We start from the raw sequence: 72,089 nt of genomic DNA on the forward strand, positions 1-72,089 counted from the left end.
GATCAGTGGGATCACATCATTAGGAGAATGATGTGATTGACTTGACCCATTCCATTAGCTTAGCACTTGATAGTTTGTTTACTCCTATTGCTTTCTTCATGACTTATACATGTTCTTATGACTATGAGATTATGCAACTCCCGAATACCTGAGGAACACTTTGTGTGCTACCAAACGACACAATGTAACTGGGTGATTATAAAGGTGCTCTACAGGTGTCTCTGATGGTACTTGTTGAGTTGGCATAGATCAAGATTAGGATTTGTCACTCCGATTGTCGGAGAGGTATCTCTGGGCCCTCTCAGTAATACACATCACTATAAGCCTTGCAAGCATGATAACTAATGATTTAGTTACGGGGTGATGTATTAAGGAACGAGTAAAGAGACTTGCCGGTAACGAGATTGAACTAGGTATTGGATACCGACGATCGAATATTGGGCAAGTAACATACCGATGACAAAGAGAACAACGTATAGTGCTGTGCGGTTTGACCGATAAAGATCTTCGTAGAATATGTAGGAACCAATATGAGCATCCAGGTTCCGCTATTGGTTATTGATCGGAGACATGTCTCAGTCATGTCTACATAGTTCTCGAACCCGTAGGGTCCGCACGCTTAAAGTTCGATGACAGTTATATTATGAGTTTATGTGTTTTGATGTACCGAAGGAAGTCCGGAGTCCCGGATGTGATCACGGACATGAAGAGGAGTCTCGAAATGGTCGATACGTAAAGATTGATATATTGGAAGCCTATATTTGGACATCGCAAGTGTTCCGGGTGAAATTGGAATTTTACCGGAGTACCGGGGGTTACCGGAACCCCCCGGGGGTTTAATGGGCCAAGATGGGCCTTAGTGGAGAAAAGGAGGAGCGGCCAGGGCAGGCCGCGCGCCCCCTCTCCCTCTAGTCCGAATTGGACCATCAGGGGGGGGACGACGCCCCCCTTTCCTTCCTCTCTCCCTCCTCCCCCCTTCTCCTACTCCAACTAGGAAAGGAGGGAGTCCTACTCCCGGTGGGAGTAGGACTCCTCCCTGGCGCGCCTCCTCCTGGCCGGCCGCCTCTCCCCCTTGCTCCTTTATATACGGGGACAGGGGGGCACCTCTAGACACACAAGTTGATCGCAAAGATCTCTCCCAGCCGTGTGCGGTGCCCCCATCCACCACAATCCACCTCGGTAATACTGTAGCGGTGTTTAGGTGAAGCCCTACTGCGGTAACTTCATCAACATCGTCATCACACCGTCGTGCTGACGAAACTCTTCCCCGAGCTCTACTGGATCGTGAGTTCGCGGGACATCACCGAGCTGAACGTGTGCTGAACGTAGAGGTGCCATACGTTCGGTACTGAGGATCGGTCGATCGTGAAGACGTACGACTACATCAACCGCGTTGTCATAACGCTTCCGCTTAATGGTCTACAAGGGTACGTGGACGACACTCCCCCCTCTCGTTGCTATGCATCACCATGATCCTGCGTGTGCGTAGGATTTTTTTTTGAAATTACTACTTCCCCAACAATATATTCACATATATTCCCAAATCACCAGAAGTATCCACGAAAACACTTCTCCACCACCGCAACCTTTTGTTCCCGTGAGATCCCATCTTGAGGCCTTTTCCGGCATCCTGCCGGAGGGGGATTCGATCACGGAGGGGATCTACATCAACTCTATTGCCCTTCTGATGAAGCAGAAGTAGTTTACCACAGACCTACGAGTCCATAGCTAGTAGCTAGATGGCTTCTTCTCTCTCTTTGATTCTCAATATGGCAAAGCCACCTTTCATAATTCTTTCATACATGTCACTCTTGAGTCATTGCACATCCCGGTACACCGCCAGAGGCATTCATATAGAGTCATATTTTGTTCTAAGTATCGAGTTGTAATTCTTGAGTTGTAAGTAAATAAAAGTGTGATGATCTTCATGATTAGAGCATTGTCCCATGTGAGAGAAAAAAGGAGGCCAAAGAAGCCAAACAAAAAATGAGAGAAAAAGAGAGAAGGGGCAATGTTACTATCCTTTTTCCACACTTGTGCTTCAAAGTAGCACCATGATATTCATGATAGAGAGTCTCCTATGTTGACACTTTCCTATGTTAGTGGGGATTCTTCATTATAGAACTTGGCTTGTATATTCCAACGATGGGCTTCCTCAAATTGCCCTAGGTTTTCATGAGCAAGCAAGTTGGATGCACACCCACTTAGTTTTCTTTTGAGCTTTCATAAACTTATAGCTCTAGTGCATCAAATGCATGGCAATCCCTACTCAACCACATTGATATCTATTGATGGGCATCTCCATAGCTCGTTGATACACCTAGTTGATGTGAGATTATCTCCTTCTTCTTGTCTTCTCCACAACCTCCATATTCTATTCCACCTATAGTGCTATGTCCATGGCTCACACTCATGTATTGCGTGAAAGTTGAAAAAGTTTGAGAACATCAAAAATATGAAATAATTGCTTGGCTTGTCATCGGGGTTGTGCATGATTTGAATATTTTGTGTGATGAAGATAGAGCATAGCCAGACTATATGATTTTGTAGGGATAGCTTTCTTTGGCCATGTTATTTTGAGAAGACATAATTGCCTTGTTAGTAAGTATTATTGTTTTTATGTCAATATTAAACTTTTGTTTTGAATCTTATGGATCTGAACATTCATGCCACAATAAATAAAATTACATGGATAAATATGTTAGGTAGCATTCCACATCAAAAATTCTGTTTTTATCATTAACCTACTCGAGGACGAGCAGGAATTAAGCTTGGGGATGCTTGATATGTCTCCAACGTATCTATAATTTTTGATTGTCCCATGCTATTATATTATCTGTTTTGGATGCTTTATATGCATTAATATACTATTTTATATTATTTTTGGGACTAACCAATTAACCTCGAGCCGAGTGCTAGTTTCTGTTTTTTCCTTGTTTTTGAGTTTCGTAGAAAAGGAATACCAAACCGAGTCCAAAAGGAATAAAACCTTCATGGTGATTTTTCTTGGACCAGAAGACACCCAGGAGACTTGGAGATCAAGTCGGAAGAGCCACGAGGCAGCCATAAGGGGGGAGAGCACGTCCCCTGCCTTGTGGGCCCCTCATGACTCCACTGACCTAATTCTTCGTCCTATATATTCACATATATTCCCAAACCACCAGAAGTATCCAGGAAAACACTTTTCCACCGCCGCAACCTTCTGTTCCCGTGAGATCCCACCTTGGGGCCTTTTCCGGCATCCTTCCGGAGGGGGATTCGATCATGGAGTGCATCTACATCAACTATCACTACAGGAATCAGGCACTTTGCTGTCAGCCATGGCTGACGGCAAAGGCATGCCTGGCGGACAGCAAAGGTAACAGGTCCGGCTGAATAAGCTATGATAAAGGGTTCTTTGCCGTCCGCCAGCAGATGGCAAAGAGCCTGGACGACACATGTGGCAGGTTAGGTCCGTTAGGGGGTTAACGACATGCTTTGCCGTCTGTTGGCGGATGGCAAAGACCTTTGCATCTTTGCCGTCTACCAGCGAACGGCAAACCAACCATATAGGCCAGCCCAGTGCCCCTAGGTTGCATAGGTAGCTGCCACGTGGCAGCTTTGCCGTTTGCTGGCTGATGGCAAACCTCTTTGCCGTCTGCCAGCTGACGGAAAAGGGCCTGTACAACCCCTGTTTTTTCTTTTTTTCTTAAATTCATTCAAATTGACAAAATTTCAGAGATACACACACACACACATTTGAAGATACTTTCAACAAGCATAACAACACATATACATACCAAATCATATCCCTGCCATATGGATATAATCATCCAACACATATACATACCAATGAAAAGTCCATATGCAACATATATAGCTAGCCAACATATCCAACAACAAGTATACAATGGTTTCATCCATACATACATATACAGGTAGCAAGTTTCACATTGTTCATCCTACAAAATAAAAATAAAAAGGAAGCACAAGGAGAAGAGTAGACTCCATAAATGCAAGCTTCCTCATCGAAAGCAAATCTGCAAATTGGGAAAGAAGAAATTTAGAAGAAGAAGAAGACTAGCTAGAAGAAGAAGAAGAATTTTCTTCTCTTTCTTTTTCTCCTCTCCTTTTCTTTATCTTATTCTTCTTCTTCTAACTAACGTAGGTAAAAATGCCATTTTTATCTAACTTAGGTAATTATGCCATTAGGATGAAAATAAGCTAAGTATGCATTTGTTAAGCAAAACACTAGAGAAAACTTACCCTCATCACAACGAATGTGATGAAGATCGCAACAAAGGTAATAGTTGATCCAATGGTATAATGATACCAAGCCTCATTATCAATGGCATATTTTCTAATCTTCTTAAGCTTCAGGTGCATTGCATCCATCTTCAAGCGCATTGCATTCATCTTCATCTTGTGATCATCGACGACATCGGCAACATACAACTCCAATGTCATCTTCTCTTCTTCAATTCTTTTAATTTTTTCTTTCAAATACTCATTTTCTTTTTCAAATCCATCTTCAAGCACATTGCATTATGAATTTCCGTTTGCTAAAGGCGTCGTATGTCTTGAACCCATTATCATAGGCTTCTTGCAATTCGTCCTTCAACGGCTGCATGTACACATTCATATTCTTCCCCGGATAGTTGGGCCCTGGAATTATCAACATCAGGAAAATGTCTTTCTTTGCATAATCTATCCGGGGGGGGGGGGATTGAGTGGAAAGAGAAATACGGGCCAACAATTGTATTGGGCTGCCGTCAGACCAAACACACTGAACCCATCCGTGCTGATGCCGCTCGAGGATGCCTCGGATCTGCCACTTTGTCATCATGTAATGCATCGAAGCGCTTCCATGCTTCACCGTCCGATGTGTGCACCATCATCAGCTTCCCATCTGCATCTAGTTGGGTTCTTTTACCCGTTTTGTGCCATGTAATCTGTCTGGCCGTCTCTTCGACCATGAAAAGATGTTGAAGTCTTGGTACGATTGGCATATACCGAAGAACATTAACGAGGATTTTGGTCTGCGTCTTCTCACCCATACCGTTGTCTACCACAACATACCTGGATGACTTGGAAATGGGACAATAGTTCAAGTCCGCATACTGAAGCCTAAATAAGGCACATCCTTTCTCACAGGCATGTATCTTCTCATAGGGCATCTTAAGAGCACGGATGATTTTGTCTGACTGGTACATGTTTGCAGGTAGTACATGGCCTTTGGGTAGAAAACATCCAAATACTGTCATCATTGCGTCGTAGCATTCTCTGCCCAAGTTGAATTGAGCCTTCAGAGCCATTATTTGTGAGATGGCATCCAGCTGCCAAAGCTCAGTGTGCTCGTGGAGAGGACATTTAGACTCCAACATTTCTTTGAAAGCCTTTGCAGATTCCTCCATCTCATCGTTCGAGTCCCGAGCATCATCAAAGTCTTGCAACATGTCTTGCATCCCGGTACCATGCTCGTCGGTGCTACGACGAAGCACCTCAGTGATACGTCCATTTTGCATCATGTTTTCTTACTGTTATTTATGATGTTTTTATCCATAATAATGCTTTTTGGAGCAATTCTAATGCCTTTTCTCCCATAATATGCAAGGTATACACAAAGAGGGAGTATTCCGGCAGCTGGAAATCCGGACCTGGAAAAGTTATGTCAGGCCACCTATTCTGCACAACTCCAAACAAGCTGAAACTTTACAAAGATTTTTTATCAAATATATGAAGAATATTGGAGAAAATAATTATCAGAGGGGCCCCATCAGGTGGGCACAACCCACTTGGGCGCGCCAGGGAGCCCAGGCGCGTCCTGGTGGGTTGTGCTCACCCAGGCCCACCTCCGGTGCCCATCTTCTGGTATACTACTTGACCCGTTGCGCCAAATGGCGCAGAGACCTGCTGATTCCATGTTAGCGATGAAAAGAAATCCATGATTTAATTGATTTTGTTATGGACAAGCACATATGAAAACAAATTTAATCTCTCTTAGTTGGGAAAAATGGGGGCTTGTTGTCTACAATAGATGTATATACACATTTAAATTTGATAGAGTTCTATTTTAAACAAAAATCTATGTAACAAAACTAACCCCCTTTAGTATGAAGCAATGGTATTTTATTGTCTATAATAAGATGTATATACAAATTCTAATTTGGTAGCACAAAGTCCCATCCTAAATCATGCCGCTGATTTGGTAGCACAAAGTCCCATCCAAAATCATGCCGCTGAAGATACATGAATATTTTTTAATCTGTGTGTGCATTGTAAAAAACATGTTTTAGCTATGAGCATGCACATACCGTAAAAAATTTAATCCCCTTTAGTAAAAACATATAGATTTATTGTCTACAATAAGATGTACATGCACATTTTACTTTGGTAGTGTGGTGTCTCATTCAAAACAACGTCGCGTTGAAAATATATGCATTTTTCGAGAATCTTTTGTTTGAGCAAGTACGCGGGGTAAGAATTTAGACCCGTATACACACACACACACACACATCTTCTTGCCTAGGAACATATGTATAATTATGCTATTTTAGAAAGAGTAGTGTTTCTATCAGCTTTGTTTTTGTGTGTTTGAAAAAAAGGTACTTATGTGTCACTTAGACACATGTATATTTCAAAGCAGTCGTACGACAGCCAGTTTGGCCCATGAATCGAGCGACTTGTTTAGCCCTTTTTCCTCGGCACTTATTTATCCCTTCTTCCTAGAGAGCTTCGTTTGGTCAGAGACAAAACTGTTTTTTTACTTTGGTGACTTTAGTTAATTCATAATCATATCCTTTACAATAAGCGGAATCAAGAAATCAAGAGGTTTATCAAGCCATACCCTTGACTCCCGACCCAAGAAACTAAAATGAGCAATAGTATGAGCACACTCGTTTACATCAAGCACACAATGATGTATTGTCGCCTTGCCGAAAGAACTCATCAACCTTCGACAACCGTCAGTAATTACAGCACCTGACGCCCGGTAGTCATCCGGATTCTGAATAGCTTGAACAATCTCCATAGAATCACTCTCAATGGACAAGGAAAAAATTCCCATCTCATCAGCAAGTCGTAGTCCCAATAATTGAAGAACAATAACATTTCTCTATATCCTGTACAATAATAACATCATTTATAGTACATTTGGTCAAGGAACCAATTAGCATAAGAACAATAACATTTCTCTATATCTTGAATTCCACATATGGGATAATTAATAGTATATCGACTTGTATGGTGGCTTCACTCCAAACAATACATATGCCTTCTGTTTTCCTGACAAATGTCCATCAGATGAATCAATCAAATAGGAGGAATTGGGGATCATTTCAAACCAAAACAAAGAATTTATCCTAACTACTAAAGTGCAGTTGCTTTAAAGCCTCTGAATTATTTCGCTCCTACTCCACCAGGAAAGTACAAGCCTTCAAGAACCAAAATATTTAAGAGCGGAACTAAAAGAACAGCAGTCCAAATCCTCGTAAGCCATGTTGTTTATATCCTTAAACCCAAAAGGTTGCCTCTTAGCATCTTTGTTGTTCTCTTGGTCCTTATCAGGTGTCAGATTATCCTGAAGAAAAGGCAGTTGATATCATATTATCATTAAATAAATCCATACTTAACATGTGGATCATGGGGAATGGCGAGATGCCATATTGGGGTTCACAACACGAATAGAAGACCACTGATTTATAGAAGGAAAAAAAGGCCTGAACACCCTTAAGAAAGACCATGATAGCGCACTAAATATTTCGAAACGCGAAGTTATTTTGTCGTCGAAAGAGAAAAAAAAGATGAACAATTAGATGGCATGTAATGAAGAAAACAGATGGTAGAAGATGAACTGCATTATTATATAAACAGAAAGAAACAAGTCTGTGGTATATAAATATTATGATAAACACAACTCTTCATTTAAATAGAGAATCCATGCAATCACATAGTTAGGCGAGCAAATAGGCTAGTTACACTCATGCTAAGTGATCACGTGGTATCAATATAGCAGCGATATGTAGAAAGTGTCTTAATTATACAAAGCAGGTTTAGATACTAATGGTGTACTCACAGCATGGCCATCTGAAGTCCACTCAATGATATCCCATTTTGTTTTGATGTTCCTAGTTGGATCAAGAGGGCCGTGCTTCTGGAAAGAGATAGGCAAGTATATGTAGTACCTCACATTAATACATGATTTGGTTACATGCATGTCAACACACACTCTTTTTCACATCAACTACCAATTTAAACGAAAATAGCAAAAAAAAACTCAGTAGGAAAACTAACACATTGCAGACCAAGATTTACTTGGTATTAGAACAAATCATATAGATTCAATCTTTGCTCAATGAAAACTGAGGAAGAACTCTATAACTATCCTAATCTACACTGATCATTGCATGATATCGATATTCCTCTTTTACAGAACTAAATTTCAACAACCATGTAATCTCTAAACATTGTTCTTGATTAAAAGGCCAAAAGGATAAACAAATGGAATAAGTCTCACTGGGTAATTTGGAACAACTGATTCAACTTCTATAATTTCACCCTCCTAACAAATGATTTATTGGATAATTTGGACTACTGTACAAAATTTAAGAGTGGAACTAATTGCTCAGTTTCTAATTCTTTTACTTGACACATCCACTGAATAAGGTGAGCTCATTCTCTGAAGCAAATAAAACAATGCTTGGGAAAATGCTTAGAAATAGTAGTAGCAAGTTAAAGATCAAGTTGGAAGAGTAAGGTCTAAATGGCATCTCCCTTTTTCCAAAAGGCAAAAGATCTTACTGGCCTCGTGGCTGAATAAGATGTGTAGATGAAGAAACCATGCACATGAAGCTGCTCAATACAACTTAAATGAATTCACTAACTTGAAGTAACAACGAAGAAAGATGAAAGCATTCATAAAATGCAGATTCTCTCTTCTCTGAACATATTACATGACTCGGCATCTTCTTGTAGGAAAGGAAAAAAAGCAAAGAAAGAAGGATAAAATAAGAAAAAAAGCCATGAACAGAGCATCGAGGAATCAATATAAAAATTTCAAAATACAATAATTTCAATATCTTGCAAAATCACAACAAAAAATTAAGTAGCTATGAACAATTAGAAATACATTATACTGAAGGTTGAGTAAAATTTGTCTTTTGGATTGAGCAAATATATAGCTGCAGAAATTTTGCAAAATCAACACATAACAAGAATCTAAGGCTCTCTAGACTCCTTTTCCTTGCTAAATATGCAGGCTTTCCATGGAAAATTTTACAATATATTTGTTCTATGAACAAATGCTTCCTTTCATTCCTTTTTTCGAAGCAGGTAGCATGCCATCAGCAGCCCAGCACCGAACAGCTAGCGCCCAGTCACAACAATCATGCATGCAGCAATAAGCCAGCAAAAAACATAACAGGTGCCCGGACACACACACACACAACTAAGCCAGTAAGCAAACACACAAGAAGAACTCGTAGCTACCAAGCAAGCGCTACAGCCACCAATTAACATGACGGCCATAGAAATATAACCAAGCGCGCTGATTCCCCAACAACATAGCATTCACAATGCAATACAGCACAACCAAGCGAGCTTTGACACAATTACCAAATTGCATAGTTCTAGACCTCTAGTAAAGAATGGTCCTAAGAATTGAACAGATGGATTTAAAAAATACACTTCCTCCTATAAGCAAAATCATGTTAGCAATGCCTGCGTATATTTCATCTAGTATAACAATACATAACTTACACTCAGAGAATTAAAATCCTAGCTTTAGAGCGTGAAGCTAACCAACCATAACAGTATGTATGATGCTACCACCAAGCTAGCCACAACAATCATGCACGCAACAACAAGCCAGCAAAAAAATACAATGGGTGCCTGGACACACACATCTGTTGGGGAACGTAGTAATTTCCAAAATTTTCCTACGCACACGCAAGATCATGGTGATGCACATCAACGAGAGGGGAGAGTATTGTCTACGTACCCTCGTAGACCGGAAGCGGAAGCGTTATAACAACACGGTTGATGTAGTCGTACGTCTTCACGGCCCGACCGATCAAGCACCGAAACTACGGCACCTCTGAGTTTTTGCACACGTTCAGCTCGATGACGATCCCCGGACTCCGATCCAGCAAAGTGTCGGGAATGAGTTCCGTCAGCACGACGGCGTGGTGACGATCTTGATGTTCTACCGTCGCTGGGCTTCGCCTAAGCACCGCTACAATATTATCGAGGATTATGGTGGAGGGGGGCACCGCACACGGCTAAGAGATCAATGATCAATTGTTGTGTCTCTGGGGTGCCCCCTGCCCCCGTATATAAAGGAGTGGAGGAGGGAGCCGGCCAAGGAGGGTGGCGCGCCCAAGGGGGGGAGTCCAACTCCCACCGGGAGTAGGACTCCCCCTTTTTCCTATTAGGAGTAGGAGAGGGAAGGAAGAGGAAGGAGGGAGGAAGGAAAGGGGGGGGGGGCGGCCCCCTTCCCAATTCGGATGGGGGGGGTTCCCCTCCCTTGCTCCTTTCCCCTCCTTTCCACTAAGGCCCAATAAGGCCCATATACCTCCCGGGGGTTCCGATAACCTCTCGGTGATCCGGTATTGTCCCAATCTCACCCAGAACCTTTCCGGTGTCCAAATATAGTCGTCCAATATATCGATCTTTATGTCTCGACCATTTCGAGACTCCTCGTCAAGTCCGTGATCACATACGGGACTCCAAACAACCTTCGGTACATCAAAATATATAAACTCATAATGAAACTGTCATCGTAACGTTAAGCGTGCGGACCCTACGGGTTCGAGAACAATGTAGACATGACCGAGACACGTCTCCGGTCAATAACCAATAGCGGAACCTGGATGCTCATATTGGCTCCTACATATTCTACGAAGATCTTTATCGGTCAGACCGCATAACAACATACGTTGTTCCCTTTGTCATCGGTATGTTACTTGCCCGAGATTCGATCGTCAGTATCTCAATACCTAGTTCAATCTCGTTACCGGCAAGTCTCTTTACTCGTTCCGTAATACATCATCTTGCAACTAACTTATTAGTTGCATTGCTTGCAAGGCTTAAGTGATGTGCATTACCGAGAGGGCCCAGAGATACCTCTCCGACAATCAGAGCGACAAATCCTAATCTCGAAATACGCCAACCCAACATGTACCTTTGGAGACACCTGCAGAGCACCTTTATAATCACCCACTTACGTTGTGACGTTTGGTAGCACACAAAGTGTTCCTTCGGTAAATGGGAGTTGCATAATCTCATAGTCATAGGAACATGTATAAGTCATGAAGAAAGCAATAACAACATACTAAACGATCGGGTGCTAAGCTAACGGAATGGGTCATGTCAATCACATCATTCTCAATGATGTGATCCCGTTAATCAAATGACAACTCATGTCTATGGTTAGGAAACATAACCATCTTTGATTAACGAGCTAGTCAAGTAGAGGCATACTAGTGACACTTTGTTTGTCTATGTATTCACACAAGTATTACATTTCCGGTTAATACAATTCTAGCATGAATAATAAACATTTATCATGATATATGGAAATAAATAATAACTTTATTATTGCCTCTAGGGCATATTTCCTTCAGTCTCCCACTTGCACTAGAGTCAATAATCTAGATTACACAGTAATGATTCTAACACCCATGGAGCCTTGGTGCTGATCATGTTTTTCTCGTGGAAGAGGCTTAGTCAATGGGTCTGCTACATTCAGATCCATATGTATCTTGCAAATCTCTATGTCTCCCACCTGGACTAGATCCCGGATGGAATTGAAGCGTCTCTTGATGTGCTTGGTTCTCTTGTGAAATCTGGATTCCTTTGCCAAGGCAATTGCACCAGTATTGTCACAAAAGATTTTCATTGGACCCGATGCACTAGGTATGACACCTAGATCGGTTATGAACTCCTTCATCCAGACTCCTTCGTTTGCTGCTTCCGAAGCAGCTATGTACTCCGCTTCACATGTAGATCCCACCATGACGCTTTGTTTAGAACTGCACCAACTGACAGCTCCACCGTTTAATGTAAATACCTATCTGGTTTGCGATTTAGAATCGTCCGGATTAGTGTCAAAGCTTGCATCAATGTAACCATTTACGATGAGCTCTTTGTCACCTCCATATACGAGAAACATATCCTTAGTCCTTTTCAGGTATTTCAGGATGTTCTTGACCGCTGTCCAGTGATCCACTCCTGGATTACTTTGGTACCTCCCTGCTAGACTTATAGCAAGGCACACATCAGGTCTGGTACACAGCATTGCATACATGATAGAGCCTATGGCTAAAGCATAGGGAACATCTTTGATTTTCTCTCTATCTTCTGCAGTGGTCGGGCATTGAGTCTTACTCAACTTCACACCTTGTAACACAGGTAAGAATCCTTTCTTTGCTTGATCCATTTTGAACTTCTTCAAAACTTTGTCAAGGTATGTGCTTTGTGAAAGTCCAATTAAGCGTCTTGATCTATCTCTATAGATCTTAATGCCCAATATGTAAGCAGCTTCACCGATGTCTTTCATTGAAAAACTCTTATTCAAGTATCCCTTTATGCTATCCAGAAATTCTATGTCATTTCCGATTAGCAATATGTCATCCACATATAATATCAGAAATGCTATAGAGCTCCCACTCACTTTCTTGTAAATACAGGCTTCTCCAAAAGTCTGTACAAAACCAAATGCTTTGATCACACTATCAAAGCGTTTATTCCAACTCCGAGATGCTTGCACCAGTCCATAAATGGATCGCCGGAGCTTGCACACTTTGTTAGCTCCCTTTGGATCGACAAAACCTTCCGGGTGCATCATATACAACTCTTCTTCCAGAAATCCATTCAGGAATGCAGTTTTGACATCCATTTGCCAAATTTCATAATCATAAAATGCGGCAATTGCTAACATGATTCGGACAGACTTAAGCATCGCTACGGGTGAGAAGGTCTCATCGTAGTCAATCCCTTGAACTTGTCGCAAACCTTTTGCGACAAGTCGAGCTTTGTAGACAATAACATTACCGTCAGTGTCAGTCTTCTTCTTGAAGATCCATTTATTTTCAATTGCTTGCCGATCATTGGGCAAGTCAACCAAAGTCCACACTTTGTTCTCATACATGGATCCCATCTCAGATTTCATGGCTTCAAGCCATTTTGCAGAATCTGGGCTCACCATTGCTTCTTCATAGTTCGTAGGTTCATCATGATCTAGTAGCATGACTTACAGAACAGGATTACCGTACCACTCTGGTGCGGATCTTACTCTGGTTGATCTACGAGGTTCAGTAGTAACTTGTTCTGAAGTTTCATGATCATCATCATTAGCTTCCTCACTAATTGGTGTAGGTGTCACAGAAACCGGTTTCTGTGATGTACTACTTTCCAATAAGGGAGCAGGTACAGTTACCTCATCAAGTTCTACTTTCCTCCCACTCACTTCTTTCGAGAGAAACTCCTTCTCTAGAAAGGATCCATTCTTAGCAACAAATGTCTTGCCTTCGGATCTGTGATAGAAGGTGTACCCAACAGTCTCCTTCGGGTATCCTATGAAGACACATTTCTCCGATTTGGGTTCGAACTTATCAGGTTGAAGCTTTTTCACATAAGCATCGCAAGCCCAAACTTTCAGAAACGACAACTTTGGTTTCTTGCCAAACCATAGTTCATAATGATGGTGCCCTATTTAACGTGAATGCGGCCGTCTCTAAAGCATAACCCCAAAACGATAGCGGTAAATCTGTAAGAGACATCATAGATCGCACCATATCAAGTAAAGTACGATTACGACGTTCGGACACACCATTACGCTGTGGTTTTCTGGGTGGCGTGAGTTGCGAAACTATTCCGCATTGTTTCAAATGTAAACCAAAATCGTAACTCAAATATTCTTCTCCACGATCAAATCATAGAAACTTTATTTTCTTGTTACGATGATTTTCAACTTCACTCTGAAATTCTTTGAACTTTTGAAATGTTTCAGTGTTTCATTAAGTAGATATACCCATATCTGCTTAAATCATCTGTGAAGGTGAGAAAATAACGATATCCGCCACGAGCTTCAACATTCATTGGACCACATACATCTGTATGTATGATTTCCAACAAATCTGTTGCTCTCTCCATAGTACCGGAGAACGGCGTTTTAGTCATCTTGCCCATGAGGCACGGTTCGCAAGTACCAAGTGATTCATAATCAAGTGGTTCCAAAAGTCCATCAGTATGGAGTTTCTTCATGCGCTTTACACCGATATGACCTAAACAGCAGTGCCACAAATAAGTTGCACTATCATTATCAACTCTGCATCTTTTGGCTTCAACATTATGAATATGTGTATCACTACTATCGAGATTCATCAAAAATAGACCACTCTTCAAGGGTGCATGACCATAAAAGATATTACTCATATAAATAGAACAACCATTATTCTCTGATTTAAATAAATAACCGTCTCGCATCAAACAAGATCCAGATATAATGTTCATGCTTAACGCTGGCACCAAATAACAATTATTTAGGTTTAATACTAATCCCGATGGTAGATGTAGAGGTAGCATGCCGACCGCGATCACATCGACTTTGGAACCATTTCCCACGCGCGTCGTCACCTCGTCCTTCGCCAGTGTTCGCTTAATCCGTAGTCCCTGTTACGAGTTGCAAATATTAGCAACAGAACCAGTATCAAATACCTAGGTGCTACTACGAGCTCTAGTAAGGTACACATCAATAACATGTATATCACATATACCTTTGTTCACCTTGCCATCCTTCTTATCCGCCAAATACTTGGGGCAGTTCCGCTTCCAGTGACCAGTCTGCTTGTAGTAGAAGCACTCAGTTTCAGGCTTAGGTCCAGACTTGGGTTTCTTCTCCTGAGCAGCAACTTGCTTGCTGTTCTTCTTGAAGTTCCCCTTCTTCTTCCCCTTGCCCTTTTTCTTGAAACTAGTGGTCTTGTTGACCATCAACACTTGATGCTCCTTCTTGATTTCTACCTCCGCAGCTTTTAGCATTGCGAAGAGCTCGGGAATTGTCTTATCCATCCCTTGCATATTATAGTTCATCACGAAGCTCTTGTAGCTAGGTGGAAGTGATTGAAGAATTCTGTCAATGACGCAATCATCCGAAAGATTAACTCCCAGTTGAATCAAGTGATTATTATACCCAGACATTTTGAGTACATGCTCACTGACAGAACTGTTCTCCTCCATCTTGCAGCTATAGAACTTATTGGAAACTTCATATCTCTCAATCTGGGCATTTGCTTGAAATATTAGCTTCAACTCCTGGAACATCTCATATGCTCCATGACGTTCAAAACGTCGTTGAAGACCCGGTTCTAAGCCGTAAAGCATGGCACATTGAACTATCGAGTAGTCATCAACTTTGCTCTGCCAGAGGTTCTTAACATCGTCAGTTGCATCAGCAGCATGCCTGGCACCCAGCGGTGCTTCTAGGACGTAATTCTTGTGTGCAGCAATGAGGATAATCCTCAAGTTACGGACCCAGTCCGTATAATTGCTACCATCATCTTTCAACTTTGCTTTCTCAAGGAACGCATTAAAATTCAACGGAACAACAGCACGGGCCATCTATCTACAATCACATAAACAAGCAAGATACTATCAGGTACTAAGTTCATGATAAATTTAAGTTCAATTAATCATATTACCTAAGAACTCCCACTTAGAAAGACATCCCTCTAATCTTCTAAGTGATCACGTGATCCAAATCAACTAAACCATAACCGATCATCACGTGAAATGGAGTAGTTTTCAATGGTGAACATCACTATGTTGATCATATATACTATATGATTCACGCTCGACCTTTCGGTCTTAGTGTTCCGAGGCCATATCTGCATATGCTAGGCTCGTCAAGTTTAACCTGAGTATTTTGCGTGTGCAAAACTGGCTTGCACCCGTTGTAGATGGACGTAGAGCTTATCACACCCGATCATCACGTGGTGTCTGGGCACGACGAACTTTGGCAATGGTGCATACTCAGGGAGAACACTTTTATCTTGAAATTTAGCGAGATATCATCTTATAATGCTACCGTCAATCAAAGCAAGATAAGATGCATAAAAGATAAACATCACTTGCAATCAATATAAGTGATATGATATGGCCATCATCATCTTGTGCTTGTGATCTCCATCTCCGAAGCATCGTCATGATCACCATCGTCACCGGCATGACACCTTGATCTCCATTGTAGCATCGTTGTTGTCTTGCCAATCTTATGCTTCTACGACTATCGCTACCGCTTAGTGATAAAGTAAAGCATTACAGGGCGATTGCATTGCATACAATAAAGCGACAACCATATGGCTCCTGCCAGTTGCCGATAACTTGGTTACAAAACATGATCATCTCATACAATAAAATTTAGCATCATGCCTTGACCATATCACATCACAACATGCCCTGCAAAAACAAGTTAGACGTCCTCTACTTTGTTTGTTGCATGTTTTACGTGGCTGCTACCGGCTTAGCAAGAACCAATCTTACCTACGCATCAAAAACCACAACGATAGTTTGTCAAGTTGGTGCTGTTTTAACCTTCGCAAGGACCGGGCGTAGCCACACTCGGTTCAACTAAAGTTGGAGAAACTGACACCCGCCAGCCACTTGTGTGCAAAGCACGTCGGTAGAACCAGTCTCGCGTAAGCGTACGCGTAATGTCGGTCCGGGCCGCTTCATCCAACAATACCGCCGAACCAAAGTTGACATGCTCGTAAGCAGTATGACTTATATCGCCCACAACTCACTTGTGTTCTACTCGTGCATATAACATCAACACATAAAACCTAGGCTCGGATGCCACTGTTGGGGAACGTAGTAATTTCAAAAAAATTTCCTACGCACACGCAAGATCATGGTTATGCACAGCAACAAGAGGGGAGAGTATTGTCTACGTACCCTCGTAGACCGGAAGCGGAAGAGTTATAACAACACGGTTGATGTAGTCGTACATCTTCATGGCCCGACCGATCAAGCACCGAAACTACGACACCTCCGAGTTTTTGCACACGTTCAGCTCGATGACGATCCCCGGACTCCGATCCAGCAAAGTGTCGGGGATGAGTTCCGTCAGCATGACGGCGTGGTGACGATCTTGATGTTCTACTGTCGCAGGGCTTCGCCTAAGCACCGCTACAATATTATCGAGGATTATGGTGGAGGGGGGCACCGCACACGACTAAGAGATCAATGATCAATTGTTATGTCTCTGGGGTGCCCCCTGCCCCCGTATATAAAGGAGTGGAGGAGGGGGCCGGCCAAGGAGGGTGGCGCGCCCAAGGGGGGGAGTCCAACTCCCACCGGGAGTAGGACTCCCCCTTTTTCCTATTAGGAGTAGGAGAGGGAAGGAAGAGGAAGGAGGGAGGAAGGAAAGGGGGGGCCGGCCCCCTTCCCAATTCGGATTGGGCTTGGGGGGGGCGCCCCCTCCCTTGCTCCTTTCCCCTCCTTTCCACTAAGGCCCAATAAGGCCCATATACCTCCCGGGGGGTTCCGATAACCTCCCGGTGATCTGGTATTGTCCCAATCTCACCCGGAACCTTTCTGGTGTCCAAATATAGTCGTCCAATATATCGATCTTTATGTCTCGACCATTTTGAGACTCCTCGTCAAGTCCGTGATCACATCCGGGACTCCGAACAACCTTCGGTACATCAAAATATATAAACTCATAATGAAACTGTCATCGTAACGTTAAGCGTGCGAACCCTACGGGTTCTAGAACAATGTAGACATGACCGAGACACGTCTCCGGTCAATAACCAATAGCGGAACCTGGATGCTCATATTGGCTCCTACATATTCTATGAAGATCTTTATCGGTCAGACCGCATAATAACATACGTTGTTCCCTTTGTCATCGGTATGTTACTTGCCCGAGATTCGATCGTCGGTATCTCAATACCTAGTTCAATCTCGTTACCGGAAAGTCTCTTTACTCGTTCCGTAATACATCATCTTGCAACTAACTTATTAGTTGCATTGCTTGCAAGGCTTAAGTGATGTGCATTACCGAGAGGGCCCAGAGATACCTCTCTGACAATCGGAGCGACAATTCCTAATCTCGAAATACGCCAACCCAACATGTACCTTTGGAGACACCTGTAGAGCACCTTTATAATCACCCAGTTATGTTGTGATGTTTGGTAGCACACAAAGTGTTCCTCCGGTAAACGGGAGTTGCATAATCTCATAGTCATAGGAACATGTATAAGTCATGAAGAAAGCAATAGCAACATACTAAACGATCGGGTGCTAAGCTAATGGAATGGGTCATGTCAATCACATCATTCTCCTAATGATGTGATCCCGTTAATCAAATGACAACTCATGTCTATGGTTAGGAAACATAACCATCTTTGATTAACGAGCTAGTCAAGTAGAGGCATACTAGTGACACTTTGTTTGTCTATGTATTCACACAAGTATTACGTTTCCGGTTAATACAATTCTAGCATGAATAATAAACATTTATCATGATATAAGGAAATGAATAATAACTTTATTATTGCCTCTAGGGCATATTTCCTTCAGCATCACTAAGCCAGCAAGCACACACACACACACACACACAACAAGAACTCGTAGCAATCAAGCACGGAGGCTAGGAGAACAGTTGGGAGCCAGAACGGAACTACCTTGCTAGTGACAGGATGCCCAGGAGGAAGCGACTGGAGGCGGCAGCGGCGAATCCTTGCAGCAGCTACGGAAACATGAGACATGCATTTCATCAGTTGGCAATGGAAGCATTCATCATATTCATACATACCTGTGTTTCTTTATGAGCACTCCACTTCTCCGCCTCACACCGTTGACCTCCACCTGAATAACCTAGTTAATCAACAACACATGATCCATGGGGTGATGATAAACCTTGTATACATCTGAAAATTGATGGGAGGCAGTGTGGAGTATTAGATCTCTGACCTCTGATGGGCCGATGAGCCAATGGAACAAGGGGATGGTGAGGGTGGCGTTGAACACCTAGGCCCAGCGCCGGAAGGGAGCATCCAGAGGAGTACCTCACGGACGGCCTCCTGCTGCTGCGCATGCAAGCACCTCGCATCCCGCCTTCTCCTCATCCTCACCGGCCAGCTCTTCTTCCTTCCGGTGAACTTCAGCATCGTGCATGCAAACATCCCATGAACACGTGTTCCAGCGGCTCGTCCATGTACTCTGTCTTCACCACCATTGGCTGAGGCCTAATTTGTCCTAGCAAAAAAATCGCACCATGAGCAAAAGAACGAATTCACAACTAACATTTCAAATCGAGATTTATCCATTAGCAATTCCAAAATATATAAATAAAGGGGTTTCTAATTGACCACCTGAGCATTTCGAGCTATGCCGGAAACCATGGGTAGAGCACCAGCTGCAAGTGTCGTCGACCACCCGCTGAGGCCGCCGTCGGCCGCACGACCGCAAGAGCCGCCGTCCGCCGCACCACGAGGAAGAGGCGGAGTGCAGCCTCCCGTGCAACATGCTTGAACCCCAGCTTCGGCGCGGCTCCCGATCCAGGAGCGGATCGAGCAGCGGCCAACCTCCAGGTCGTGCCTGTCCTCACCGGCGCAGGCCGACGCCGGTCATTCTCTCTCCCTCCCTCTCATCATCCTCTCTCTCTCTCTCCCGTAGGGTTCGCGCAGGAGGAGGGGACTAGGGTGTGCACTCGCCCCCGATGTCATAGACGGAGAAGCCGTCGGCGCCTTGGAACCGAACCCCCAGACCTGGTCCCGGGGTTCGCAACTTGATGCCGCCACCGGAGCGTCTCCTCCACCGTCACTCCTCTCGCGCCGCGGCCAGCGCAGAGATCAGGAAGGAGGAGAAAGCTAGAAGAGAGAGAGGAGGAGACGAGTGGTTGTGGCGGTGGTAGGGATCCAGGGAGGGAGGCGGAAGGGAGTAATGGGTGTGGTGGATTTGAGAGGGAGGAGGGAGGAGGGAGGAGTGCGTGGCTGTGGATTGGGGGCTAGGGTTGGTGCGGTTGTGTCCAGTGAGACGACAAGACCCATATCTAGTGTTGCCAATGAGCGGGACCATGAGCAGCACTGGCCCACCCATCATTACGACAGGCCAATGGTGGGTGTAGAAGCCGGGTGTACATGCAGCTGCCGGCCCCTCCGCAACTGCTGCCCACACCGCACGACGCGGGCAGCGCGCCAGGAGCGTCCCGCCAAGAGCGGTTGACCCCAAAAAACTCTAGCCTACACCCTACACCACGGGACAGGCACCACTTCAACCGACGAGCGGGATCAAGGGCAGCACTGGCCCACCCGTCATCAGTACAGCACAGACATGGCAGAGAAACCACTAGCCATCCCTCTACGGCTCACCCACTCCGCACGACGCAGAGGGCGCGGCACCATGTGGAGAGGCGCGCGGACACCCAGAAAAGTTCGACCCAGCCAATCGGATCCAGCCCGAGTCCACAGGTCATACACTGTTCAGATTTCACAACACGGTCAAAACGACAGGAGTCAATTCCCAGCGAGATCCAACGGGCAGCAGGCAAAAAAGAAGACTTCGTTGACCAGGATCGAACGACCATCGAAGGAAACGATTGGGGGAACATTCTGGGAGCGAGTTGCCCAGCCTCATTATTGGTTTAAATAGGTCGTTTTGACCTAAAAATAAAAAAAATAAGGAGAGGAATTTCGGACGGAGCGCCGCCGTCTCGAGACGGAAATTGGGCAGGAGCACGTTTGTCCTCCGGTGGAGCGATTCCATTGGGGGAACTTCCCTCCCGGAGGGGGAAATCATCGTTATCATCATCACCAATAACTCTTCCATCTTGGTAAGGGAAATCTTCATCAACATCTTCAACAACACCATCTCATCTCAAATCCTAGTTCATCTCTTGTATTCAATCGCGTTGCAGATGGCAGATGGGAGTTTTTAATATCCGGTTGTAGAGAACTTGACACCAGATCCGAATTAAAATACACCAACCGCGTCTGTAACCTTGATTGTCTCTTTTCGAGAGAGTCGAGAAGAGGACACGGTTGGGTTATGTTTGAACGTAAGTAGTCCAGGATCACTTCTTGATCATTACTAGTTTGCGACCGTTGCATAGTTTCTCATCTTATTCTTATACTCGTAAGTTAGCCACCATACAATGCTTAGTGCTGCTGCAACCTCACCACGTATCCATTCCATTCCCATTAAGCTTTGCTAGTCCTGATACCCATGGTAATGGGATTGCTGAGTCCTCGTGGCTCACATATTACTACCACAACAGTTGCAGGTGTAGGTAATGCGGTGATCCGATGTGAGAGCGATCTTTGCTTGCTTTGGAGTTCTTCTTCTGCTTTTCTTCTTCGATCAGGGGATAGGTTCCTAGTCGGCAGCCTAGACTAGCAAGGTGGATGTCGTTTGAGTTTCTGTTTGTGTTTCATCCGTAGTCGGATGCTGCTCTCATGTATGATGTTTGATGTATTCTTGTGGCATTTGTATGCCTTTGTATGTATCCCCAGCTATTATGTAATGGTGCGATGTAATGATATTCGCCTTGCATACGCGTCTTCAATATGCGGTCCTTTCCTTGGTGGGACCTTCGAGTTCCTCTCGGATAGGATCGCATATTTGGCGTGACAGAAAGAGAGGTTTCACATATAAATATATTATCTTGGACATCCTTTGTAATTGGGAGCACTCACTAAAATATGACATGCTAAAAAATTGATGTTGGACAAGGAAGACAACATAATGAGTTATGTTTGCTTATATCTGAATAGAAGTTATATTGGCATGGATCCTACTTGTTCTTTGCACCAAGTAGAGATACTACTTGTTCTTCCAAACATCCCTTAAACCAGTTTTGCCATGAGAGTCCATGATACCTACCTATGGATTAAGTAAGATCCTTCAAATAAGTTGTCATCGGTGCAAGCAATAAAAATTTCTCTCTAAATATGTATGATCTATTAGTGTGAAGAAAATAAGCTTTATACGAACTTGTGATATGGAAGAAATAAAAGCGACAGACTGCATAATAAAGTTCTTTATCACAAGTGGCAATATAAAGTGACGTTCTTTTGCATTAAGATTTTGTGCATCCAACCATAAAAGCGCATGACAACCTATGCTTCCCTCTGCGAAGAGCCTATCTTTTACTTTTATCTTCCACCCTTATACAAGAGTCATGGTGATCTTCACCTTTCCTTTTTACACTTTTTCCTTTGGCAAGCACTATGTGTTGGAGATATCTACATATATATATATATCCACTCGGATGTAGGTTATCATAAAGTATTATTGTTGGTACTACCCTTGAGGTAAAAGGTTGGGAGGCAAAACTATAAGCCCCTATCTTTCTATGTGTCCGATTGAAGCTTTGAACCCATAAGTATTGCGTGAGTGTTAGCAATTGTGAAAGACAAAATGATAGTTGAGTACGTGGACTTTCTGAAAAGCTCTTGAATCGACTCTTTCCGATGTTATGATAAATTGCAATTGCTTTAATGACTGAGATCATAGTTTGTTAGTTTTCAATAAAGTTTCTGATTCATACTTTATCTTGTGAATGAATTGTTACTTTAGCATAAGAAATTATATGACAATATACTTTATTGTCCTAAAGATGATCATAATGCCCTCATGTTCATATTTTATTTTATCGACACATCTATCTCTTAACATGTGGACATATTTTTCAATATCAGCTTTCGCTTGAGGCAAGCCAGGTCTAAGCTTGGGGGAGTTGATACATCCATTTTTGCATCATGCTTTTATATTGATATTTATTGCATTATGGGTTGTTATTACACATTATGGCACAATACTTATGCCTTTTCTCTCTTATTTCACAAGGTTTACACAAAGAGGGAGAATGCCGACAGCTAGAATTCTAGATCGGAAAGGAGCACATCCGAGAGACCTATTCTGCACAACTCCAAAAGTCCTGAAATTTCAAGGAGAATTATTTTGGAATATATAAAAAATATTGGGTGAAGGAAGCATCGGACTCACCAGGCAGCCACAAAGTGTGGGGGCACGCCCTACCCCCTGGGCGCGCCCCCTGCCTTGCCGCCAGCCTGGCATGCCCCCGGTGCCCATCTTTTGCTATATGAAGGGTTATTACCTGTAAAAAATCAGGAGGAAGCTTTCGGGACGAAGCGCCGCCGTCTCGAGGCGGAACTTGGCCAGAACCAATCTAGGGCTCCGGCGGAGCTGTTCTGCCAGGGAAACTTCCCTCCCGGAGGGGAAAATCATAGCCATCGTCATCACCAATGATCCTCTCATCGAGAGGGGGTAAATCTCCATCAACATCTTCCCCAGCATCATCTCCTCTCAAACCCTAGTTTATCTCTCATATCTGATCATTGTCTCAAAACTTCAGATTGGTAACTATGGGTTGCTAGTAGTGCTGATTACTCCTTGTAGTTGATGCTAGTTGGTTTATTCGGTGGCAGATCATATGTTCAGATCCTTAATGCTATTTAATACTCCTCTGATCATGAACATGAACATGCTTTGTTATTAGTTACGTTTGTTCCTTAGGACATGGAAGAAGTCTTGTTATAAGTAATCATGTGAATTTGGTATTCGTTTGATATTTTGATGAGATGTATGCTGTCTCTCCTCTAGTGGTGTTATGTGAACGTCGATTACATGACACTTCACCATGATTTAGGCCTAGGGGAAGGCATTGGGAAGTAATAAATATGATGGGTTGATAGAGTGACAGAAGCTTAAACCATAGTTTATGTGTTGCTTCGTAAGGGGCTGATTTGGATCCATATGTTTCATACTATGGTTAGATTTATCTTAATTCTTGTTTCGTAGTTGCAGATGCTTGCGAGAGGGGTTAATCATAAGTGGGAGGCTTGCCCAAGGAAGGGCAACACCCAAGCACCGGTCCACCCACATATCAAATTATCAAAGTAACGAACGCGAATCATATGAGCATGATGAAAACTAACTTGACAATAGTTCCCATGTGTCCTTAGGAGTGCTTTGCTTTATATAAGAGTTCGTCCAGGCTTGTCCTTTGCTACAACAAGGATTGGGCCACCTTGCTGCACCTTAGTTACTTTTGTTACTTGTTACCCGTTACGAATTATCTTATCACACAACTATCTGTTACCGATAATTTTAGTGTTTGTAGAGAATACCTTGCGGAAAATCGCTTGTCACTTGCTCCGCTCCTCATTGGGTTCGACACTCTTAGTTATCAAAAGGACTATGATAGATCCTCCATACTTGTGGGTCATCAGCGCCCAACAAAATGGCAAGATATTTCATGCTCGTCCGCCAGCAAGAGGCAAATCAGTACGTCAAGCACTGCGAGGCGGAGGAGGCAGAGTACTGCTTCCGCGCTGGGAAGACGCCACGCACCAGGGAGCTGATGGTGAGGGGCTACCGGAATACTACTCCCAGGAGGGATTTTTAGTTTTAGTATTGTTTGTTTTCAATTTTATGCATTGTACCTAGTGAAGGAAATATGCCCTAGAGGCAATAATAAAGTTGTTATTTATATTTCCTTATATCATGATAAATGTTTATTATTCATGCTAGAATTGTATTAACCGGAAAATTGATACATGTGTGAATACATAGACAAAACAAAGTGTCCCTAGTATGCCTCTACTAGACTAGCTCGTTAATCAAAGATGGTTAAACTTTCCTAACCATAGACATGTGTTGTTATTTGATGAAAGGGGTCACATCATTAGGAGAATGATGTGATGGACAAGACCCATCCGTTAGCTTAGCATAATGATCATTAAGTTTCATTGCTATTGCTTTCTTCATGACTTATACCTATTCCTTTGACTATGAGATTATGCAACTCCCAAATGCCGGAGGAATACCTTGTGTGCTATCAAACGTCACAACATAACTGGCTGATTGTAAAGATGCTCTACAGGTATCTCCGAAGGTGTTTGTTGGGTTGGCATAGATCGAGATTAGGATTTGACACTCCGAGTATCTCTGGGCCCTCTAGGTAATGCACATCATGATAAGCCTTACAAGCAATGTGACTAATGAGTTAGTTACGGGATGATGCATTATGGAACGAGTAAAGAGACTTGCCGGTAATGAGATTGCACTAGGTATGAAGATACCGACGATCAAATCTCGGGCAAGTAATATACCGATGACAAAGGAAATGACGTATGTTGTCATTACGGTTTGATCGATAAAGATCTTCGTAGAATATGTGGGAACTAATATGAGCATCCAGGTTCCGCTATTTATTATTGACCGGAGAGGTGTCTCGGTCATGTCTACATAGTTCTCGAACCCATAGGGTCCGCACGCTTAATGTTCGATGACGATTTGTATTATGAGTTGTGTGTTTTGGTGACCGAATATTGTTCGAAGTCCTGGATGAGATCACGGACATGACGAGGAGTCTCGAAATGGTAGAGAGGTAAAGATTGATATATTGGACGATAGTATCCGGACACCAGAAGTGTTTCGAAAAGTATCGGGTATGTATTGGAGTAACCGGGGGGGGGGGGACCGGAACCCCCCGGGGGAAGATATGGGCTACATGGGCCATAGGAAGGAGGCAAGGCAGCCCACAAGGGGTGGCACGCCCCCAGGGAAGGAGTCTGAATTGGACTACGGGAGGGGGCGCAACCCCCCTTTCCTTCTCCTCCTCCCTCTCCTACCCCCTTTCCCCTTCCGGTAAAAGGAAAGGGGGGGCGAATTGGACAAGGAGTCCAAGTGGGACTCCCCCCACTTGGCATGCCCTAGGCTGGTCTCCTCCCTCTCTCTCTCATTTATATACGAGGGCAGGGGGCACCTCTAAGACACATCAATTGTTCTTAGTCGTGTGCAGTGCCCCCTCCACCGTTTACTCCTCCGGTCATATTATCGTAGTGCTTAGGTGAAGCCCTATGCGGATCACTTCACCATCACCGTCATCACGTCGTTGTGCTGACGAAACTCTCCCTTGACACTTTGCTGGATCAAGAGTTCGAGGGACGTCATTGAGCTGAACATGGGCAGAACTTGGAGGTGTTGTACGTTCGGTACTTGATCAGTTGAATCGAGAAGACGTTCGACTACATCAACCGCGTTAAACTAACACTTCCACTTTTGGTCTATGAGGGTACATGGACACACTCTCCCCATCTTGTTGCTATGCATCTCCTAGATGGATCTTGCGTGATCGTAGGAATTTTTTTGAAATTGCATGCTGCATTCCCCAACAGTGGCATCCGAGCCAGGTCTATGTGTAGATGATATGCACGAGTAGAACACAAAGAGTTGTGGGCGGTGATCGTCATACTACTTACCACCAATGTCTTATTTTGAGTCGGCGGTATTGTTGGATGAAGTGGCCCGAACCAACCTTACATGACCACGTTCATTTGACCGGTTCCATCGACAGACATGCAACTTGTTTTGCATAAAGGTGGCTGACGGGTGTCTGTTTCTCCAACTTTAGTTGAATCGGATTTGACTGCGGCCGGTCCTTGTTTAAGGTTAAAACAACAAACTTGATAAATCACCGTTGTGGTTTTGATGCGTAGGTAAGAATGGTTCTTACTAGAAGCCCGTAGTAGCCACGTAAAACTTGCAACAACAAAGTAGAGGACGTCTAACTTGTTTTTGCAGGGCATGTTGTGATGTGATATGGTCAAGACATGATGTGATATATACGTTATTGTATGAGATGATCATGTTTTGTAAAAGTTATCAGCAACTGGCAGGAGCCTTATGGTTGTCGCTTTATTGTATGAAATGCAAGTGCCATGTAATTGCTTTACTTTATCACTATGCGTTAGCGATAGTTGTAGAAGCAATAGTTGGCGAGACAACAACGATGCTACGATGGGGATCAAGGTGTCAAGCCGGTGACGGTGGAGATCATGACAGTGCTTTGGAGATGGAGATCAAAGGCACAAGATGATGATGGCCATATGATGTCACATATTTTGATTGCATGCGATTTTTATCTTTTATGCATCTTATTTTGCTTAGTACAACGGTAGCATTATAAGATGATCTCTCACTAAATTTCAAGGTATAAGTGTTCTCCCTGAGTATGCATTGTTGCGATAGTCCGTCGTGCCGAGACACCACGTGATGATCGGGTGTGATAAGCTCTATGTTCACATACAACGGTTGCAAGACAGTTTTGCGCGTGCGGAATACTGGGGTTAAACTTGACGAGCCTAGCATGTATAGACATGGCCTTGTAACACTGGAGACCGAAAGGTCGAATCTGAATCATATAGTAGATATGATCAACATAGAAGATGTTCACTATTGAAAACTACTCCATCTCATGTGATGATCGGACATGGTTTAGTTGATGTGGATCACGTGATCATTTAGATGACTCGAGGGGTGTCTACCTAAGTGGGAGTTCTTAAGTAATATGATTAATTGAACTTAATTTATCATGAACTTAGTCATGATAGTTTTTGCATATCTATGTTGTAGATCAATGGCTCGTGCTACCATTCCCTTGAATTTTAATGCGTTCCTAGAGAAAGCTAACTTGAAAGATGATGGTAGCAACTACACGGATTGGGTCCGTAACTTGAGGATTATCCTCATTGCTCCACAAAAGAATTATTTCCTTGATGCACCGCTAGGTGAAAGGCCTGCTACAGGAGCAAATGCTGATGTTATGAACGTCTGGCAAGCTTGATCTAATGACTACTCGATAGTTCAGTGTGCCATGTTTATAGCTTAGAATCGGGACTTCAAAGACATTTTGAACGTCATGGACCATATGAGATGTTCCAGGAGTTGAAGTTAATATTTCAAGCAAATGCCCGAGTTGAGAGATATGAAGTCTCCAACAAGTTCTATAGCTGCAAGATGGAGGAGAACAGTTCTGTCAGTGAACACATACTCAGAATGTCTGGGTACCATAACCACTTGACTCAGCTGGAGTTAATCTTCCGGATGATAGTGTTATTGACAGAATTCTTCAATCACTGCCACCAAGCTACAAAGGCTTCGTGATGAACTATAATATGCAAGGGATGGATAAGACGATTCCCGAGCTCTTCGCTGTGCTTAAAGCTGCGGAGGTAGAAATCAAGAAGGGGTATCAAGTGTTGATGGTTAACAAGACCACTAGTTTCAAGAAAAAGGGCAAGGTAAAGAAGGGGAACTTGAAGAAGAATGGCAAGCAAGTTGTCACTCCCAGGAAGAAGCCCAAGTCTGGACCCAAGCCTGAAACTAAGTGCTTCTACTGCAAAGGGACTGGTCACTAGAAAAGCGGAGCTGCCCCAAGTATTTGGCGAATAAGAAGGATGGCAAAGTGAACAAAGGTATATTTGATATACATGTTATTGATGTGTACCTTACTAATGCTTGTAGTAGCGCCTGGGTATTTGATACTGGTTCTGTTGCTCATATTTGCAACTTGAAACAGGGGCTACGGATTAAACAAAGATTGGCTCAGGATAAGGTGACGATGCGCGTCGGGAATGGTTCCAAGGTCGATGTGATCGCCGTCGGCACGCTACCTCTACATCTACCTTCGGGATTAGTTTAGACCTGAATAATTGTTATTTGGTGCCAATGTTGAGCATGAAGATTATATCTGGATCTTGTTTGATGCGAGACAATTATTCATTTAAATAAGAGAATAATGGTTGTTCTATTTATATGAGTAATATCTTTTATGGTCATGCACCCTTGAAGAGTGGTCTATTCTTGTTGAATCTCGATCGTGGTGATATACATATTCATAATATTAATGCCAAAAGATGCAAAGTTGATAATGATAGTGCAACATATTTGTGGCACTGCCGTTTAGGTCATATTGGTGTAAAGCGCATGAAGAAACTCCATGCGGATGGACTTTTAGAATCACTTGGTTATGAATCATTTGATGCTTGCGAACCATGCCTCATGGGCAAGATGACTAAGACTCCATTCTCCGAAACAATGGAGCGAGCAACTGACTTATTGGAAATAATACATACTGATGTATGCGGTCCGATGAGTGTTGAGGCTCGTGGCGGGTATCATTATTTTCTGACCTTCACAGATGATTTGAGCAGATATGGATATATCTACTTAATGAAACACAAGTCTGAAACATTTGAAAAGTTCAAAGAATTTCAGAGTGAAGTGGAGAATCATCGTAACAAGAAAAAAAAGTTTCTACGATCTGATCGCGGAGGCGAATATTTGAGTTACGAGTTTGGCCTTCAGGCTGTCTTTGCACCCCCACCTCGTTTATCACCGAGCGGTCATTTAGGGGCCTTAGCTTGTGATCCGGGCAGTTTTCCTCTCGACGATGAAGCTTATCCCCCATCATCTTTAAAAAAATGTGGAATAGTTTCACAACTCACGCCATCTGGAACACCACAGCGTAATGGTGTGTCCGAATGTCGTAACCGTACTTTATTAGATATGGTGCGACCTATGATGTCTCTTGCCGATTTACCACTATCGTTTTGGGGTTATGCATTAGAGACAGTTGCATTCATGTTAAATAGGGCACCATCTAAATCCGTTGAGACGACACCGTATAAACTGTGGTTTGGAAAGAAACCTAAGCTGTCATTTCTTAAAGTTTGGGGTTACGATGTTTATGTGAAAAAGCTTCAGCCTGATAAGCTCGAACACAAATCGGAAAAGTGCGTGTTCATAGGATACCCAAAAGAAACTATTGGGTACACCTTCTATAACAGATCCGAAGGCAAGATATTTGTTGCTAAGAATGGATCCTTTCTAGAGAAGGAGTTTCTCTCGAAAGAAGTGAGTGGGAGGAAAGTAGAACTTGATGAGGTAATTGTACCTCCTCTCGAATTGGAAAGTAGCTCATCACAGAAAACCGTTCTCGTGATGCCTACACCAACTAGTGAGGATGTTAATGATGATGATCATGAAACTTCAGATCAAGTTACTACCGAACCTCGTAGGTCAACCAGAGTACGTTCCGCACCAGAGTGGTATGGTAATCCTATTCTGGAAGTCATGTTTCTAGACTGTGACGAACCTACGAACTATGAGGAAGCGATGATGAGCCTAGATTCCACGAAATGGCTTGAGGCCATGAAATCTGAGATGGGATCCATGTATGAGAACAAAGTATGGACTTTGGTTGACTTGCCCGATGATTGGCAAGCCATAGAGAATAAATGGATCTTCAAGAAGAAGACTGACACTGATGGTAATGTTACTATCTAGAAAGCTCAACTTGTTGCAAAAGGTTTTCGACAAGTTCAAGGAGTTGACTACGATGAGGCCTTCTCATCCGTAGCGATGCTTAAGTCTGTCCGAATCATGTTAGCAATTGCACCATTTTTTGATTATGCAATCTGGCAAATGGACGTCAAAACCGCATTCCTTAATGGATTTCTCAAAGAAGAGTTGTATATGAGGCAACCAGAAGGTTTTGTTGATCCTAAAGGTGCTAACAAAGTGTGCAAGCTCCAGTGATCCATTTATGGACTGGTGCAAGCATCTTGGAGTTGGAATATACGCTTTGATAGTGTGATCAAAGCATATGGTTTTATACAGACTTTTGGAGAAGCCTGTATTTACAAGAAAGTGAGTGGGAGCTTTGTAGCATTTCTAATATTATATGTGGATGACATATTATTGATTGGAAAAGATATAGAATTTCTGGATAGCATAAGAGGATACTTGAATAAGAATTTTTCAATGAAAGACCTCGGTGAAGCTACTTATATATTGGGCATCAAGATCTATAGAGATAGATCAAGACGCTTAATTGGTCTTTCACAAAGCACGTACCTTGATAAAGTTTTGAAGAAGTTCAAAATGGATCAGTCAAAGAAAGGGTTCTTGCCTGTGTTACAAGGTGTGAAATTGAGTCAGACTCAATGCCCGACCACTTCAGAAGAAGTCATTCCCTATGCCTCAACCATAGGGTCTATCATGTATGCAATGCTGTGTACCAGACCTGATGTGTGCCTTGCTATTAGTTTAGCAGGGAGGTACCAAAGTAATCCAGGAGTGGATCACTCGACAGCGGTCAAGAACATCCTGAAATACCTGAAAAGGACTAAGGATATGTTTCTCGTTTATGGAGGTGACAAAGAGCTTGTCTTAAATGGTTACGTCGATGCTAGTTTTGACACTAATCTGGATGACTCTAAGTCAAAAACCGGATACGTATTTATATTGAATGGTGGAGCTGTCAGTTGGTGCAGTTCCAAGCAGAGCGTCATGGCGGATCTACGGGTGAAGCAGAGTACATAGCTGCTTTGAAAGCAGCAAATGAAGGAGTTTGGATGAAGGAGTTCATATCCGATCTAGGTGTAATACCTAGTGCATTGGGTCCAATGAAAAATCTTTTGTGAAAATACTGGAGCAATTGCCTTAGTGAAGGAATCTAGATTTCACGAAAGAACCAAACACATCAAGAGACGCTTCAACTCTATCCGTGATCAACTCAAGGAGGGAGACATAGAGATTTGCAAAATACATACATATCTGAATGTGGAAGACCCGTTGACTAAGCCTCTTCCACGAGCAAAACATGATCAACACCAAGACTCCATGGGTGTTAGAATCATTACAATGTAATCTAGATTATTGACTCTAGTGCAAGTGGGAGATTGAAGGAAATATGCCCTAGAGGCAATAATAAAGTTGTTATTTATAGTTTCTTATATCAAGATAAATGTTTATTATTCATGCTAGAATTGTATTAACCGAAAACTTGATACATGTGTGAATACATAGACAAAACAAAGTGTCCCTAGTATGCCTGTACTAGACTAACTCGTTATTCAAAGATGGTTAAAGTTTCCTAACCATAGACATGTGTTGTCATTTGATGAACGGGATCACATCATTAGGAGAAAAATGTGATGGACAAGACCCATCCGTTATCTTAGATTAATGATCGTTAAGTTTTATTGCTATTGCTTTCTTCATGACTTATACATATTCCTTTGACTATGAGATTATGCAACTCCCGAATGCCGAAGGAATACCTTGTGTGCTATCAAACGTCACAGCGTAACTAGGTGATTATAAAGATGCTCTACAGGTATCTCTGAAGGTGTTTGTTGGGTTGGCATAGATCGAGATTAGGATTTGTCACTCCAAGTATTGGAGAGGTATCTCCGGGCCCTCTTGGTAATGCACATCATGATAAGCCTTGCAAGCAATGTGAATAATGAGTTAGTTATGGGATGATGCATTACAGAGCGAGTAAAGAGACTTGCCGGTAACGAGATTGAACTAGGTATGAAGATACCGATGTTCGAATCTCGGGCAAGTAACATACCGATGACAAAGGGAATGACGTATGTTGTCATTACGGTTTGACCGATAAAGATCTTCGTAGAATATGTGGGAACCAATATGAGCATCTAGTTTCCGCTATTGGTTATTGACCGGAGAGGTGTCTCGGTCATGTCTACATAGTTCTCGAACCCGTACGATCCGCACGCTTAACGTTCAATGACGATTTGTATTATGAGTTGTGTGTTTTGGTGACCAAAGATTGTTCGGAGTCCCGGATGAGATCACGGACATGACGAGGAGTCTCGAAATGGTCGAGAGGTAAAGATTGATACATTGGACGATAGTATTCAGACACGAGAAGTGTTTCGGAAAGTATCGGGTACATACTGGAGTACTAGGGGTTACTGGAACCCCCCCCCCCCGGGGGAAGATATGGGCTACATGGGCCATAGGAGGGAGGCAAGGCAGCCCACAAGGGGTGCGCGCCCCCCGAGGGAAGGAGTCCGAATTGGACTAGGGGAGGGGGCACGGCCCCCCTTTCCTTCTCCTCCTCCCTCTCCTTCCCCCTTTCCCCTTCTGGTAAAAGGAAAGGGGGGGGGATTGGAGAAGGAGTCCAAGTGGGACTCCCCCCACTTGGCATGCCCTAGGCTGGTCTCCTCCCTCTCTCTCTCATTTATATACGAGGGCAGGGGGCACCTCTAAGACACATCAATTGTTCTTAGTCGTGTGCAGTGCCCCCTCCACCGTTTACTCCTCCGGTCATATTGTCGTAGTGCTTTGGCGAAGCCCTGCGTGGATCACTTTGCCATCACCATCATCACGCCGTAGTGTTGAAAAAACTCTCCCTCGACACTTTGCTGGATCAAGAGTTCGAGGGACGTCATCGAGATGAACATGTGCAGAACTCGTAGGTGCCATACGTTCGGTACTTGATCGGTTGAATCGAGAAGACGTTCGACTACATCAACCACGTTAAACTAACGCTTCAGCTTTCGGCCTACGAGGGTACGATGGATACAGTCTCCCCCTCTCGTTGCTATGCATCTCCTAGATAGATCTTGCGTGATCGTAGGAATTTTTTTGAAATTGCATGCTACGTTCCCCAACACCTAGTAGTTAAGTATCATCACGTATATGTGATGACATTATATATATATATATATTTTATGATGAACTAATGAACAACTAATATATATATTATAAATTCTATTTTCTATCTATTTTTGTATACTAATTTGTATGTAGCTGTTATCATCCAGATATACAAAATGGAAAGCATACACACACACATTGAAATAGAACATATAAGAACGGAAAACAAAGTACACACATTGAAACAGAGCAATATTATGATTTTTGTGAATACATAGCGATCCACGTCGAAACAACTCAACAAAATAAAAGGCGTCCATGAGACCATGACCAGCAGCCCTTTCCTACAGTAGCTCTTGGCTCTGCCTGAACTCGTGCATGAGTTGTCTAAGCGGTCGACACGCTCGCGGTACATCTGGAGCGTGATCTCGAGCTCCAAGTTGGCTATTTCATCAGAGATCACCAGCTCGTGGATGTGATGGCCATGTTCCTCTAATGTGCCCAGGTGGACACCTGGGCCAAGGAGGCGGTCGAGCCTAGCGACCAGCGCATTGGCATCGAGCAGGCCCCGGACAAGGTGAATGGCGTGACCTATGCGAACGGCGCGGCGGGCGTCCGGTGCAAGTACGGCACGACCAACCTCTGGTGCAAGTACGGTGCAGACGACCTCTGCCCACACGTGGCGAGGAATGGGGTACTGACGGGACATACACCCAACTGCGACACCCTGTTGACACCAGTCAAGCACCGATGGATCTGCTCTTGCTATGCGTTGTGTCGCGCCTCTCGCTCTGCGACGCTCCAATGGTTTCGCTATGCAGCGAGCCGCAGCCTATTGGTGCGGACGCGCCTAGCTTGCTCTGCGGCGCACCATCGATCATGTTGTGCCACGAGTTGTAGCCTCTCGGTGCTGACATGCCTATCTTGATCCACAGCGCTGAAGCGCCCTGTGCCAAGGGTCTGCTCAACCCTGGCGATGACGCACATCACGGTGTCGTCCATCGCATTGCCGGAGAGTGCCTCGGCCTCGACGGGTCGTGGCGTCTTTTCGTTTTCCTCATAGAGGAGGTTGATGGCAGAGGCGGCGCTTTGGTGGGTTAGCATGCTTGGAAAAGGTGGATGTGCAACAGGTTGCTCTTATTGCCTCGGTGCGTTGCGCGCCGCCTAGGTTTATGCCCAATATTGCTTGGTGGCGGCAGGAAACCGGTGAGGAAATGGCGGGAAACGGTGGCCTGTTCATAAACTGCTATCAATTACTGAAAACTTAGCACATAAGGAACATCGAGCTAGCACGACGCGTGCACGCACATTGCTCGCCCAAGGCTATGGTCCATTGTAACATCCCAATTTTCAATTTGGATGCTATACATAGGTCATCATATGCATATCATATTTTTTTTGCATTTTGGTTGTGATCCTGGAAATCTTAAGAAACTCAAGGACCCAAGGAGAGAGTTGGGGGTTTCGTATATTTTCATATTTGAATTTTCTCAAATTTGAAAAGAGGATCAATTTGGTTTTAATATTTTTCTCTCCAAATATTTTCAATATTAAAACTAAAAGAGAGAGGATAATATGACTTCTTCAAAAAGAGAGGAATATTGGAGGAAATTTTTTAAAGTCAAATAAGTATTTTATTGCTATTTTATTTGAATTAGAAAAAATGTATTTTTCAAAATTGCATTTTTATGCCAAAATAATGTTCATTTTGTTCTAAATATTTTATTTAGACGGTGAAAATTGTTTTTGGCATTTTTAGATATTTTAAATATATTTTATTAGGATTTTTGTTTTTCGGTGGAATTTATTTATATATATAAAAAGAGTTTGGACCGACTGGGCCGAAGCCCAGCCGGCCCAGCAGCCCAGCAGGCCGCGCCGCCAACCGCCTCCCATCGCCGTAGCCGGCACGGACTCCTAGGAGTCCGGTGCGCCGCCGCCACCCAGCTTCGCCTCCAACTCGGAGCCCTCCCGAGGCCTTTATAAGCGCCGCCAACCCCCACCCCCTGCCACCTCCTCCACCCAGCCCCGCTGCCCCGCCGTCGCCGCACTACCTCCTGCAGCTGCCGCCGAGCCGTGTCTTCGCCGCCGCGAGTCACCGCCACCCTGCCGTCGCCGCCCCGCACCAACGCCGCCGCCCGCGCTGGATCCTGCCGGAGCCGCCGCCCGCCACCGTTGAGCCGCCGCTCACGAACTGGTAAAAATCGCCGCTGCTTTTTTTCGTTTAGTTCTAATCGGATTTTTAGGGTTAGGGTTTTCTCGGTTTTCTCCGATCGAATCTATTTAGCGGATGTTCACCCGTACATTTCTGTTCGCGAACGCGTTCGTTCGTTCGTCTCTGATAACGAACGTTCGTTCGTTAGCCTTTTCTTTTTCTTTTTATTTTCGGCCAGGGACCTATCCGCGATTATTTTTATCACAGATTAGCCCCTGATCTTCAAACACTCACAACTTCTTAACCGTTTCTCCAAATCCAGTGAAACCAACGCCAAAATCTTCGTCTCGAACCCCTATTTCCAGTTAATAAACTTGAACATGGTTTTGACAATTTAAAATTTGGTAGCAAGCAGATTTGAATTCAAACTTATTTTGACCACAGTCTGTGTTTCATAGTTCCGATTCGATTGATTCTTTTTGCATATCGAAGCTCTTCACTTGTACTTTTGATTTGGACCTTTTCATTCGAATTTTACACTTGCATATATGCTTGAGTGCTTATGCATGCTATTGTTTGCTTGCGATAGAGTTTCTGGAGTGTGAAGCATGCTACTACGAGTCACTTGGGTTTTCAGATCGTCAGCAAGGTAAGTAACACTTTGATCATACTTTTCATACCCAATTTTTATGCATTAGTTTAAACCCTCAAACATTGCATGAGAAGGATTTGATAACATGTGGGTACTGGGAAGTAGTGATGAGGTAGTACCTATTGCCTTTATTTTCAAACCCTGGGAGTTACTTCTACGGTATGCTTATACTGCTATGCTATGCTCGTAGACGTGGTTTGGTTTGAGTGATCCATGACAGATGTGAGAGTTTGAATTAATGGTTAAACTTAAGGTGGCTACTTTAATACACATCTAGGTGGATTGGTTGAGGCACCCTAGAGCACCGAGTGGTTGTCTGGGCACCTGGAGCAATCCAGTGTTGTTTTGGGATATCCCGGAGTACCCGTGTGACTTCCGTGTGCAGCCACAAGCCATTATGGGCTCTGGCATAGTTGACTAAGTTGTGTGACCTCTTTTAGTGGTAGGCTAGCAGATGTAGGGGATGTAGGTGGTACTGTCTACCCAGAGTAAATAGTTAATGCTTCTGAAAGACTACATCTCGTTCATCCATTTCTCAAAGACCATGTAGTGCGAGAAATCCAACGGAGGAGATCGAGTCTTGTGGGGAAAAGTGCGCAAACCTCTGCAGAGTGTATAAACTAATCATGGTTAGCCGTGTCCCCGGTTATGGACATCTTGAGTATCTGGTTCTTGAATTATTGATTTGATCTCATCACTCTATTAATTAATTTGTTGGATTGATGTTTATTAATTTGGGATTGAGTTGGAGGAACCTTCTCAATGTTTTCAACGAACTTTGCAGTTAAATAAAATTTATTCCTTTGTTGTAGGGAAAAATTAGCTTTCTGCAAAAATAACCATAGAGCCTCCACCAGCCAAATATGCATATAGATAAAACTGCTACATGTTCATTGCTCTAAAGTGTTATTTGCCAGCATATTCCATGTGCTGACCCGTTTCGGGCTGCAACGTATTATGTTGCAGACTTTTCAGACGAAGAGTAAGGTGCGCTAGGTCGTTGTCTTGCACTCAGCTATGCCGTTGGAGTTGATGGACTCACTTTATCTTCCAAGCCTTCCGTTGTTATCTTCATTAGATGGCCTTCAGCCATATTATTGTAATAAGTACTCTCTTTTGAGATATTCAATGTAATAAGTGTGTGATTGAAACTCTGTTATAAATCCTTCAAGTATTGTGTGTGTTAGCATTACCGATCCAGGGATGACACTTATGCACAGAGATTTGACCGTTTGAGGTCGGATCACTACAAGATGGTATCAGAGCACACGCTGACTGTAGGATGCGACCACTAAGATGAGCCATAGGTCACTCTTCTGTACTCATTTCTGACTCTTCTCCACTTTCCACTATAGATGGCGGATTCAAGGAACAAGTTTGCTCAACCAGATGAAGACACCCCTTTTGGATGACACTTGAAGGAAGTCACTAGATACCTGAACATTGAAATACGAAGCTTCACCGGGACCTACATCGCCACTCTACCGGAAGAAGAGCATCGGACAGTTCGAGTACATGTTCCAGGAAGAACATTCATACCAGTTACTGAGCCCATAGAGTTTTCCTTTGATGCACCAACCTGGAGTCTAGGAAAGAGCATGGCAGCTCACTTCGCCATGGGACACATCGACGAAGTTTACCGCAAGGATCTTAAGGACAACATCCACCAAATATGTGGACGCCGAGATGAGCAATGGGAGATAATCAACACCAGGAGGGACAAGTCCATTGCCGCCTACGTCCAGGAGTTAAACCAACACATTGGTCGACAGGAGAACCAGATGTGCGCTAGCATGATAGACCTGAAGAAGGTGATGACCAGGAACATGGGGCCAGAAGAGGAACTCAATTCTACACGTGATGGATATGAAGAGGAAATTGTAGTTCTACTGGAGAAGAATGAAGACCTGAAGAGGAAGCTAGGAGTATTCATGGGAGACCCAGCACCAGGAGGAGATGACGATCATCCCGAGGACTACATCATCATCGACGACACCGACTCCGACCCCGACAGCGATGATGACTATGAAGACAGAGGTGGAGCAGATATCATGGAATCTTCTTCCGATCAAAATTTTTAGTCGACCACCATATTATCAGTAGTATACCCCCATGTATATAGAATAGTCCGAGTACTATGTAACGGTAGCTAGATCGATTGTATGCCCTTGTTTGAATTGAGTGGTGTGATATGAATGTGTTTGTCTCATGTGCATATGGGTAGTGATTTTCCCCTTAGACCCCACTCTATTCTAATCTCTCCCCTCTAAACCTATCAGATACCTCCTAGACGTGACACCGGATTTGTTTTCCCACCGAAGCTCACCCAGCTGATCCAGCAACAGAATGCCTTGATGCAGCTGTTAGTCCAGAACCAGGGCAACAACAACAACAACAATCCGCCGCCACCACCTCCAGTTGACAACTTAGCTCATTTTCTGAGGTTGAATCCGCCGGTGTTTTCCAGTAGCACCGAGCCGATAGTTGCTGATGACTGGCTCCGCAGGATTGGAAGGGAGTTGACCACCGCAGGTTGCACAGATGCTGAGAAGGTGCGCTTTGCCGCACATCAATTGGATGGACCAGCAGCCTCATGGTGGGAGAATTACACAACCACTTTTCCCATAGCCAATGTCACTTGGGATCAGTTTTAGCAAGCTTTCCGCACAACCCATGTCTCTACAAGAGCTATGAGCATGAAGAAGCGTGAGTTTCGCAACTTACGCCAGGGAAATCATACTGTGGGGCAGTACGTGGATGAGTTTAGTAAGTTGGCTTGCTATGCCCCAGATGATGTGGCCACAGATGCCGCGAAGCAGGAGAAGTTTATGGAAGGGCTGAATGATGAGCTGAGCATGCAGTTGATGGTGGCAACATTCAATTACTACCAAGATTTGGTAGATAGGGCCCTTATGATTGAAGGCAAGCACCAACAGATAGAGAGCCGCAAAAGGAAGTATGGACAAGGGAAGTATAATTCTGGAGCCCAGCAGAAGCCTCGTTTTACCCCGAACTTGGGAGGACACACTCATAATAATGGAGGCCATACCCACAATGGAGGGAGTTTGCATAATCACAGTGGCCCCAAGAATGGGAATGGGAATGGAGGAAGCAACGGACAGAACCGTTCCAACCCAGCAACACCTGCCAGGAAGGATTTAAGTCACATTACTTGTTTGAAGTGCGGGAAGACTGGACACAACGCCACTGAATGTCCTGAAGAAAAGAATGGAAATGGAAATGGAAACTATGGGAAGAAGCCCAATCCCTTCACCAGAGGTTAGGTGAACCACATCAATGTGGAGGAGGTTGAAGATCAGCCTGACGCAGTGATCGGTAAGTTTTTGATTAAGTCATTTACCGCACTCGTTCTTTTTGATACTGGTGCATCGCATTCATACATATCAAGGGGATTTGTGGACAAGTTTAAATTTCCAACCATAGCCCTTAGGTCACCCATGTTAGTAAGTTCGCCAGGAGCAGAGTATATGGCTAGCCGATGGTGTGATCGGTTACCCTTAACCATTGGAAGTCATGTTTTCCCCTCAGACCTAATAATTTTGGAGTCCCAAGGATTGGATATAATATTAGGCATGGATTGGTTATCGAAGTATGGAGGAAACATTGACTGTGCTAGTAAGTCAATTTTACTCACCACCCTGGAGGGAAAAAGGAGCAAGTATGTGTCTAGGCATGCGCCAAGGAGGACCCAAGTAAATTCTCTCTCAGGAGTTGTTCAAGAAGAAGTGCTTGTGGTGAAGGATTACCCGAATGTTTTTCCAGAGGAATTGCCAGGCATGCCGCTGGATCGAGACGTTAATTTTTTGATAGAGCTGTTACCAGGCACCGGACCGATATCAAAGAGACCATACCAGATGATTTGGAGGAAATTAAGAAGCATATTAAGGAGTTACTGGAGAAAGGTTATATCTGACCAAGTTCATCACCGTGGGGAGCCCCCGTGCTCTTAGTTGAGAAGAAGGATGGATCTTTGAGAATGGTTGTTGATTATCGGGCTTTGAACAAAGTGACGATCAAGAACAAGTACCCACTACCGATGATCAATGATTTGTTTGACCAGTTGCAAGGAGCTAAAGTAATCTCCAAGATCGATCTTCGATCAGGATACCACCTATTGAAGATCCGAGAACATGATATACCTAAGATAGCTTTTACCACAAGGTATGGGCTATATGAGTACACTGTCATGTCATTTGGATTGACTAATGCCCCTGCCTATTTTATGAGTATGATGAACAAGGTATTCATGGAATTCTTGGATAAGTTTGCTGTGGTGTTCATTGACGATATATTGGTATACTCGAAGAATGAAGAGGAACACAAGGAACACTTGCGCTTAGTTCTCGAGAAGCTCAGGGAACATCTGTTGTATGCCAAGTTAGCAAGTGTGAGTTTTAGTTGAAGGAAGTTGGATTTCTTGGACATGTTATATCAGGAGAAGGTATAGCAGTAGACCCTACCAAGGTTCAGTCAGTCACTGAGTGGTTGGCACCCACCTCAGTTGGAGAGATCCGCAGTTTTCATGGACTCGCGGGATATTATCGGAGGTTCATTGAGAATTTCTCCAAGATTGCAAAACCCATGACAGAGTTGTTGAAGAAGAAAACCAAGTTCAAATGGACCGAAGATTGTGAGGCCAGTTTCCAGGAGTTGAAGAAACATTTGGTTACAACCCCAATGCTGATTCTTCCGGATATACGTAAGGAATTCCAAGTTTATTGCGACGCTTCTAGCTTAGGACTTGGAGGTGCACTCATCCAAGATGGAAGAGTTGTTTCATATGCTTCACGACAACTTCTACCTCATGAGTTAAATTATGTCAAGACCCCGATTCTAAGTCACACCGATCTAGCCTGTAACACCTCATATCACTTTGCGGCCTCACACACGGTATTCCCACGGGTGTCGCCTTACCATGGCCCGGGACCGTTTGCGTCTTTTGGCTCACGTATATGATAGTGTCACTAGCATCCATATGATAGAGAACCCGGGCCGACATGACTAGTCGTGAACCCAAAGTGGCACTAACTTACGGGGACAGGCATACATGAATCAACATCAAGCATGTCGGTCATCAGCGTGTGAATCCGGGCTATAGCACTGGGCTAACAGGACTCCGGGAACCCAGGCTGTAGCAGGCTAGGCAGGACTCTGGATGTCACCGCGTGACATTTCCCCGAAGGGACAGACACAGGAACAAAGTGAATCATGCCGGCCAGTTAAGTGTCCTGAGCAGTAGTGCTGGGCTAGTAGGACTCCGGTGAACCGGGCTGTAGCGGACTACTATGGCTCATGGAAGCACTAGACTACATTTCCCCATAAGAGAGGCTACCAAGGATAAACAACTAGGTTGTCGGATCCCACACATACCAAGCATTTCAATCATACACACAATATGCTCAATATGTGCAATACAACATGACATCACAACAAGACTCTACGACTCAGAGTATTATACATTAGGCTCCGAAGAGCGAGATATTGCAAACATGGGTCTCATGACCCAACATACAGAGCATACAAGCAACAAGCACATACAGAAGCTTAACTTGTCTGGGTACAGACAACTAAAAATGAATAAGGCTGAGGAGCCTGACTATCTACAAGACCCTCCCAAGGGTACAAGATCGTAGCTGAGGTAACAAGCTATACGTCGAAGTCCACGTGGAACTACTAGCGAGACTGAAGTCTCTCTGCAAAACATAAAAAAATAAGCAAACGTGAGTACAAATGTACCCAACAAGACTTACATCAGAACTAACTACATATGCATCGGTATCAACAAAGAGGGTGGTAGAGTTTAACTGCAGCAAGCCAGCTTTGACTCAGTGGCTAACCTGAACTACGACTGCAAGTAACTCTTTTGAGGTGGCGCACAAGAGTCCACAAATTCACCATACCAATACACTACTATGGATCCGCTCCCGTCTCCCTGCGAGAACGCCATCCATAGCACTCATGCTTATCTTGCGAGTTTTTAGAGTATCCACTTTCACTTGTCTATGAACTATGCAAGGGGTCCAAGTTTCCATATCCGAGGAATCCGGCTATTCGAATAGATAATGATAACCCTGCAGGGGTGTACTTCTTCACACACACTCTTGCCACTTACCACCATGTACACGTTGTGTATCTCGGCAACCTTCAAGCGGAAGCCCGGAGAGGGAGTCGGCCACGACCTGACTAACCAACAAGTCTCTAGTCCGGGTTTATCGCCTATTCGGGTTCCATCCGCAAGGAGATCCGGCCGGGGTGTCGCTCACGGCCCCAAACAATGTGTACAGGGTTCCCAAGCCCACCATCTGGGTGCCACTTGGTACACCGGGCCACTATGCCTAGTCTGTCCCAAGCCCACCTGTACCGGGTGCCACTTGGTAGACTACTAACACTACCTACAAACACCAGAAACTAGTTGCAACTCCTAGACAGAGATCAGGTTGATTAATAAGTCGAGAGGGGCACTTAAGCATTCCAATGCGTGGTAGTAGCTGTTCATGGATCACAAACACAGAACTCAGTTCTTAAGGACGGCCGCAATGAGACAACCCACCATGTACTCCTACATGGCCTCTCACCGCTACCTTTACCAAATCGTGTTCACACACTTAGCTCTCAACGGTAGGACATGTTCACCACGTTCCAATTCATTCCCGATGAATCAGACCTGACTCAACTCTAAGCAGTAGCAGGCATGACAACAAGCATGAATGAGTAGGCACATCACGGCTCAAACAACTCCTACTCATGCTAGTGGGTTTCATCTATTTACTGTGGCAATGACAGGTCATGAAGAGGAAAGGGGTTCAACTACCGCAGCAAGTAACAATTGAATCGTTGTTGTCCTAATGCAGTAAAAGAGAGCAGGAGCGAGAGAGTGGGATTGTATCGGAATGAACAAGGGGTTTTTGCTTGCCTGGCACTCCTGAAGATAATATAGTTCTTCATCGGTGTCATCGATCTCATCGTCGAAACCACGTCTATCGAGAGGGGAAAAATACCGACAACAGAGAAAGAAACACAATCAATGCAATGCACAATATGATGGATGATCATGACATGTCAATATGCTGTGGTTTGAGCTAATGCAACTAGCAACATGTTAAATGGAGTTGGTTTGAACCCTAGGTTCAAATTCAAACTCCATATGTGAGAGTTTAAATTCCATTTATATGAATTGGCCTAAACAGCAGCCATAAGTTGTTCTAACATGCATGAAAGTGCCATAAAAAGATTCCTTGAATTTTTCTGATAATTTTTCATATATAAATTATTTCATTTGGAGTTACGGTTTAATTTCTATGATTTTTAGAAGTTTTTGGGTATTTTCTGGAATTTCCTGAAAAAGAATAAATCCAGAAAATGAGTTATTGCATCAACACTGCGTCACTGTGACATCAGCTGGTCAACAGTGCCTAACCAGAGTCAAACCTGACAGTGGGACCCATATGTCATTGACTCAGCTAAAAATAGTTAATTTACCTTAAATTAAGCCTAACTAAAATGTCAGTGGGGCCGGGGCCCACATGTCAGCGGCTAACCTAACTATCAGGGTTAATTAGCACTAATCTAATCTAGCTAAAGATTAACAGAGACGGACCCGCACGTCAGTGACCCTGGGGGGGTCAAACCCCAGGTCAAACGAGTCAACTTCGCTGGACTTGGTCCACGGCTCTTCGCCGGCGACGCCAGAGGCGGCGGAGGCATTCGGAATCGCAACTCAGGCGACCAAAAGAGCGGCAGAGAGGCTCTACGGGGAGCTGGCGATCGCGCGCATCTAATGGGGCAAGCGGGAGCAGCTGGGGTGGACTGAGCTCGTCGAAAGGGAGCTCGCGGCGGCGGCCAGAGTTCGGCCAACGGCGGTTTGCGTGTTGTGGGGCATGTACGGAGCCATGGATGGTCGTGATTGACCCGCGGAAGTGCAGCGAGTGCAGCAGTGGGCTCGGACGCGTGCTTGCACGGCCGTGGTCGCGGTGGCGACATGGCCGGCGGCAAGGAGCTATCGGCTCCGATGGCTATGGTGGTTAGAAGGCGCAGACGAACACGGGGAGAGAGGGGAAAGGACCGGGAGCTCACGGTGAGGCTGACGACAAGCTGAGCTGGCTCGGGGACGACTGAAAGGCGAAGAATCTATCAATGGAGTCCGGCGGCCGTGCTCGGGGAAGACGACTCATGGCGGCGATGTGGGGCTCCCGCGGTGGCGTGGCTCGGGGTGGAAGATAGAGGGGGTTGAGGCGGAGCCTCTTGGCATGTCGGAGAGGCGAGGGGGAGGCGGTGGCCACGGTGGTGCACGTTGGCGGCGACGGGCGCGTTCGAGGAGAGAGCTGAGAAGGGGGAGGGAGCCGTGGGAGAGTGAGAGGTCCAGGAGAAGGGCGGGACGATGCACGTGGCGCTCGGGGTAGACTCCAGTGGCGGCAAGCAAGTAGGAGGTGGCTGGACGTGTGGTCGCGCATGCCAGCCACGCGCTCGTCCTCCTGGCAAGGGGAAGATGACAGGGAGGAGCCCCTGGTGGGCTGAGCCGGCCAGCTACAGCGCTGGGCCGGTTGGTGGGCACCAGGTAAAAATCTCTGCTCTGTTTTATTTCTGTTCTGTTTCCTTTTATTAATTCATTTTGCCACTGTTTTGAACTCCAAACAATTGAAAACAGTGACAACATTCCTCTGAATATTTTTATATTGCACAATGGGATTATCCAGTGGCACATAAATTATTTCAGAGTTATCTAAAATTATATTCCATATATTAAGAATATAAACCCAAATCCAAATACAATATTGATTTAAATTCAATGCCCAAATAAATCCTTAAAAATGTTCATTATTTTTGGTTTGGAATAAAGCCCTTGCCAAAAATACCAAATATCAGTAAGGATCATTTTTGGTTTTATTGAATGCAAATTTTAGTTGAACCTAGTTTGATTCAAGTGGTGCTAGGGTTTCAACATCCCCATTTCAAATTTCCATGAAAGTTAAACATGATGCAGGCAGGATGCGAACACTAGGCAGCACCAGAAGCTAGGGATGTGACAACTCGCCCCTACTAAACAAGAATCTCATCCCGAGATTCAAGTCGTGAGGTAAGAAGACAAAGGGACACAAGCTAATACAATCTTCATGATCCAGATGTCTTTCTTGCGGATGTGGATTCATTGCATCACCTTGATCTCGACGTCTTGCTTTGAAAACTACATCCAACATGACAACGAGGAGAAAGGGAGGATTTTAGAAGAATCTATCTTCTTGAGGTTCGAGCAACTTAGGATCATCTTGATGATCACAAGATCAACTCACGGGATGAGACATAGAAACATCTCTAGAGCTGAGAGGCAAAACTTGCATCAGGAGCGACAGAAGAAACAATTTGACGAGGGTTTCAAAGTAACGAGGGAAATTGCCATGATTCCGAAACGGGGCACCTCGGGGAAGGTGACTCGAAGAACTATTCCCTTAAGTGGCAAAAAGAATTACTTTTGATCCATAGATCATTAAACTCTCTATACCAGCCTAAGGCAATTCTCAATCGATCGTCTGGAAGAGTTCGAAGGAGTGGCATACTCAGACTAGGATGGATGATGTGGACTACCTTGTTGAAGACAACGCAATGGATGATTTTTGCTTATCATCAGAAATGGATGGGACCCGTGATAGGACCACTTTGAAAATGATCCTGATTAGTAATTACTGAGAAGGGTAGTCCTTAGTAGGATGACACAATGGCGGTGCAAGCTAGGAACAAAATGCAAATGCTGGGAATGATTCTAGTAACTGGGGAGAAACCCAACAGCAGAGAGAGTTTCCACTGTTTGAAAGGTTATGGCATAATTGAAGAAACTGAGAACGGATCCCAGTTAATGCCGACGATAAATCCTAGTGCTTGCGCGTGCTCTCAAGAACTTGAGCATTTCCGTATTCATCAAGGTTTTACCAATATCCGTGTCAAGGATCCTGGCAACACAACATTCTACCATGATGAATAATGGTGGAAGATGCATATGCAAAGAAAGATAACACTTCCTCAGATTTCACCTTAGCGAGGCCAAGGGATCAAAATCTGGATGATCGACTGAGAGACATTTAGTGCTCCGCTTCTAATGTTCTCCTTGATGTGCTAGCCTAACCCATTCATTGAAATGGTTTGGTATCTAGAACATCAAGTAGCAGGTCAGACTCCGGGAGCTCAGGAATCCATAAGGAATAACTACTAGAGTAAATCCTACGTAATCCTTATGGGGAGGTGGCCAACTTACTCAATCAAGATACTACAATAATAGGTCTTCCGGCTGGGTGTTTTGGCCACGACATCCACTTTACCGGGTTATGGAGAGACCAATATTATAGCTCTTGGAAAAACGTCCCAACCATCACATCTGCCTGAGATTCAGATCTAGTTGGTGTCAGGATATTCCAGACTCCTCGAGTCTAGAAAGAAAATGAAAGTTTGCAACACAAATCGACGAGATGACATTGCGAGATTCTCGGGGAGTGAACTACATAGCAAGATCCAAATTATGAGCTGGTTCTGCTACACACCTGTGAACACACTGTCCTAGACAAGCATGACCACATGGTAGTCTTATAATAAACACTACCGAGTTCAGATGGGGAACCGTCATCGAGGATATTGAAGTCCTTGTATAAGTCTTGCTCTTAAGAAGGAACAATCTTCGGAAAATCACGAACCACCAATATGTTACTAAGCTCGAGAACAATCTTGCTTTTTAGGCAAGACGATATGATCAAAAAAACAAGGGTTTGGCAAAATCCTAACCCGTTGATCGAAGAGTGCGCCAGGAAATAAGGACTAGGTAGCACAATCAACCTTAGGGTGATGATTCAATAATCAGCACACTAAGAATGATATTAATGTCCATTAACTACCAAGCAAAGGGTTTTAGTTGTATTAGTGATGTTATATGTATGATACTATTCAGGGTGTATTAGTGATAATATTCGAGATGTACGGACACATGAGATGATTTACTTTTGCTTATCAAATGCATGCTAATTTGAATAGTTATTTATTTTACGATTTGGTTTTGCTTATTGAATGCTCATGTCAATATGAGTCCTATAAGATATTTTGAGTATCCTGGAGTTGTCTTCGATCGATTTTCAACTAATGTTTCAACTATGAACATAGGAAATGTCTGACAATGAAAAGGATTTCGATATTTGCAAATACTGCGAAGACGAGCGCGGCCTGTGCGACGGAATCTTCCTAGATGATGATAGGCGCTTCATCATCAAGCTGGACATGAACTTCGAAGTGGATACAGTAAGTCACAACGACAAGTATTTTTTCATAATTAAGCATGACATCTGCTTCATTTGCCTCAACTTATAATTTAAATTTTTTACTATTCTACTAGCGTATCCCCTGCCATGCGAGAGTTTTTGTCTTGGATAAGATAGGTTTCAGTCGTACTATGGAGGTAAAGAAAGTTTAGTTGAAGACCGAGCATGGTTATATTTTCCATGCAAAATTATACAACGCAGATGACTACACCTATTTTGGATGCAAAACTTGGCGAGCACTATGCAAGACTTTTGATATTCGTCCGGAAGATGATATTGAAGGTAATACCGACATCTGGGTCGATGTGCAGACGCCTCCAGTTATACCATTATGTGAGTTTCTCAACCATATTTATGTCTTTGATATTGTTTATTCAAAAACAGTTGACAACTAATTTCTATTGTCAACTTATTTTGGTTCAAGCAAACATGTCCAGCGCTTGGTAGACAGGACCTACTACTGTCCCGGGGCTGAACTAAACTGCGAGGAGCTAAGTCATTATGTTTCATGGCTTGAGGATCTTGATACTGTCAAGACAAATTTTCTTCCTGCACTTAGAAATGTTAGTACTGAAAACGTGCGACCAATAGTGTTCGTAATGAACTACGGTCACATCTATTTAGGAAAGATGGTAAGATTTTTACTATTTGTCCTTAGTGCATCTTTTGCATATGTTATGTTTTAAGCTAAACTTAATTGCTATGTTACTATACGATGTTCTTCAACAGGGACTCCCGATGAATGTTGTGCCTCATGGGATCGAGACTAATGGTACCATGAGTATTGTTAGCTTACGACCAAGATATCCTACAATGCACTTTAGTGCATTCATGATTTCTAAGAGCGAGGAAGTCTTAATACTGAAAGACTGGACCAAATTTGTGACGGAGGAGCGCAGAGAAGTACTAGGGGGCAGCAATCAGAAGCACAGCCCATTATTAGGAGACAGGTTCATATTCATGCTCCAACTTGATGAAGGAGGAGAGCTACACATGTTTTATGTTATTTTACCTGAGAGAGAGCAGCAAGAGTGATTAGCTAGCTAGAAATGAGTTTGAAGATGATGGTGTGCTACACTATGACTATGATGATTAAATAGCTAGTGTTGGTGGTAATGACTATGATGATTATTATTAGCTAGTGTTGGTGGTGATTAGATAGCTACCACATCTAGTGTTGGTGGTGATTAGCTAGCTAGAATGAGTTTGAAGATGATGATGTGCTACACTATGACTATGGTGATTAAATAAATATTGTTGGTGGTAATGACTATGATGATGATTAAATAGCTTGTGCTGGCGGATTAGATTCAAGTGGAGGCAACATGTGGTGCACATCGAAAGTACTACTAGTCCAAACTAGATCAAGTTTGGATTAGTAGTATACTTTTGACATGCACCACATATTGTCTCCACTTGAACCTAATCCATCTTCATTTAACACACTGTTATGGACATAATGATATAAACCTCATAATTGGTATTGTACCAAAATTTGTATAACGGCGTATAAATACACTAAAAATAAAAAAAAGAGTACTAGTAGCGATGGATAGTAAACACGCTATAACTAGCTAGATTAGCAGCAGCGCGGGATAGAACAAGCGTTGCCGCTATGTGTCTTAGGAGTAGCGCTTGTCGCATGCGCTACTGCTAAGTAATAGCTGTAGCGCCTTATTGGTAGTGCGGCTGCCCGCGCTACTAGTGGGCATTAAACCCGCGCTACTACTAGGGTTTTCCCTAGTAGTAGCGGCAACTTTTTTGAAATGGTTGCCACGGCAATGGTTTTTCTACCGCCATGGCAATGTTTCAACTAAAGATTCAAGAAGATCGTGATGACTTCTCGGTGCCTAGGGCTCTACCATATCATGCTATTATGAATTGCCTGAGATGTTTATCCCTTTGTTGTTCGCACCCTTTGATTGTGTAGTAATCAATTATTAGAGTGATCTCTCACTAAAATATCAAGACTAAAAGTTCTCTTCCTAGTGAAGCAACTACCTATAACATGTGGCTTTTCAGAGTACTATATGCTACCACGAGTACAAATGAATTGTGAAGTGTAAGGCGGGCGAAGGTAGGACTTCACGGTAGGAACACTAGGTTGTCTTGAAGTTCTGGCAGAAAAGTTCCAAATTCAGAGCACGAAGCATCAAAAGATGAACAAGAGTCATATGGAGATATGATCAGCAAAAGATTGCCTACCAGTTGAAATTCACGTTAGTTGTGATGCTACCATCCATGGCTATGAACGAGATTAGGATCTTGAATCACTTAACATCAATTATGATAGATATTGGTTCGAGTGGGAGCACAATTATGTATTAATTAAATTTAGTCACTAGTGCAAATTAATTATGAACAATTTCTATGTGTAGTTTGCATTATAGTTGCTGAATAATGGCTCACGGTTCCACCTTTGTTGTTGATATTGATTAGTTGTTTTTATCAGGTTCAATCTTTATGTTTGGTAAATGTAATAAGATGATCATCCTCTAGAGTGCCGTGAACGATTGTTTCTATTGCATGCTTACAATACTCTCCTGCTGATGCTATGGATGACGAGACTTATGTCCTTCGATCCAAAAGGCTAGAAACTTATCAAAGTCTGCTTGCTTCCAAGAAACCGAACTTCAAAATGTTTGGGATAGTTATGTGATATTCTTGGAACTAAAAATTGTTTTTAGAAACAAACAAAGGTTAAAAGATATGTGATATCTAAAGAAGTGTTTGTTTGCAAGTTCCAGTGAAAGGTTCAACTATGTTTAAGACTGAAATATACAGGATCCAGAAGAACACCAACCATGTGTTGATAGTGAGAACTTAAAGAGAGAGAAAATCCAAAGGATGTGATGCGACTTACACACGTAGGGAAGTTCGGGGCTCACGCCACTCTTAAAAATTAGATACTTCTTCTGTGAGTAGGAGAAATATTGAAGTAAAACTATAAGTAAGAAAAGAAGACTAGAAAGTTCAGCTCAGGTATGAATGTCATACAAGTTATAAGATGTAGAGAAAGTTGGTCAAGTGTAGTTCTTGAGAATTATGATCAAATGTTTTATCATTAATTCTTCTATATTGTGGTTAAACTTGATCACAAGGATATTGACTCGATTACATATTGTTACGAATCATTGCAATAAACTCCAACCGCCTTAATGACCAACAAATAATGAGGTTAAAATATTTGATAGAAACCTTGTAAAAGTTACAGTATTTTCCATCAGTAAATTTCCTCTATATTTATTATTGTAATTCATTTTAGAGTTTTGTACACTCTGGCCCATTGCATAGAAGTTGCAAGGAGGTTGTTCATAAGAGAACAATAGTTGTTTCGATGTTATGAACAAAATGCCATACTCACTACTGCAGGATACTGCTAACGCGACACTATAGTTAGAGACCCTTCGACGAAACTATGTGCAATGCATTAATCGCAAACAGTGATGTAAAAACACCGTAAAAAAGATGCAAAATGTTTGCGATGGCAGATACATCAAACACTGTTCATATTTTAGTTGCATGTGCGATGCTGGGCATATGGTTCAGTTCAATGAACTGTTTGCGATGAGGTAGAACAATAGAAACGGGCAGCCAGATGAAGGTGTGCGATATACAACATACATTTCACTCGGATAAACTTTTTGTGACGAGGCGAAACAACAGAAACCGGCAGCCAGATCAAGGTGTGTGCGGTATACGGCATACAGTTCACACTAATGAACTATTTGTGATAAGGCGGAACAACAAAAATGGGCAGCCAGATGAATGTATGTGCGATATATGGCATATAGTTCACTCGGATGAACTATTTGTGATTAGGCAACACAAAAGAAACGCTCAACCAGATCAAGGTGTGTGCGATATACGACATATGATTCACTCGGATGAACTATTTTCCATTAGGCAACGCAACAGAAACGGTTCAACTAGATCAAGGTGTGTGCAATGGAGGGCATATAGTTCATTTTGATAAACTTTTTGTGTTGAGCCAATAGAACAGAAACGTTTCGTGTAAACAAGATGTGTGTGATACGCGGCAAACATCCAATTACATAGGTGGCTAGTACACACATGATATTTCCACACACCAAAGTAAAATATTACATGCATAATTAACTAGGATAAACGATCATCTACTTCTTGTGATGCTTGCCGCCACTTCTCTACTAGGATAAACGGAACAATATTCTTTACTTTGAATAGTGTGCTATGTTGGGCACACAAGTATATGGATGTAGCGATTCGACCTCAAATGGTCAAATCTCTGTGCATAAGTGTCATCCCTGGATCGGTAATGCTCACACACACAATACTTGAAGGATTTATAACAGAGTTTCAATCACACACTTATTACATCGAATATCTCAAAAGAGAGTACTTATTACAATAATATGGCTGAAGGCCATCTAATGAAGATAACAACGGAAGGCTTGGAAGATAAAGTGAGTCCATCAACTCCAACGGCATAGTTGAGTGCAAGGCAATGACCTAGCACACCATACTCTTCGTCTGAAAAGTTTGCAACATAATACGTTGCAGCCCGAAATGGGTCAGCACATGGAATATGCTGGCAAATAACACTTTAGAGCAATGAACATGTAGCAGTTTTATCTATATGCATATTTGGCTGGTGGAGGCTCTATGGTTATTTTTGCAGAAAGCTAATTTTTCCCTACAACAAAGGAATAAATTTTATTTAACTGCAAAGTTTGTTGAAAACATTGAGAAGGTTCCTCCAACTCAATCTCAAATTAATAAACATCAACCCAATAAATTAATTAATAGAGTGATGAGATCAAATCAATAATTCAAGAACCAGATACTCAAGATGTCCATAACCGGGGACACGGCTAACCATGATTAGTTTATACACTCTGTAGAGGTTTGCGCACTATTCCCCACAAGACTCGATCTCCTCCGTTGGATTTCTCGCAATACATGGTGTTTGAGAAACGGATGACCGATACATAGTCTTTCAGAAGCATTAACTCTTTACTCTGGGTAGACAATACCACCTACATCCCCTACATCTGCTAGCTTACCACTAAAAGAGGTCACACAACTTAGTCAACTATGCCAGATCCCATAATGGCTTGTGGCTGCACACGAAAGTTTCTAGCATGAATAATCTTATGATCCCTATGAGCCTGGGTGGCAAACCGTAGGATGATCACATGGGTACTCCGGGATATCCCAGGACAACACTGGATTGCTCCAGGTGCCCAGACAACCACTGGGTGCTCCAGGGTGCCTCAACTAATCCACCTAGATGTGTATTAAAGTAGCCACCTTAAGTTTAACCATTAATTCAAACTCTCACATCTGTCATGGATCACTCAAACCAAACCACGTCTACAAGCATAGCATAGCAGTATAAGCATAACGTAGAAGTAACTTCCAATGTTTGAAAATAAAGGCAATAGGTACTACCTCATCACTACTTCCCAGTACCCACATGTTATCAAATCCTACTCATGTAATGTTTGAGGGTTGAAACTAATGCATAAAAACTGGGTATGAAAAGTATGATCAAAGTGTTACTTGCCTTGCTGACGATCTGAAAACCCTAGTGACTCATAGTAGCACGCTTCGCACTCCGGAAGCTCTATCGCAAGCAAACAATAGCATACATAAGCACTCAAGCATATATTCAAGGGTAAAACTTGAATGAAAAGATCCAAATCGAAAGTACAAGTGAGGATCTTCGATATGCAAAAAGAATCAATCGAATCGGAGCTACGAAACTCAAACTGCGGTCAAAAGAAGTTCGAATTAAAATCTTCTTGCTACCAAATTTTAATTTGTTAAAACCATGTTCAAGTTGATTAGCTAGAAATATGGGTTCGAGACGAAGATTTTGGCATTGGTTTCACTGGATTTGGACAAACGGTTAAGAAGTTGTGAGCGTTTGAAGATGAGGGGCTAATATGCGATAAAAATAATCGCGGATAGGTCCCTGGCCGAAAATAAAAATAAAAAGAAAAGGCTAACGAACGAATGTTCGTTATCAGAGATGAACAAACGAACACGTTCGTGAACAGAAACGTTCGGGCGAACGTCCGCTAAATAGATTCGATCGGAGAAAACCGAGAAAACCCGAGAAAACCCTAACCCTAAAAAAACCGATCTAGAACTAAACCAAAAAACCAGCGGCGGTTTTTACCGATTCACGGGCGGCGGGTCAACAGCGCGGGCGGCGGCTCCGGCGGGAACCGACGCGAGGCGGCGGTGCGGCGACAGCGGGGTGGCGGCGACTCGCGGCGGCGGCTGCAGACGGCGGTGCGGCAACGACGGGGCGGCGGGGCTGGGTGGAGGAGGCGGCGGGGTTGGCGGCGCTTATAAAGGCCTAGGGGGCTCCGACTTGGAGGCGAAGCCGGGTGGCGGCGGCGCACCACACTCCTAGGAGTCCGTGCCGGCTACGGCGACGGGAGGCGGTTGGCGGCGCGACCTGCTGGGCTACTGGGCCGGCTGGGCTTCGGCCTAGTCGGTTCAAACTCTTTTTTTATATACATAAATAAATTCTACCGAAAAAAAAATCATAATAAAATATAAAAAAAGTCTAAAAATGCCAAAAACAATTTTCACCGTCTAAATAAAATATTTAGAACAAAGTGAACTTTTTTCTGGCCTAAAAAATGCAATTTTGAAAAATGCATATTTTTCCAATTCAAATAAAATAGCAAAATCCCCAATAAAATACTTATTTGACTTTAAAAATTTCCTCCAATATTCCTCTCTTTTTGAAGAAGTCATATTATCCTCTCTCTTTTATTTTTAATATTGAAAATATTTGGAGAGAAAAATATCAAAACCAAATTGATTCTCTTTTCAAATTTGAGAAACTTCAAATATGAAAATATACGAAATCCCCAACTCTCTCCTTGGGTCCTTGAGTTGCTTAAGATTTCTAGGATCACAACCAAAATGCAAATAAAATATGATATGCATATGATGACCTATGTATAACATCCAAATTGAAATTGGGATGTTACAAACCTACCCCCCTTAAGATGAATCTCGCCCTCGAGATTTGGGTTGGCTAGAAAATAGGTGTGGGTGGTCTTTCCGTAGGTCTTCTTCTCATTCCCAGGTGGCTTCATCCTCGGTATGGTGGCTCCACTGAACTTTGCAAAACTTGATAACCTTACTGCGCGTAACTCGGCTGGCAAACTCGAGAATCTTGATGGGTTTCTCCTCCTAGGTTAGGTCACTGTATAACTGAATTGCTTCCAGGAGCACTGTATCTCTTAGTGGAATATCGGCCATCTCTGCATGTCACTTCTTCAACTGGGAAACGTGAAACACATCATAAACTCCTGACAGTCCTTTGGGTAACTCTAACTTGTAGGCGACTTCTCCCATACGTTCCAAAACTCGGTACGGTCCTACAATTCTCAGGGCTAACTTTCCCTTAACTCCGAATCGTTTAACTCCTCGCGGAGGTGACACGTGAAGATATGCTCTATCTCCGATCTCATAGACTACCTCCTTGTGTTTAGTATCGGCATAACTCTTCTGCCTGGACTAAGCTACCTTCTGTCTATCTCGAATCAACTTAACCTTCTCTTCAGACTCTTTGATCAAATCTGGTCCAAACAACTGGCGGTCTCCAACTTCATCCCACATTAACGGTGTCCTGCATCTCCTTCCATACAAAGCTTCAAAAGGCGCCATCTTCAAACTAGCCTGATAACTGTTGTTGTATGAGAACTCTGCGTAAGGTAAATTGTCATCCCAACTAGATCCATAATCTAGCGCACAAGCTCTCAACATGTCCTCCAGAAACTGTTTTACTCTCTTGGTCTGTCCATCTGTCTGCAGATGAAAGGTTGTACTGAATTCTAGCCTAGTACCCAAAGTCTGGTGCAATTGATTCCAAAACTTCAAGGTAAACTGTGTTCCTCTATCAGATTCGATGGTCCTCGGAACTCCATGCAGACATACGATCATGGTCATATATATCTTGGCCAACTTCGCGCTTGTATAGGTGGTTTTCACTTGGATAAAGTGAGCTACCTTGGTCAAGCGATCAACTACTACCTAGATAGAATCATATCCTGATCGGGTCCTGGGCAATCCAGTGATAAAATCCATGCCAAGATTGTCCCACTTCCATTCGAGTATCGGCATAGGCTGAAGCAATCATGCCGGCTTCTGATGTTCTGCCTTCACTCTCTGACATACGTCACATACTGCTACATACTCGGCAATATCCTTCTTCATACCTGTCCACCAGAAATGTTCCTTCAAATCCAAATACATCTTGGTGTTTCCGGGGTGTATCGAGTATGGCGAGTCATGAGCTTCCTGAAGTATTAACTTCCTGATCTCTGCATTATTGGGTGCGTATACACGGTCCTCAAACCATAAGGTTTCGTGCTCATCCTCTTGAAAACCTTTGGCTTTTCCTTTGCTCATCTTCTCCTTTATCTCAGCAATTTCCTTATCTTCCTTTTGAGCTTCTCGAATCCTTCCCAATAATGTAGACTGAACTTCCATTGTTGCCACAAAACCTCTTGGAACTATCTCCAAACAAAGTTCCTTGAGATCGTCAACCAACTCCTGTGGCAATCCTCCGCTTACGAGGGTATTGACATAACTCTTCCGGCTCAAAGCGTGTGCTAGGACATTGGCCTTTCCTGGATGATAGTGCAGCTTCATATCATAATCCTTTATAAGCTCCAACCATCTCCTCTGTCTGAGATTCAGCTCCTTCTGCGTGAAAATTTACTTCAAACTCTTGTGATCCGTGTACACATCGTAGCGGTTTCCAATAAGAAAACGTCTTGAGCGCATGTACTACGGCTGCTAACTCCAAATCATGGGTGTCATAATTTGTCACATCCCTAGCTTCTGGTGCTGCCTAGTGTTCGCATCCTGCCTGCATCATATTTAACTTTCATGGAAATTTGAAATGGGGATGTTGAAACCATAGCACCACTTGAATCAAACTAGGTTCAACGAAAATTTGCATTCAATAAAACCAAAAATGATCCTTACTGATATTTGGTATTTTTGGCAAGGGCTTTGTTCCAAACCAAAAATAATGAACATTTTTAAGGATTTATTTGGGCATTGAATTTAAATCAATATTGTATTTGGATTTGGGTTTATATTCTTAATATATGGAATATAATTTCAGATAACTCTGAAATAATTTATGTGCCACTAGATAATCCCATTGTGCAATATAAAAATATTCAGAGGAATGTTGTCACTGTTTTCAATTGTTTGGAGTTCAAAACAGTGGCAAAATGAATTAATAAAAGGAAACAGAACAGAAATAAAAAAGAGCAGATATTTTTACCTAGCGCCCACCAACCGGCCCAGCGCTGTAGCTGGCCGGCCCAGCCCACCACGGGCTCCTCCCTGTCGTCTCCCCCTTGCCAGGAGGACGAGCGCATGGCCGGCGCGCGCGAGCACGCATCCGGCCACCTCCTACTTGCTTGTCGCCGCTGGAGTCTACCCCGAGCGCCACATGCATCGCCCCACCCTTCTCCTGGACCTCTCACTCTCCCACGGCTCCCTCCCCCTACTCAGCTCTCTCCCCGAACGCGCCCGTCGCCGCCGACGTGCACCACCGTGGCCACCGCCTCCCCCTCGCCTCTCCGACATGCCCAGAGGCTCCGCCTCGACCCCCTCTATCTTCCACCCCGAGCCACACCACCGCGGGAGCCCCACATCGCCGCCACGAGTCGTCTTCCCCGAGCACGGCCGCCAGACTCCATCGACAGATTCATCGCCTTCCGGTCGTCCCCGAGCTAGCTGAGCCTGTCGTCAGCCTCACCGTGAGCTCTCGGTCCTTTCCCCTCTCTCCCCGTGCTCGTCCGCGCCTTCTAACCACCGTAGCCATCGGAGCTGATAGCTCCTCGCCGCCGGCCATGTCACCACCGCGACCACGGCCGTGCAAGCACGCGTCCGAGCCCACCGTTGCACTCGCTGCACCTCCGCGGGTCGATCACGACCATCCATGGCTCCGGACATGCCCCGCAACGAGCAAACCGCCGTTGGCCGAACTCCGGCTGCCGCCGCGAGCTCCCTTCCGACGAGCTCAGTCCACCCCAGCTGCTCCCGCTTGCCCCGTTAGATGCGCGCGACCGCCAGCTCCCCGTAGAGCCTCTTCGCCGCTCTTTTGGTCGCCTGAGTTGCGATTCCGAGCGCCTTCGCTGTCTCTGGCATCGCCGGCGAAGAGCCGTGGACCAAGTCCGGCGAAGTTGACTCGTTTAACCTGGGGTTTGACCCCCCAGGGTCACTGACGTGCGGGCCCATCTCTGTTAATCTTTAGCTAGATTAGATTAGTGCTAATTAACCCTGATAGTTAGGTTAGCCGCTGACATGTGGGCCCCGGCCCCACTGACATTTTAGTTAGGCTTAATTTAAGGTTAATTAACTATATTTTTAGCTGAGTCAATGACATATGGGTCCCACTATCAGGTTTGACTCTGGTTAGGCGCTGTTGACCAGCTGACGTCACAGTGACGCAGTGCTGACGCAATAACTCATTTTCTGGATTTATTCTTTTTCAGGAAATTCCAGAAAATGCCCAAACACTTCTAAAAATCATAGAAATTAAACCGTAACTCCAAATGAAATAATTTATATATGAAAAATTATCAGAAAAATTCAAGGAATCCCTTTATGGCATTTTCATGCATGTTAGAACAACTTATGGCTGCTGTTTAGGCCAATTCATATAAATGGAATTTAAACTCTCACATATGGAGTTTGAATTTGAACCTAGGGTTCAAACCAACTCCATTTAACATGTTGCTAGTTGCATTAGCTCAAACCACAGCATGTTGACATGTCATGATCATGCATCATATTGTGCATTGCATTGATTGTGTTTCTTTCTTTGTTGTCGGTATTTGTCCCCTCTCGATAGACGTGGTTTCGATGATGAGATCGATGACACCGATGAAGAACTATATTATCTTCAGGAGTGCCAGGCAAGCAAAACCCCCTTGTTCATTCCAATACAATCCCACTCTCTCGCTCCTGCTCTCTTTTACTTCATTAGGACAAGAACGATTCAACTGTTACTTGTTGCGGTAGTTGAACCCCTTTCCTCTGCATGACCTGTCATTGCCATAGTAAATAGATGAAACCCACTAGCATGAGTAGGAGTTGTTTGAGCCCTGATGTGCCTACTCATTCATGCTTTTTTTCATGCCCGCTACTGCTTAGAGTTGAGTCAGGTCTGATTCATCGGGAATGAATTGGAACATGGTGAACATGTCCTACCGTTGAGAGCTAAGTGTGTGAACACGATTTGGTAAAGGTAGCGGTGAGAGGCCATATAGGAGTACATGGTGGGTTGTCTCATTACAGCTGTCCTTAGGAACTGAGTTCTGTGTTTGTGACCCATGAATAGCTACTACCATGCATTGGAATGCTTAAGTGCCCCTCTCGACTTATTAATCAACCTGATCTCTGTCTAGTAGTTGCAACTAGTTTCTGGTGTTTGTAGGTAGTGTTAGTAGTCTACCAAGTGGCACCCGGTACAGGTGGGCTTGGGACAGACTAGGCACAGTGGCCCGGTGTACCAAGTGGCACCCAGATGGTGGGCTTGGGAACCCTGTACACATCATTTGGGGCCGTGAGCGACACCCCGGCCGGATCTCCTTGCGGATGGAACCCAAATAGGTGATAAACCTGGACTAGGGACTTGTTGGTTAGTCAGGTCGTGGCCGACTCCCTCGCCAAGCTTCTGCTTGAAGGTTGCCGAGATACACAACGTGTACATGGTGGTAAGTGGCGAGAGCGTGTGTGAAGAAGTACACCCCTGCAGGGTTATCATTATCTATTTGAATAGCCGGATTCCTCGGATATGGAAACTTGGACCCCTTGCATAGTTCATAGACAAGTGAAAGTGGATACTCTAAAACTCGCAAGATAAGCGTGAGTGCTATGGATGGCGTTCTCGCAGGGAGACGGGAGCGGATCCATAGTGGTGTATTGGTATGGTGAATTTGTGGACTCGTGTGCGCCACCTCAAAAGAGTTACTTGCAGTCGTAGTTCAGGTTAGCCACCGAGTCAAAGCTGGCTTGCTGCAGTTAAACTCCACCACCCTCTTTGTTGATAGCGATGCATATGTAATTAGTTCTGATGTAAGTCTTGCTGGGTACATCTGTACTCACGTTTGCTTATTTTGTATGTTTTGCAGAGAGACTTCAGTCTCGCTAGTAGTTCCACATGGACTTCGACGTTTAGCTTGTTACCTCAGCTACGATCGTGTACCCTTGGGAGGGTCTTGCAGATAGGCAGGCTCCTCAGCCTTCTTCATTTTTAGTTCTCTGTACTCAGACAAGTTAAGCTTCCGTATGTGCTTGTTGCTTGTATGCTCTGTATGTTGGGTCATGAGACCCATGTTTGTAATATCTCGATCTTCGGTGCCTAATGTATAATACTCTGAGTCATAGAGTCTTGTTGTGATGCCATGTTGTATTGCACATATTGAGCATATTGTGTGTATGATTGAAATGCTTGGTATGTGTGGGATCCGACAACCTAGTTGTTTATCCTTGGTAGCCTCTCTTATGGGGAAATGTAGTCTAGTGTTTCCATGAGCCATAGTAGTCCACTACAGCCCGGTTCTCCGGAGTCCTGCTAGCCCAGCACTACTGCTCAGGACACTTGACTGTCCGGCATGTGATTCACTTCGTTCCTGTGTCTGTCCCTTCGGGGAAATGTCACGCGGTGACATCCGGAGTCCTGCCTAGACTGCTACAGCCCGGGTTCCCGGAGTCCTGTTAGCCCAGTGCTACAGCCCGGATTCACACGCTGCTGACCGACATGCTCGATGTTGATTCATGTGTGCCTGTCCCCGTAAGTTAGTGCCACTTTGGGTTCACGACTAGTCATGTCGGCCCAGGTTCTCTGTTATATGGATGCTAGCGACACTATCATATACGTGAGCCAAAAGGCACAAACGGTCCTGGGCCATGGTAAGGTGACACCCGCGGGAATACCGTGCGTGAGGCCGCAAAGTGGTATGAGGTGTTACAGGCTAGATCGGTGTGACTTAGAATCGGGGTCCTGACAGCTTTGGTATCAGAGCCTGACTGCCTGTAGGTTTACCAAGACAACTGGTCGAAGTCGTGTCTAGAAATGCTTTAGTTATATAAGGGAATTGATTGTGGATGGGAATGTAAGGCTCTTTTTACTCCTTATCCTCATGACCTTCTGATCTGAGTCATCCTCTTCTCTTTTACGGGGATTAAGAACTAGGCCTTCTTATCTATCTATCAGGATGACGTGTTACTAACCCGTTGACTTATAGGATTGATGGATTCATGCCGCAGTTCAGTTTCCAGTACTTCCGTGTGTTCATAATTGGTCTCAGAACCTTGATATTGTGATGTTGAGTGGTTATGCCACCATTTTTGCAGGATGTCTCAAATCATTTTGAGCATTTACAGCCGTTATGCTGTCCGAGTCATCCCATGTTTCTAAACAGTCTGATGCACTTGCAAATCTTTCCTCCATGTTCCGTTGTATTTTGGGCCAGATTAAGCACACTAATCGGTGTGTTGAGGTTCTCCGTTGCCTTGACGTGTATCCTCAAGAATTTAGCAATGCTTTCGTATCCCCAGTGTGATGATTCTGGCCACCATTCCCGAAAGCATCCCGTGATGCCATGTAGTGGTAGGTATTCTATTCATGGGTTCTTGAACCTGAGATTCACCCTACTTATCTCATGTTGATAGTGTTGCTGGTTCCTTTAGGATATTAGTAACCTTTGCGATAGTCCTCGAGGTTCGTGGTACATCCTTCTTCCAATTACCATGGACCATTCTTGGCAGGAGTTCTTTTGAACCAAAAGGTCACGACAGAGTGCTCCTGATGAGTTCTCCATTCTATGTTGTGACTCTGCCAACCCTACCTTCCTGCATGGGTTATCCGGAAGAAATATGTTGAACTCGTTCGACATACTAACCTATGTATTCACAACTCAGAAAGATATATGTTCCCTTGAGTTGTCCCTCTTCATTTGTATTCCAACCATCATCTATCAATTGATAGTCAGGAGTAATTGTGCATCCGTGTTATCGATGCTTATTATTCCTGTGGTCCGTCAAGCCATTCTAGTTCAGAATGACTAGGAGAAACAAACTCCAGTATCTCATCCATTTCTAGGATTGGGTCAAAGCAGTTGTATTCCGCAGATCAAATGCAATCAAGCTTTGATTCTGTTCTACCCTGAAGTATTACCCACTTTTATGCCAGGAACGTCATGAGAATTGCACCTTCCCTTATGAATTCTTGACGTAGTGATACTTCTCACCATCATTATTCATTCCTCGGTGACTAAAACCCTAGCGCACGACGGGTATCGGCGCGGGCGGTGGACACCCAAAGAGAAGGAACCATCACAGGATCATAGCTCCAGTGAGATCCCTGGAGAACCTGCCAGGTATTGGAGAACCTGTGCTCCGACGCAAACAAGTAGCGATGGACGTGCACATCCTCCTCACTGACACGGTGACGCACCACCTCCGCAGGGTCCTTGAGCCTCTGGACCATCACTGGCCCACGCGGCTGCCACCAAAGAAGGTTCGGGTCAACGACATGCTGACTCCTCACCAACCTGCGCCCCCCGGTAGGTAGTGCCTCCTAGTACCACCCCGGCGGAGCCCAGTCGCAGACATGGCCCATCTGGTGACGCAGGTGTCCTTCGCTGACTCGACGACGAGGATGCGGGATAGGCATCATCGACGTTGATGCGCGAAAAATTGCTTGAACTAAAAAAATAACAACAAATGTGACATGTTCAACTAGTTCTATTAATTCAACTAGTTCTTACGATTAAATCTAGTCAATTAATTCTATACCTAATAAAATGAATAATGACATAAAAAAGGCCTATGATTTGTAGGAACGTTGACTCCTTCCCGGTGCGGCAAATCCCGGGCACTCGATATGTCCTAGTTTGTAGCACAAGTCATGCCGAAATTCACGGAAAATTTCGGCATGACTTTTGCTAAAAAGTGGACAAATCGAGAACCGGAAATTTGCCGGAACGGAAATGAATCAACATTCCGGCAAAACATAGGCCACTCGGCTTCATTTCCTGGAAACAACAAAGCCACTTGGGCACAATCGAACCACTTAGATAATGGAATATGCAAATGAACATCAATGACATATATCATATAACAACAATATGCAAATGAAATTACTGTTTAGGCATTTTCATAAAAATTTGCCCTAGCTAATTTCCTAAAAAAATTGCTAATTGTTTTTCCTAAATGCTAAAAGATGCCTACTACCCTAAACAAATCTAGGGTTCATATGAACACCTAGGGTTCATATGAACATCAACACAACATCAACACATATATAAATTGCCCTAGCAGAGAGAGAGAGAGAGAGAGGAGGGTAGGGAGAGGAGAGGCAGAGCCTTACGGTGACTGCGGCGAGGGAGGGGCAGGCGGCGTCGAGGTAGGGGTCGGGGCTCGGGCGCGCGGCGGAGGGCGGCGTCGAGGTCGGGGTCGGGGGCGGCGTCGAGGTCGGGGTCGGGGGAGGCGTTGAGGCGGGAGAGCGACGGGAGAGTGCGCGGTGGCCGACGGGTGACGGCGGCGGCGACATCGGAGGAGTTGCGATTTGGGGGAAGTGGCCGTTTGGAAGAACAAATTGAGCGGTTTAGTCAGAAGTAGCAGTAGCGCGTTCCAGGAAGTACGCTACTGCTAACATAGCTACAACGCATTCCTGGATACGCGCTACTGCTATACCATTCTCTTTTTCCACTTTTTCATTTATTTTTCTTTACATTTTATTTTTTTCTTTCACCTTTTTGTATTTATTTTATTTTAATTTACTTTTCTATTTGCTTTCCATTTAATTTTATTTACTTTAGCAGTAGCGCCTCTCAGCGTAAACGCGCTGCTACAAAGCAAATAGCGGTAGCGCAGTTCGGCAAAGATCACTACTACTATGTGCATCCTATCGGCTAAGCCGTGGGAATTTTAGTAGTAGCGCTTTTGTACACGGGCGTGCTACTGCTATAACTGTATCTGTAGCACAGTTTAAAACACCGCGCTGCTGCTAATTAGCACCGGCGTGCGTTTTTAGCCCGCGCTACTGCTAATGTTTTGTGTATAAGGTTTTCCCTAGTAGTGCGCGACGGCAATTTTCGAAAATGTTGCCATGGCGACTGTTTAAAAAACGTTGCCATGGCACAACTTTCAGAAAACGCTGTCATGGCACGAAAATTTCAGCACATCCTACTGTGCCTGGTACACCTTCTCCATGTTGGGGTCCTCCATGTACACTTTCCACCATCATGTGTAACCTATAGGTTATCTCTACATCTTTCACATTAAAGTGGTAATCTTGTGGCTCCAGCCATCACGCCGTGATGCGCAGGCTACTTAGCATTACAACACAGGGGCGGACCCACGTATAGATAGCCGGTGTCACAGGACACCAGGTACAAATTCCTCGTACGTTATATGTAGCCGAGATACTGGGCTTGGACACCGATAAATTTCTTTAATGGACACCGGCAGGAGCGGCCCATCTATCAACTCATCTAGTGATAGCCCATCCAGCGGCTTTGGATTCATTGGATTGTTAGAGTGTGCGGCTTGTTCGGCTGCTTGACTTCATAGCGACGCGGTGTACGGGCATCCACCGTCACATGCTTAGTAGGCAGTCGCCAATCGCCGGCTGCCAGCCGCTCTTCCTGCCATTGCCTAGCGCCAAATAATCAAATGAATTAGGTACGACCACCATTGTCGCTCAAGTACATGCATTCATCTTAATTTTACCTAGTTATCTTTGTCCAAATTGTATGGATAGGGTTTTCGAATTTACGGGTATTAGATTTGAGAATCGGGTTGCTGTGATTAATACAGCAGTAAGAATGAATGGCAAGTAAATGCACAATATGTACTACTACATGGTTTTGTTTCTTCTATGTAATCAAGATATATCATTCTATGTCGCCGTCATTGTTTTTATTGGTTGGAGTTCTTATGCTTTTATTGTTCAACTTTACGAAATCAAATAGTATTTCAAGAGGAACGCTTCATTTTGGTTAAAAAATATACCGCTGGACATTTTTAGTTGTTGACTGAGTTTATTTTATGTATTACTGCTTTTTATCCACCGTGTAGTGTGTACACGTGGACACCGGGATATTTTGGTTCTGGGTACAACATATAAACATCTCACACAAAGACTCATAAGCATGAAGAAGGCTATACCACATCATATGCAAACCTGCAAAACCAAGTTAGACATCCTCTAATCGGTCTGGCAAATTTTAATTACGTGGCTGCTAGGGTTACCGGATAACACTAACTACCTACATGCACAATCAAGGCAATAATTCTTGTTGCTAGATTAACTTTCGAGGCGTGTGAGGGAAGAAACTTAATTAAAAATCCCTAACTCCACACTAAACGTCGTCAAATAGATGTGACCCCCTAGAAGATCGTTCATCTTCATCGTCCTCTTGTGTACTCGACGGTTCACTATTATTGACTATGATGAAGCCCAAATAACTGTTAGAAGATCGTCAACAACCAGAGCTGATCAATTGTGAGAACTTCGTACAAAGCTACATCATCCCGTCAATGCAATGAACCAAAGCAACAATCGAGGGAAGAATAGCAAGAATATAAAACCCTCACACCCATTTGTGATCTAGATAGAAACCTGCATCTACTCATAGAACCGCTCTTGATGACACTCTTGGGAAAGGTAGTAGAAAACAAAAATATTCACCCTACAATCACCCAGGAACAAAGTGAAGATGCATATAGGGATTGGATCAACGATCATGACCAACTCCAGAGTGCAATGGAAGAAAACGAGTCAGTGTAGATCGTACTTGGAGTCCCTCGAACCATTTATGGCAATCCCATGAACCGCCCTTGAATGAAACCTCAAACAGAAGACCAAAAGTATGGCCTCTCTACTTGGTTGCAAGCGTATGGTCTTCACGATCTGGCAGTGCTTCGCCGTCCAGGGCTAATTGTCACCAAAGAATTAGAGGGAGGAGATTAGAACCACACCAGGCTTCTAATAATGAGGATTAGAGGAACTAGGTCTAGCTCTAATTAGTCAACTAGGACCAACTATAACTAGAACTAGATGAACTAGAGGAGGCTCCAACACTTGTATGTTCGGTAGGCCCAAATCCCCCCCCCCAATTATGAGCATTAGAGGAACTAGGTCTGGAACTAGATGTACTAGATGTACATATAGGTTGGAGAGGGGAGAGCATGCGCAACACAAGGGGGAAAGTCCCCCCTGGGTCAGCCAAGAGGAGGGGGAAACCCCCTCCAATTCGGCCTCCCCCTTCCATCGTAAGGGGAAAAGGGGCGCCACCTCCTAATTGGGAAAAAGCGGACGAAGTTTCCTTCCATCACTTGGCCTTTGAAGTCCCGTTGATACTAAATTAAATATAAAACCCCTCTAACAATTTCTAGAGCCCTTTGTATATAATTTAATATCATCAGAAACATTTCCCACCTATATAATACTTATATGTAATACCTAGTATTTCCCGATAAACTCTAAAACCCTTTCGGTGACTCCAAAACGCTTCCAGTTCCTCTCGGAACTATTCCGAATATTAATGAAACTATTCCAGAAATAAATATTCAATACACTCGTCCTACTAACACTTAGCTAATCGTCATTACCTTAAGCTTGTGACCCCGTAGGTTTGGTAAATCATAGACATGAAAGAAACCCCTTCATTCAATGACCGATAGCGGAACCGTGGACGTCCATATCAATCCCTATGATTACATGAATGACATTCGTGTGAACCTTCGATTATCATGTGATGTCCCCTTTGCTTCATGGTACTTTACAAAATCCCGAGGTGAGATATATTGGCTTCCTCTTGAGTCATACACAGTCTCCTCGTTACCAATTTTGTTCTTCTTTCTCGAGTTCTGACATCTCCGTGACATTTTCACCTATGTTTGGCCAGACTAGGATGGATGCCGTCACACCGAGAGGTCCTAAGAATATCTCTCCATAGCCGGAGGAGCAAATACCATTCTCGAGCTATCTACTCCCTTGTCAAACTTTTCGTGCACTTGTAAGTTGTTGTTATGATTACCTAGTTACATATGACATTTAAGGAACTCCAATGTGTGTCATACGGTAAGAAGTGACTATGATACTCTCATGGTCTAAGGAACTAAAACACATGAACACTCCGTGTTATAACAATTGACTTATGACGATATTATCTCAAACTATAACAAACAAGTTAGGGTCGATTCAATATGATCGTTCTTCTGATGTCATACTCTCAATGTTCTTTTAGGACTATCGTTACACTTAACGATATCCTAAGATCCAGAAAATGTGTTCCCTAACAACACTTGAGATAGTCTTAGAGGTGAGACAAGGAATCTTATTTTATCGTTTATCATTCCACACATGCATACGAGTTTTCCACTGAATTGCATATTCCAGGATCATAGCAGTTATAAAATGGAATATAAACTCTTAATTATAAACATGGAAATACAATAATACAATAATATTGCCCCAGGGCATATTTCGAATAGGTTGCTGAGGAAACTACTATCGCCATTGCCACCACGGCTTTTGCCTGGCCTACTGGAGGGTATATGTTGGTGCAACAAACCCTAGGTCCATTGCCCAGACTGTGCACAAGTACGAGAACATATCACAACACCAACGTCAGACCAAAGCACAAGAGATCAGATCTTCAAAGGGCCAACATGTAGCTTAAGAGGACCAAGACTAAGCCAGAGAAGTAAGATACTGCCAAGAGAGAAGCCTCCTTTGCCAGGCAGGCGAGCCGGGCAAGGACGAGGTCATCCTCGGAAGCAAGCCTCAGGTCCCCCCGACAGGCCTGCCGAGGCCTACAGAAGCAGAACCACGTCGCCACACCACCTCATCATGATGCAAGTCATCGATCAATGCGGTGTCAAGCCGCAAAGTGACTAAGTGGCAGCCATTCGCCACACGGCAGAAAATTCCTATAGGAAATACCTACAAGTGACACCCATCCTGTGGCGTGTTGAGCGAGAAGGCGTGAAGCTGACAAAATAGCCCGACAGGGCCTGCCAGGCAAGCAACAATGTGACATTGAGCGGGACATTTGATGCGCTCTGTCAGCCTGCAGAGTTAGGTATGATAGCACTATTTGCTATCTAATCAATGCATAATGACTGATTTGCCACTTTGGTGACCCCTTTGTCTATAAAAGGAGGCCCAAGGCAACCGTAGAAAGGGTTAGCGAGTCCACCCCTACACACATTCATACGCGCGTAGCCGTTTTCGCCTCGAGGCTACACTACCGGGCAAAGCGTGTTGCGCTCACCGCGATTTTTCCACCTTCAATCCACCAAAGCAGGAGTAGGGTTTTACGCCTCACGGCGGCCCGAACCTGGGAAAAGACTACCCGTGTGATCTCTGTCGTGCTGCTCGATGCTCCTCTGCTCTTTGTGCAACGTGCCACCCCCCTGCCGAACCAGCAAGGGACTCTTGGTCCCATAGGTGGCCGTGGTTTCCCAAGACATCTTTGGCGTGCCAGGTAGGGGGATCACTTGTGCGAACCTGAAAGTGTGAGCAACGCGTCATCTTCATCGCCATCTTCGTCTTCGACAGTGCCATCAACTATGGCGCCCAAGAAGAAACCTGGTGCTTCGGCTCTCCCGTCCACCTCGAAGGCTCCACCACCTATGGCCACCGACGGTGCGGGGGACACGGAGGCGCACGAGGATGTGGGTGCTGAGGGGGATGCGGTTGGCGTAGGCGGCGTTGTCACCACCTCCCCCGCGGCCGAAACAGGAGCAGGAAGCACCGGTGGAGAGCAGCATCAACAACATCCCGGTGGCCATTCTCCACGAGGTATGAGCGAAGGGGTTATTCCATCTGTGCCCCTTCCCCTCACGGAAGGGCACAACCACGGTGGTGGCACCCGGTCCGGGCCGAATTGCTGCCCTCCGGCCGCCTCGGCCACGGGCGCGACCGCAGAGCGTGCGCCTCTCCCCGAGTGGGTTGATCCAGCCAGTGTGCCCAATGGAGCCGCTGGCCTTCAAGCGCCTTCACCACGTCACCATGCCATCCAGGTGGACGGATTGCAACAGCGAGGGTGAGATGCCGTCGCCACTGACACTTTCAGAAGCCAAACGATGGTGCGGTCCACATCATCATCACCCATGCCAAGCACCGCTATGGTGGCCATGGCGCGAGCTTAGCTGCTACTGAGGTTCGTGCCAACAACTGATTAGATGGATGAGTGGCGATCCACCACCCAAAGCCTGATTGGCTTCACCGAGGCTGGGGGCTCACAGCAGGCTGGCCCACCACGACCTCCCCAAGTGATGACAACAGCTTGCATTGGTGGTCGTATGGAGGGGGCCACCCCCATGGTCCAGTCCCCACCGCGGCAACCAGTGTGGGCGCGGGAGAATCAAGAACCCAATGACGTCTCGATGGCCTCTTCCGACCCTTGAGCACGTCTAGGCCAACGACGAGCCCTAGAGGACAGGCGGAGGGGAGACGCGCGCGTCATCATCGAGTGACGCCGCGACGACCACCATCAGCCCAATGTGTGCGATGGTCCCGACGTCGACGAGCCTTCGCTCAAGGATGGTGGGTACCTGTCTTTCGAGGTTGGGTGTATTGCCTTTACTCGTGAGCTGCGGTAAGTCCGTTGGCCATCCGCTCGCATGTTCAATCCGGAGATACCTGAGAAGTATGATGGGAGTCTGAACTCGGCAGAGTTCTTGAGAATCTACATAATTGTTGTTCAAGCTGCTGGAGGAAGAGATGAGAAGGTGTTTGCCAAACTACTTCCCGTTGGCACTCAAGTCCAATGTGAGGTCTTGGCTGATGCACCCGCCGGAGAACTCCATCTCAACATGGGCTGACCTGTGCCATGAGTTCATTGGCGCCTTCACTGGCGGGCATCAAGAACCAGGGCGGCCTAGCGAATTTGCAAGTATTTGCGGAGATTTAGCAGAGTCCACATGAATATCCCAAATATCCATCCAACGATAGTGATAGCTGCCTTCCAGTCCAATGTGCGCAACCATAGGATTCGTTCCATGTTGAACGTGCGGTTGCCCAAGACTGTGAAGGAGCTTTATACCTTGGTGGATGCTACGTATTGAGCTTGCGTTGGTTTTCCCCAGAGAGGAAGGGATGATGCAGCAGAGTAGCATAAGTATTTCCCTCAGTTTTTGAGAACCAAGGTATCAATCCGGTAGGAGCCCACGTTCAAGTCCCTCGTACCTACACAAAGCGATAGCTACTCGCAACCAACGCGATTAGGGGTTGTCAATCCCTTCACGGTCACTTACGAGAGTGAGATCTGATAGATATAATATTTTGGGTATTTTTGGTATAAAGATGCAAAGTAAAAAGTAAAGGCAAAGTAAAAAGCAAAGCAAGATTAAAGTGATAGAGATTGATAAGATGAGAATAGACCCGGGGGCCATAGGTTTCACAAGTGGCTTCTCTCAAGAGCATAAGTATACTACGGTGGGTGAACAATTACTGTTGAGCAATTGACAGAATTGAGCATAGTTATGAGAATATCTAGGCATGATCATGTATATAGGCATCACGTCCGTGACAAGTAGATGAAACGATTCTGCATCTACTACTATTACTCCACTCATAGACCGCTGTCCAGCATGCATCTAGAGTATTAAGTTAAAAACAGAGTAACGCCTTAAGCAAGATGACATGATGTAGAGAGATTTCATGCAATATGAAATAAACCCCATCTTGTTATCCTCGATGGCAACGATACAATACGTGCCTTGCTGCCCCTTCTATCACTGGGTAAGGACACCGCAAGATCGAACCCAAAGCTAAGCACTTCTCCCATGGCAAGAACTACCAATCTAGTAGGCCAAACCAAACGGATAATTCGAATAGACTTGCAAAGATAAACCAATCATACATAAAATAATTCAGAGAATATTCAAATATTATTCATAGATAGACTTGATCAAAACCCACAATTCATCGGTTCAACAAACACACCGCAAAAAGAAGATTACATCGAATAGATCTCCACAAGAGAGGGGGAGAACTTTGTATTGAGATTCAAAGAGAGAGAAGAAGCCATCTAGCTACTAACTATGGACCAGAAGGTCTGAGGTAAACTACTCACACTTCATCGGAGAGGCTATGATGATATAGAAGCCCTCCGTGATAACGGCCCTCTTCCGGCGGAGCTCCGGAACAGGCCCCAAGATGGGATATCATGGATACAGAAAGTTGCGGCAGTGGAATTAGGTTTTTGGCTACCCTTCTGATCATTTGGGGGTACGTGTGTATATATAGGAGGAAGAAGTATGCCGGAGGAGCAACGAGGGGCCCACGAGGCAGGGGGCGCACCCTAGGGGGGCGCCTAGGGTGCGCCCCCCACCCTCGTGACCGCCTCTTTTGTTCCTTGGAGCTGGGTCCAAGTCTCCTGGATCACGTTCGGTGAGAAAATCACGTTCCCGAAGATTTTATTCCGTTTGGACTCCATTTGATATTCCGTTTCTTCGAAACACGGAAATAGGCAAAAAACAGCAATTCTGGGCTGGGCCTCCGGTTAATAGGTTAGTCCCAAAAATAATATAAAATTTGAAAATAAAGCCCAATATAGTCCAAAACAGTAGATAATATAGCATGGAGCAATCAAAAATTATAGATACATTGGAGACGTATCAGGCATCCCCAAGCTTAATTCCTGCTCGTCCTCGAGTAGATAAATGATAAAAAGAGAATTTTTGATGCGGAGTGCTACTTGGCATAATTTCAATGCAAATCTTCTTAATTGTGGTATGAATATTCAGATTAGAAAGATTCAAGACAAAAGTTTATATTGACATAAAAAATAATAATACTTCAGGCATACTAACAAAGCAATTATGTCTTCTCAAAATAACATGGCCAAAGAAAGTTATCCCTACAAAATCATATAGTCTGGCTATGCTCCATCTTCACCACACAAAGTATTTAAATCATGCACAACCCCGATGACAAGCCAAGCAGTTGTTTCATACTCTAACTTTTTCAATCTTCACGCAATACATGAGCGTGAGCCATGGATATAGCACTATAGGTGGAATAGAATGGTGGTTGTGGAGAAGACAAAAAGGAGAAGATGGTCTCACATCAACTAGGCGTATCAACGGGCTATGGAGATGCCCATCAATAGATATCAATGTGAGTGAGTAGGGATTGCCATGCAACGGATGCACTAGAGCTATAAGTATATGAAAGCTCAAAAAGAAACTAAGTGGGTGTGCATCCAACTTGCTTGCTCATGAAGACCTAGCGCAATTTTGAAGAAGCCCATCATTGGAAGATACAAGCCAAGTCCTATAATGTAAAATTCCCACTAGTATATGAAAGTGATAACATGAGAGACTCTCTACTATGAAGATCATGGTGCTACTTTGAAGCACAAGTGTGGTAAAGGATAGTAACATTGTCCCTTCTCTTTTTTCTCTCATTTTTTTATTTGGGCCTTTTCTCTTTTTTATGGCCTCTTTTTATTTGGGCTTCTTTGGCCTCTTTTTTTTAATTTTATTTTTCGTCCGGAGTCTCATCCCGACTTATGGGGGAATCATAGTCTCCATCATTCTTTCCTCACTGGGACAATGCTCTAATAATGATGATCATCACACTTTTATTTTTCTTATAACTCAACAATTACAACTCGATACTTAGAACAAAATATGACTCTATGTG

The sequence above is a fragment of the Triticum urartu genome, chromosome 6 (assembly GCF_003073215.2).
Source record: "Triticum urartu cultivar G1812 chromosome 6, Tu2.1, whole genome shotgun sequence".
Taxonomy (NCBI): Eukaryota; Viridiplantae; Streptophyta; class Magnoliopsida; order Poales; family Poaceae; genus Triticum; species Triticum urartu.